Source organism: Triturus cristatus, chromosome 6, assembly GCF_964204655.1.
Source record: "Triturus cristatus chromosome 6, aTriCri1.1, whole genome shotgun sequence".
Classification (NCBI taxonomy): Eukaryota; Metazoa; Chordata; class Amphibia; order Caudata; family Salamandridae; genus Triturus; species Triturus cristatus.
Window position 1 is genome coordinate 1,175,370,554 of NC_140589.1, and position 72,089 is coordinate 1,175,442,642.

Below are 72,089 nucleotides of genomic sequence, written 5' to 3' on the forward strand. Positions count from 1 at the left end.
CCAGACTGCTACACTACAGCAAGGGCAACCAGCCTTAGTGATGCTGAATGTATTTGCATTACAGACTGAAACCTGAAAACCCCACTCGCTTGTAAATACTGTGCATGATTATACATGGCAAGCACATGGGTGTGTGCTAAGAGTCTGCTTCTTCCCCCAAAAATTCGCTCCCCCTTTCCATCTAATGCAACTGTGAAATCACCAGAGAAATACGCAATAAATCTGTGCCTATAATTCCTCTCTGCACACAGAGTCATGTTTTCACATTAGTCCCAAAACGAAATTTCTTTGCCAATTTGAAAGCACACTTACTGCTCTTTTTTTTTTCGGGGCAAGTGAAAATCACTTTTACAGACTGACACATTATGAAACCACTTTTTTTGATTTATTTAAATGCACATGTCCAAACTGTTTTTTCAGACCACCACCATGTGTATTCTCGGTGACTGCCTACACTCCAGCAAGGGCAACCAGCCTTAGTGATGCTGAATGTATTTGCATTACAGACTGTAACCTGAAAACCCCACTCGCTTGTAAATACTGTGCATGATTATACATGGCAAGCACATGGGTGTGTGCTAAGAGTCTGCTTCTTCCCCCAAAAATTCGCTCCCCCTTTCCATCTAATGCAACTGTAAAATCACCAGAGCAATACGCAATAAATCTCTGCCTATAATTCCTCTCTGCACACAGAGTCATGTTTTCACATTAGTCCCAAAACGAAATTTCTTTTCCAATTTGAAAGCACACTTACTGCTCTTTTTTTTTTCGGGGCAAGTGAAAATCACTTTTACAGACTGACACATTATGAAACCACTTTTTTTGATTTATTTAAATGCACATGTCCAAACTGTGTTTTCAGACCACCACCATGTGCATTCTCGGTGACTGCCTACACTCCAGCAAGGGCAACCAGCCTTAGTGATGCTGAATGTATTTGCATTACAGACTGAAACCTGAAAACCCCACTCGCTTGTAAATACTGTGCATGATTATACATGGCAAGCACATGGGTGTGTGCTAACAGTCTGCCTCTTCCCCCAAAAATTCGCTCCCCCTTTCCATCTAATGCAACTGTGAAATCACCAGAGCAATACGCAATAAATCTCTGCGCACATGGGTGTGTGCTAAGAGTCTGCTTCTTCCCCCAAAAATTCGCTCCCCCTTTCCATCTAATGCAACTGTGAAATCACCAGAGCAATACGCAATAAATCTCAGTTTTTTCAGTCCACCACCATGTGTATTCTCGGTGACTGCCTACACTCCAGCAAGGGCAACCAGCCTTAGTGATGCTGAATGTATTTGCATTACAGACTGAAACCTGAAAACCCCACTCGCTTGTAAATACTGTGCATGATTATACATGGCAAGCACATGGGTGTGTGCTAAGAGTCTGCTTCTTCCCCCAAAAATTCGCTCCCCCTTTCCATCTAATGCAACTGTGAAATCACCAGAGCAATACGCAATAAATCTCTGCCTATAATTCCACTCTGCACACAGAGTCATGTTTTCACATTAGTCCCAAAACGAAATTTCTTTGCCAATTTGAAAGCACACTTACTGCTCTTTTTTTTTTCGGGGCAAGTGAAAATCACTTTTACAGACTGACACATTATGAAACCACTTTTTTTGATTTATTTAAATGCACATGTCCAAACTGTTTTTTCAGACCACCACCATGTGTATTCTCGGTGACTGCCTACACTCCAGCAAGGGCAACCAGCCTTAGTGATGCTGAATGTATTTGCATTACAGACTGTAACCTGAAAACCCCACTCGCTTGTAAATACTGTGCATGATTATACATGGCAAGCACATGGGTGTGTGCTAAGAGTCTGCTTCTTCCCCAAAAAATTCGCTCCCCCTTTCCATCTAATGCAACTGTGAAATCACCAGAGCAATACGCAATAAATCTCTGCCTATAATTCCTCTCTGCACACAGAGTCATGTTTTCACATTAGTCCCAAAACGAAATTTCTTTGCCAATTTGAAAGCACACTTACTGCTCTTTTTTTTTTCGGGGCAAGTGAAAATCACTTTTACAGACTGACACATTATGAAACCACTTTTTTTGATTTATTTAAATGCACATGTCCAAACTGTTTTTTCAGACCACCACCATGTGTATTCTCGGTGACTGCCTACACTCCAGCAAGGGCAACCAGCCTTAGTGATGCTGAATGTATTTGCATTACAGACTCGCTTGTAAATACTGTGCATGATTATACATGGCAAGCACATGGGTGTGTGCTAAGAGTCTGCTTCTGCACCAAAAAATGGCTCCCCCTTTCCATCTAATGCAACTGTGAAATCACCAGAGCAATACGCAATAAATCTCTGCCTATAAATCCTCTCTGCACACAGAGTCATGTTTTCACATTAGTCCCAAAACGAAATTTCTTTGCCAATTTGAAAGCACACTTACTGCTCTTTTTTTTTCGGGGCAAGTGAAAATCACTTTTACAGACTGACACATTATGAAACCACTTTTTTTGATTTATTTAAATGCACATGTCCAAACTGTTTTTTCAGACCACCACCATGTGTATTCTCGGTGACTGCCTACACTCCAGCAAGGGCAACCAGCCTTAGTGATGCTGAATGTATTTGCATTACAGACTGAAACCTGAAAACCCCACTCGCTTGTAAATACTGTGCATGATTATACATGGCAAGCACATGGGTGTGTGCTAAGAGTCTGCTTCTTCCCCCAAAAATTCGCTCCCCCTTTCCATCTAATGCAACTGTGAAATCACCAGAGCAATACGCAATAAATCTCTGCCTATAATTCCTCTCTGCACACAGAGTCATGTTTTCACATTAGTCCCAAAACGAAATTTCTTTGCCAATTTGAAAGCACACTTACTGCTCTTTTTTTTTCGGGGCAAGTGAAAATCACTTTTACAGACTGACACATTATGAAACCACTTTTTTTGATTTTTTTAAATGCACATGTCCAAACTGTTTTTTCAGACCACCACCATGTGTATTCTCGGTGACTGCCTACACTCCAGCAAGGGCAACCAGCCTTAGTGATGCTGAATGTATTTGCATTACTGAGTCCAACCTCAAACCCTTAAACTATTCTTTTTTTTTCCAGTACACCTTAATTTATTGTGAAAACATACTCCATATTATTTTACATGTTCCTCACATTTAAATTTCTCCCAAAACAGAAAATGATAAACGCGACTACAACAAAAACAATTTCCATTTCTATTATTCATTTCTTAAGTTACCACATACATCCCCTCTCAAACTGTAAACTCACCTTTAAAATTAGTTAGTTGTGAAAGAAATGTGACACTCAAACAGCAGATTATCAGAGCCAGGATCTCTGTTGTGTTCACCTCTCTCCTCTCAGCAGAACCAGATAATGGCAAACTTTCCCTCTATTTTTCCACACATATACATGTAAGTTTCAAATCTCAGTGCTTCCCCCTTTTTTTCAAATGTAATCACACATTTCTATTGGTTGAAAACCAACCCTTTTCCAAAAGTACCCTTCCCCCAACTTGACTTCTGCCTAGTACCCTTCCCCCAACTTGACTTCTGCCTGCTACCATAGCAACAGCTCATGGAACACTGCTGTGTTGAGTTAGGTCAGAAGTTCGCCAAACAATGTTTCAATTCCACAGAGCAAGAGTGCTTGACTTTTCAAACCTAACAGCAAATCCATAGTACTGTTCTTTGGTTACACATTTTTTTGTACCAATACAAAACATGCTTCTATTAATTTACACATACAGCCTAGTTTTTATTCTAGAATGGTATGAAACAGCCAATCAGTTCTTTTTGTTTTGAAAAAAATATGTATGCCTCCATTTCCAAACTGTCTTTCTTTTCATATTGCCATTCTACTGAAAGACACCTCCTGAGTGCATCCAGATCTCCTTTGAAGATGTTCACAGTGTGGATTGTAGGGCACAGCTATGTCTTCTGGAGTGAAAAGTTTGCAGAGAAAACAGATATGGTGAGAGACCTTGCTTTGCCAAATGTAGACATTAAATGGATTGGTCAGAGAGGGTTAAAGTGGCACCAATTGATGCCATTGGTGAAATCCTTCATGCAAATCCAACACCCTGACCTCATAATAGTGCACTGTGGTGGCAATGACCTAGGCACTTTGACTGGGGTAGGTCTGGAAATGCTTATGAAGGACACCTTTGCACAACTGTTTTCACTTTTCCCTAAAACTGCCTTTGTGTTTTCCAACATATGCCAAAGGCAAAAATGGAACTGGTCCAATCATTTCTGTCCACAGATTGACAAAGCAAGAAAGCACGTCAACAAATCTGTTTCTGCTTTCCTCCGTGACTATGGTATGGGTGCCATTTACCACAACAACTTGCGTTATGACATGCAAGACATTTATAGAGGAGATGGTGTGCACTTCAATGATGAAGGGAACAGAGTCTTCCTTTTGAACCTTAGACTCTGCATCGGTACTTACTTGTAGGTACCACTAAAAAAATGACTTCATAAACACAACAGCTCTTTTTAGAGCTCCCTAATATCTAAACTCTTAAATCTGCTTTTCATTTATTTTTTTTTATTTTTTTTACCGTACGCTTACCGTAAGCTTACCGTACGCGTACCCCGTGATTTTTTTAAAAATCAATAAATGTTTTTTTGTACTTTTCTGTCCTTCTTTGACCCCCTTACAAATGTTAGGGGGTCTGTAACTCTCCTCATTGCCCCCTTTTCTTGTTTTCACTCTTTTTTTTCAGAGTGAAATACACAAAATGGCGGCCGCCGCTTCCTGGTTTCGGCCGATTCGAATGTTTACTAAGATCTAAGAGCCAATCAGAATCGCGCTCGCGCACGCCACCGTACGCTTACGGTAAGCGTACGGTAAGCGTACCGTAAGCGGGCTCAGAAATATATATTGATTTAAAGGCTATTTTCTCAGAATCTACTGAACAGATTTACACCAAACCTACAAAAGGCACTTCCTTGACCTAGGGACTACCTCTCTGCCAAATTTCGAGTAATTCTGTTCAGCCGTTCGGGCTGTAGCTCGTTCTAAAGGTCCTATGGAAAAATGCATGGGAAAAACGCGTTTTGGGACCCCCCTTTTATCTCAGCCCCCGCTTGACGGATCCCCCCGAGACTTTCAGGGTAGGAGCGGAGCGTAGCGCCCCACCTATTTTGAGAAATTCGCGAGGATTCATCGACCGGCGCCAAAGTTATTCAAAATAGAATGTTGCGGATTTCCTATGGAAAAGGGGTCCTAACTATAACTACCTACTGGCGACCGCCAGTAGGTAATACATATATATATATATATATATATATATATATATATATATATATATATATATATCCATCCGCAATCACAGCGTAAACGCTGTTATCAGCCTCCCCCCTCACTCACTTATGATGGCGGTCCGCAACGAGGTGGCAATCCTCAATATCTAAACTCAACGCTGTAATTCCTTTGTGCTCGAAACACACAGCAGCCACGGACAACTCTTGAGCTTCAAAACAGTCCTTTATTGGAGCATCAGACAGGCGACCAACTCTACGCGTTGTGGGATAGCAATCCCTTGCTCACGAGTAAAGCGTGCAATAACCAGGAAGTGTTTTTTAAATTAATCACGTGGTATCAGATTAGTAAACAGTGAAAACATACTTTGCGGTATTTCATTGTGCACTACATCGCTCTGTTCTTTCAATATAACTTTATACAAGTATTTTGTTGAATTCTACTGAGTAAGAATTGTAATTACAAATACACCTTATAATATTGTGCCTTGATATTGCCATGCTCTAAATACAAGATCGCCAATTCTGAGTGACAAATACTGTGGCAATCTAATAAAAAATGTCAAAAATCTTTAAATATTCCATAACGCCCCAGTGGGCGAAATAAAATGTGAATGTCCGATTACAGCCACATAATTACTAGAACACTCAACAATTTTGCCCATGTGGGCCAGACGAGATACTTTAGTTCTCTTGCATTTCCTCATGGTTGACCACAATTCCTTGCATCTGAAATTGAAAGAAAAAAACAGATAAATCAATGAACATCGACTCAACTAAACCACTTAATTAAGAAATCCTGATTTTGTACACTCAAAAAATAATCATTAAAAACTTTTTTTGCTTAAGATTCTAAAAATAGAAACTGCTGGTTCTCAATCCAACATCATGAATTCCCTGAAACATTTGTTGAACACTTTAACTCTGTACATTTCAATTTCACCCTAAGTGTACAGCCAATTCTTCATCACAGTTGTGGCCAGTAGGTGCCAGAGTTCTATACTGAATGATAAGTTTAGACTCAAGGTGTCTAAGATCTTGAACTCTATTGCCTCCTCTCTCATTTACCTTTACTGAATCAAGATCACAAAAACTCAGTGATTCACTGTTCTGATTGTGGTGCCTTGCAAAATGGCGTGCTATAGGGTACTGTTTATCGCCATGCTTGATGGCGCGCAGATGTTCTAAAATTCCGATCTTAGCTTTATGAATTGTACTCCCTATATACACCTTTTTGCACGGACAGAATAAAGCATAGACTACAAAATCAGTGTTGCATGTGGTATGTTTAAGAATCTTATAGGGTTTGTCAAACGGAGAAAGCATACATTCTTTGCAATTTTTGCTGTGTTTACATGCCTTGCACTTTCTGCATGTATAGAAGCCTTGCACTCCTAAAGTGTTATCACGTGTGGGTTCAATTGCTCTACATAGTGTATGTTTTAATGATGTTGCTTTCCTATATGTAATCTGTGGAAAAGTTTCAACACTACCTGATAGATCTTTATCAGTGTGTAACACTGGCCAAAATTTGTTGAGGCTTTTGCGTATATCATAGGCTTGATTGTTGAAGGTGGTAATGAACCTGATTTTGTCTAATTCATCATTGTCACTCACTTTATCCAACAATAATTATTCTATAGATCTTTTGGCCACTTCTTCTTGAGCTTTCTTTATCACAGATTCAGAATACCCTCTTTCTAGAAATCTTTCAGTCATCACCATTTCTTCTTTCTTGAAGCTTTCCAATGAGCTACAATTCCGTTTTGCTCTTAATAGTTCTCCCAAAGGGATGCTATCTAGCAAAGATTTTGGGTGACAGCTACGGGCATGGAGAAGGCTGTTACCTGCGGTTTTTTTCCTGTAAAGACTACTTTTTAGACCATCATTCTCGATGGTAAGGGACAGGTCTAGAAACTCAATATTTGTTTTTGACCACTGACTTGTGAAGTGGAGATTGAAATTGTTGTCATTAAGACCTTCAACAAACGCCTTAGCCTCAGTCTCATTGCCATTCCATATGCAAAAAATGTCATCTATGTATCTTATCCATTTTACAACTTTGTCTTTGAATGCCACATGTTCCCTGACCACTTTCTCCTCCCAGTACCCCAAATAGAAACCCGGAAAGCAAGTCCCCATTGAAGTACCGAGGGATTGTTTGAAAATTTTACCATCAAAGATGAAAATATTCTGTTTAAGACAGGATGTCATCATTTCGACCAACATTTCTGTATGGTAGAAATATGATATAGACCTTTCGTTGAGATAATGTTTACATGCTGCAAGTCCTAAATCGTGCGGTATGCACGTATAGAGACTTGTCACATCTAATGAAAGAAGGGAAAATCCATTTTTCCATTCTAAATTTTCAAGTTCTCTCAAAAAGTGACCTGTGTCCTTGATATAAGACGGAAGTTTAGTCAGAAAGTAATCTACGTATTTTGAAGTATTTTCCATGCAGCTCCCTCTTGAAGATACGATAGGTCTTCCTGGGGGAACTGCTGGATTTTTGTGGATTTTTGGGAGCAACTATAGAGCTGGTAATCTAGGATGTTTACACAATAAAAACTCATATTCATTTTGTTCCAGCAAGCCCTCTGTTTTCCATTTAAATAGGCTTTTCTGGAACATCCTTATTGCATGTTCGTATTCCATCCTATTACTTCGTTGATATTTATCGGTATCAGAAAGTTGTTGCATCCCTTCATTGATATATTTCTGCCTCGATTGAACAACAACATTGCCTCCCTTATCCGATTTTTTAATTACAATGGTGTTATCATTTTTCAAACTGTTTAGTGCTTCTCTCTGTGTCATTGTGACATTATTCCACCCATACCATTTTTTCTTTGAGAGCTTGATTATCTGTGGTATAAAAATGGATTTGGGTTTGAAAGGATTTCTAACATTCAAATTAAGGGTGACATTCTCATTCATCATATCGGAAAATGGATTGTAATCATCTGTTACCACACCTGCCAACACATTGGCAGTGTGGAGTAGTTCAACATCATTGATACTTACAGTGCTTGGCATCTCTCTATTGATTTCCACTCCTGATCCCACCTTGGTCGCATACCATTTTTTTATACGCAATTTTCTTGTGAAATAAAAAAGGTCAATATGACTCTGTGTATAATTAAAGTTGTTTGATGGGCAAAAAGTAAGTCCAAGGGAAAGTAGTTCTAACTCAAAGTCACTTAGTACACGATCTGATAAATTGATGACAGTTTTTTTATCCATTATTTCGTTTTGCTTTGGCCCCTTGTACGACTTCCCACTGGGCTCACAGATTCTCTTTGTCTTGATTTGTTTCCTCCTCTTGCGCCTTTGTTTCCTCTTCCACGACCTCGTGTGTTTCCCTGTTTGTTGTTGGTTTGTCTCCCTTTGGCAATGAGACTGAACTCTGTTAAATACTGGTTTTTACACCATTGAATTCAGAAATATTCGAGATTTCACTGCTATTTGTGACACTTTCATCAGTATTGGTTTCAGTATCAGCTTGCTCATCTTGATGATTACTCATCACTTTCTTGGTGTTTTCAGTCAAAGCAACCAGGGTTGGGGAATTTTTTCGAAGTTGATCGTACTTTTTAGCAAAGGTCAGGATTTGTCCCTTTTGGTAATCGACAAGGTCCCTTTGAAATTTTCTTTGTTTTTTCAATTTAATGTCATTCTCAATTTTTTCCAAACTTCTTTCCATCTTATCCATCTCTTTTTTGAATTCTTCCTGTCCACACAGGGCTTTAATTTGCTCCGTCAACTTGTCGATGGTGTCACCTAATCTTTCGCAATCCTTTCTGGCATGCTTAACCAACAACACCAACATGTTGGTTGAACAATTGTGGTTGTTACTAGCCCAATCAGTGACTAGTTCGGGATCAGGGTCGTTAAACGTAGGCATGATGAAAATACGTAGACCTCTAGGTATTCTCCCTACATCAATGTATTTTTGTAGGGTAGTGGCTTCCCACCATTTATTTTGTTTGGTCTTAAGTGCGTTATGGAATATTTAAAGATTTTTGACAACTTTTATTAGATTGCCACAGTATTTGTCACTCAGAATTGGCGATCTTGTATTTAGAGCATGGCAATATCAAGGCACAATATTATAAGGTGTATTTGTAATTACAATTCTTACTCAGTAGAATTCAACAAAATACTTGTATAAAGTTATATTGAAAGAACAGAGCGATGTAGTGCACAATGAAATACCGCAAAGTATGTTTTCACTGTTTACTAATCTGATACCACGTGATTAATTTAAAAAACACTTCCTGGTTATTGCACGCTTTACTCGTGAGCAAGGGATTGCTATCCCGAAACGCGTAGAGTTGGTCGCCTGTCTGATGCTCCAATAAAGGACTGTTTTGAAGCTCAAGAGTTGTCCGTGGCTGCTGTGTGTTTCGAGCACAAAGGAATTACAGCGTCGAGTTTAGATAATGAGGATTGCCACCTCGCTGCGGACCGCCATCATAAGTGAGTGAGGGGGGAGGCTGAAAACAGCGTTTACGCTGTGATTGCAGATGGATAATTATTAATCCCCTCACCCGCGCATTGCTGTTATCACTAAGGTTCTGCTTGAGAAGACGAATAAGAAATTCTATCTGAAACGCTTATTCAGTTTGTTTCAGTAGTCCTCATGAAACCGGATTAGTGTTTGCATTATTGCGCTGATGGATGATAAGTTCGGGGTAAAAACCCATGTGAACTTTGGAGCGATTTACAGTCACGCTTAATAGCGTAAATTAACAACAGAGGAGCAGAACATGGCTATGACCAGAAATGTTAAACACACTGAGGCAGCTGGTAAAATGTTCGACAATGTGGATAGCATTGAAACAGTTGAAAATGTGCCCTCAACGAGCAATGGTGCACAAATATCTGGCAAACGACAACTATGGGATCAATTATGGAAAGCACTTAAGACCGAACAAAATAAATGGTGGGAAGCCACTACCTTACAAAAATACATCGATGTAGGGAGAATACCTAGAGGTCTACGTATTTTCATCACGCCTACGTTTAACGACCCTGATCCCGAACTAGTCACTGATTGGGCTAGTAACAACCACAATTGTTCAACCAACATGTTGGTGTTGTTGGTTAAGCATTCCAGAAAGGATTGCATAAGATTGGGTGACACCATCGACAAGTTGACGGAGCAAATTAAAGCCCTGTGTGGACAGGAAGAATTAAAAAAAGAGATGGATAAGATGGAAAGAAGTTTGGAAAAAATTGAGGATGACATTAAACTGAAAAAACAAAGAAAATTTCAAAGGGACCTTGTCGATTACCAAAAGGGACAAATCCTGACCTTTGCTAAAAAGTACAATCAACTTCGAAAGAATTCCCCAACCCTGGTTGCTTTGACTGAAAACACCAAGAAAGCGATGAGTAATCATCAAGATGAGCAAGCTGATACTGAAACCAATACTGATGAAAGTGTCACAAATAGCAGTGAAATCTCGAATATTTCTGAATTCAATGGTGTAAAAACCAGTATTTTAACAGAGTTCAGTCTCATGGCCAAAGGGAGACAAACCAACAACAAACAGGGAAACACACGAGGTCGTGGAATAGGAAACAAAGGCGCAAGAGGAGGAAACAAATCAAGACAAAGAGAATCTGTGAGCCCAGAGGGAAGTCGTACAAGGGGCCAAAGCAAAATGAAATAATGGATAAAAAAACTGTCATCAATTTATCAGATTGTGTACTAAGTGACTTTGAGTTAGAACTACTTTCCCTTGGACTTACTTTTTGCCTATCAAACAACTTTATTTATACACAGAGTCGTAGTGACCTTTTTTATTTCACAAGAAAATTGCGTATAAAAAAATGGTATCCGACCAAGGTGGGATCAGGAGTGGAAATCAATAGAGAGATGCCTAAGCACTGTAAGTATCAATGATGTTGAACTACTCCACACTGCCAATGTGTTGGCAGGTGTGGTAACAGATGATGACAATCCATTTTCCGATATGATGAATGGGAATGTCACCCTTAATTTGAATATTAAAAATCCTTTCAAACCCAAATCCATTTTTATACCGCACGATTTAGGACTTGCAGCATGTAAACATTATCTCAACAAAAGGTCTATCTCATATTTCTACCATACAGAAATGTTGGTCGAAATGATGACATCCTGTCTTAAACAGAATTTTTTCATCTTTGACGGTAAAATTTTTAAACAATCCCTCGGTACTTCAATGGGGACTTGCTTTGCTCCTTGCTTTGCGGGTCTCTATTTGGGGTACTGGGAGGAGAAAGTGGTCAGGGAACATGTGGCATTCAAAGACAAAGTTGTAAAATGGATAAGATACATAGATGACATTTTTTGCATATGGAATGGCAATGAGACTGAGGCTAAGGCGTTTGTTGAAGGTCTTAATGACAAAAATTTCAATCTCCACTTTACAAGTCAGTGGTCAAGAACAAATATTGAGTTTCTAGACCTGTTCCTTACCATCGAGAATGATGGTCTAAAAAGTAGTCTTTACAGGAAAAATCCCCCAGGTAACAGCCTTCTCCATGCCCGTAGCTGTCACCCAAAATCTTTGCTAGATAGCATCCCTTTGGGAGAACTATTAAGAGCAAAACGGAATTGTAGCTCATTGGAAAGCTTCAAGAAAGAAGAAATGGTGATGACTGAAAGATTTCTAGAAAGAGGGTATTCTGAATCTGTGATAAAGAAAGCTCAAGAAGAAGTGGCCAAAAGATCTAGAGAATCATTATTGTTGGATAAAGTGAGTGACAATGATGAATTGGACAAAATCAGGTTCATTACCACCTTCAACAATCAAGCCTATGATATACGCAAAAGCCTCAACAAATTTTGGCCAGTGTTACACACTGATAAAGATCTATCAGGTAGTGTTGAAACTTTTCCACAGATTACATATAGGAAAGCAACATCATTAAAAGATACACTATGTAGAGCAATTGAACCCACACGTGTTAACACTTTAGGAGTGCAAGGCTTCTATACATGCAGAAAGTGCAAAGCATGTAAACACAGCAAAAATTACAAAGAATGTATGCTTTCTCCGTTTGACAAACCCTATAAGATTCTTAAACATACCACATGCAACACTGATTTTGTAGTCTATGCTTTATTCTGTCCGTGCAAAAAGGTGTATATAGGGAGTACGATTCATAAAGCTAAGATCAGAATTTTAGAACATCTGCGCGCCATCAAGCATGGCGATAAACAGTACCCTATAGCACGCCATTTTGCAAGCCACCACAATCAGAACAGTGATTTACTGAGTTTTTGTGTTCTTGATTCAGTAAAGGTAAATGAGAGAGGAGGCAATAGAGTTCAAGATTTTAGACGCCTTGTGTCTAAACGTATCATTCAGTATAGAACTCTGGCACCTACTGGCCACAACTGTGATGAAGAATTGGCTGTACACTTAGGGTGAAATTGAAATGTACACAGTTAAAGTGTTCAACAAATGTTTCAGGGAATTCATGATGTTGGATTGAGAACCAGCAGTTTCTATTTTTAGACTCTTAAGCAAAAAAGTTTTTAATGATTATTTTTTGAGTGTACAAAATCAGGATTTCTGAATTAAGTGGTTTAGTTGAGTCGATGTTCATTGATTTATCTGTTTTTTTCTTTCAATTTCAGATGCAAGGAATTGTGGTCAACCATGAGGAAACGCAAGAGAACTAAAGTATCTCGTTTGGCCCACATGGGCAAAATTGTTGAGTGTTCTAGTAATTATGTGGCTGTAATCGGACTTTCAAATTTTATTTCGCCCACTGGGGCGTTATGGAATATTTAAAGATTTTTGACATCTTTTATAGGATTGCCACAGTATTTGTCACTCAGAATTGGCGATCTTGTATTTAGAGCATGGCAATATCAAGGCACAATATTATAAGGTGTATTTGTAATTACAATTCTTACTCAGTAGAATTCAACAAAATACTTGTATAAAGTTATATTGAAAGAACAGAGCGATGTAGTGCACAATGAAATACCGCAAAGTATGTTTTCACTGTTTACTAATCTGATACCACGTGATTAATTTATAAAACACTTCCTGGTTATTGCACGCTTTACTCGTGAGCAAGGGATTGCTATCCCGAAACGCGTAGAGTTGGTCGCCTGTCTGATGCTCCAATAAAGGACTGTTTTGAAGCTCAAGAGTTGTCCGTGGCTGCTGTGTGTTTCGAGCACAAAGGAATTACAGCGTCGAGTTATATATATATATATATATATATATATATATATATATATATATATATATATATATATATATATATATATATATATATATATATATATATATATATATGTATATATATCCTAAACTCCGTGTGGACCCAGCATACTTACTCCAGTGATACCACAAGCAAGGATGACTTGTTCTGGCATGAGAAGCTCCTGTCAGGCCCAGTAATAATTCCATGATTAGCTGACAATTTACTCTAAAGGCCCCCCTCCCTTCATCCTCGTGGTTATTGAACACAGCCCATAGTCACCCTCGGACCCCATTTGTCCCACCTACACCCTGACTTGGATTTCATAGCTGAAGCCTCCTTTCCTGCTACTGCTCCATCTTTAGTGGTACTCCACCATCTCCCCTGTTTCATGTACTGGCTCATAGAGCAATGGTTTGGGCGTTCAGCCCTTGGCTGCAGGCTTTGATTTTGGTTATGGATTTGTTTTTGCTACCTGCAGTTTTTATTCCCATTTCATATGCGGCACATGATCCCCCATCTTGCGGGCCGGAATGGATAAATGGTGAGGGTGCCCAACTACAACTCCCCCTTCCCTTCCCACACATATTTTGTTTTTCGCTATGGCCACTAAACGCACCATATGATTTCTAACACTAAATGCATGGGGGATACATTCAGCACACTGCAGTTATTCAGTATATGCTTACATCAAAAGACAGCAAGTACACAATAGTTTCCTACAGGAAACATATCTTACTAGCAATGAACTCCAATGCCTTAGCAGGCGATGGAGAAGTAAAGTCCACTGAACAAAATATTCAGCATATGCCCGGGGTGCACTGCTCTGGATACTGCAGGGTCTCCCTTTCATTCCTAAAACATAGTCATTGATAAGGAGGGCAGATACATGTTCGTTGAGGTCGGGATAGACGGTGAGCCCGTCCTTCTAGGTTGTATTTCTGCACCAAACTCAGAGCAATGACATTCTGGATGACTCTATCAAGAGTCCTAGCCAAATGGGTCGGTATCCTATGGATACTAGGTGACGATTATAACAATGTACTTGATGTCTCTCTTGACCATTCCCATCCCCCACTGCTTCATGCCCCAGCTCACCAACATTCCAAGAAGTTTTCTGGATAAGCTCAACAGTGGTCCCTTCTTGATACGTGGAGAGCCCATAACCCACTCCTATACCTTTACTCTAACTACTCAGTCCCACACAATCTTTATGTTTGTTCAGACCGTTTTATGTGTTCCCAGGACTTATTTCCATGACTTCTCCACTGAGACTACCTGGGTCATGGGATATCAGATCATGTCGCACATATAGTAGACGTCGAGCGGGGTACTCCTCACTCACAAGTTCTTACCTGGAGGTTATCCAAAGATACACTAGATGACCCCGTGTTTTGTGATATCCATTTAACCCACAATACCCAGTACTTTGGGGAAAATCATGGCACAACCACCAACCATGCTGTTGAATGGAATTCCTTTAAAGTGATCACTAGGGGCTTCGACATTTAAAACATAGCTGGGATTTGCAATTGACCAGGGCCCTCCAAGACACGGATAAGCCAGTAAATGCATAGGATAACCACCCTCTCTTTGATGCCGTGATGCACCAAGCCCTGATAGATGCCAAGAAACAACAAGCTGCCTTAGTAGAATGCCTCTGCTGTTATATTTTCACAGAATACCCACTCGCTTACAAGCTGTGGGGGACAAACCCGGTCACCTACTGGCATGGCTGGCCCAACAGGAAGCACACACTTCTTCAATCATGGAAATCGCTCTTGCCATGGACCTAATTTTGAAATCCCAATCAGCTATATTGCAAGCATTTATCTCACACTATGCCAAGCTATACAGGGCACCTCGTGCCTTACCCCCTGGCACAATTTGACTTTTTCTAACACCCCTCACCCTGCCTTCCGTCAACGGTTTGCTGCGAGAGGAGCTAGATTAAATCATCACTGGGGCTGAGTTAAAGAAAGCAATACATGAACTAGCTCACAATAAGACCCCAGGATTAGGTGGGCTTCCAACTGAATATTATGATCAGTTCTCAGTCAGCCTGGCCCCACGTTTATTCAAAGTGTACAATGAAGTCCTTACTGCCGCCATGCTCTCACCTTCCCTTCAGGAGTCTCTTCTAGTATCCCTGCTGAAGCCTGATATATACTCCATTCACCTTTCCCATCGCCCGTTGGCCATATTGGGCAGCAATTATAAAATACTTGGCAAAGTCCTAGCTGGTCAGTACTTGAGAGTACTTACTGTCCTCATCCACCCCAATCAAAATGGTTTAGTATCAGGAAGCAGCATGTCTAATAAAATTAGACGACTTTTCCATGTGATGGATCAAGCTTCGCTGCAAAACCTGCAGGTAGTATGCCTATATTAGGCCTTTTGTTCTTTATCTTGGGAGTTCTTCTTCAAGGTTCTACAGGCAGCAGAGCAGACCTGGGCCAATGTCTGCTGACCTATATGAGGCTGTTATACACAAACCCATCATTTAGAGTGTGCATTGGCCGCTTGATTTTATCTCCCTTTCCAATAGGCCATGGTACACATGAGGGCTGCCATCTCTCCCCTATCCTATTTCTTATCGCCATGGAGCCGCTGGCTCATCGCCTTTACTTGGAGGACCAGTAGTGGGGAATCCCCCTAGACGGAATGACACATGCTGTGTTGCTCTATGTAAATGACTTGTTATTATATATCCAAGATGCTTCAGCAGACATGTCTTTAGTATTGACTACTTTGCAAGACTTTGAAGAAGCAGCTTGCCTCCAAGTGAACTTGGGGAAATCTTGTGCCCTTCTGTTGGTGGACCTGTTGTGGGAGGCGACGTGTGGCTCTTCAAAAACTGCAACTGCCGATGAGTCAAGGAGGACTTGGGGCACCATTCTTCTGAAAGTACTACCTAGCTGCACAGCTCCAGTGGGTATCCCGATGGTTGGCAGGAACATACCTCTAATAGACAAGCACAGAATATGTTTCTCTACCCTCCTATATAATACATCAGCACATTCACCCTACTATCAAGATGCATCGCTCCTTGTCCCTACACAGGTGGATTGTCTGAAAATGTCTAACTAGGGTTTTCCAGCTCACAAGCAAAATCACTCCATACTCTCCCAAAATTCCCCTCCAGGGCATACTGGGACACTTAGGCCTGCATATGGCTTACCAGCTGTCAGATTGGCATGAACACTCCTTAGATATGGTGAGAGACCTCCTCCAAGATGCCCAGATCATTACATTTGGGCAAATTTGTCAGGACTATAATATACCCCTGGACAGTTTACCAAAATATGAGCAATTGCTTGTGACACTCTGATCACTATGGGAGGGACTGGACGAAGAACTGGCTACTTATGTGGTGGTACATACTCTATACCTCATGAGGGGAGGTCGCTACCTTATCACATGGATATACAAAGCTATTAGGGAACACAAAGGCATCCCTGTGGTTCACCTTTGACCCCTCTGGGGAGGAGGACTTAACAAGACTTCTTCACGATACTGAGTGGTTTAGAGTCCTGGAGTCCTCTAAGACTGTTTCGAGGAATGCTTGTTTAAAAAACATCCATTTGACCCTTTGAGTCCCTAGGAGGATTGGGTATCCATACCCTGCCCCATATGTCAGGACTTGAGGACTAAGTTCCCGAGTCCTAAAATGGCTCCGAAACATCTGTGTTGATGTGAGTTGACCAGTCAGGTCTTAACTCTTGTCTGTAAGTCCCCCTGTACTGCCGCATCTCAAGATATCTATGCATTTTACCTAGCACACATGCACCGCAGTATATCGCAAAATTACAGTGGTATACCATTGCTCAATATATAACTAAGAATAAAATGATAACTTTAAAGACCTTCAAATAACCCTTGGCTACCCCTCACACAGGATAAACTAGTACTGTGTACACTATGATCTTACAGCTTACAAGCAGTTGGGGAGCTCTTTTCAGATGGTCATGTTATAACACACTCACTGTCCATTTCGGGAATGCCAGACGTATGGACCATTTTATACTACAGCGCCTCCACAACACTTTGCGTGCTAGGCCACCCTCACAACCTCTGGAGAAAAAGGACTTCCTACCACTGACCTTAGTGATCACCCCTTCAGAGGGAACCCACCTGATCTCTCAGTTGTACCAGGCATCTGCTGCCTTGAAGCCAGAAAGCGATACAGGAGCCAGGTTGGCATAGCAACATAATCTGGGACATCCACTATCCAACAAGACTTGATGCTATTGTTGTACCCCAACAAAGCTCATCTCCCCTAACCATAGACACAAACTTCTGCATTAATTTCCTCTACCATGCATACAATATGCAACTTGGCCTGGCTAAAATTTACCCTACACGATCACACTACTGCCCAAAGTGTAGCACTGATAATGCCAATTTCATACATCTGGCCTGGGCATGATCTCATACACAGGAATACTGGATGTAAATCCTCACCATGATATCCACCATAATAGGTATCATCCACATGCCTGACCCATTACTAGCCCTCTTGGGGTACATCAAGGCCCTCCCCCATGTACGCATAGAGTTACTGCCATTGTGCTACTGCTGCTGAAGAACAGACTGGTGCTGCACTGGGGTAGCAGGCAATGTTCTGCCTATGCTGACTAGCTAAAGTGCATGTCCTATCGTGACACAACTAGCGAAGTATATGCTGCACTACAGCCCCTCACATCAAGGTCCAATGATATCTGGAAGCCCCAGCATGATTATCTGCTTACATTAGACTCTGCTGCCTATGATAGAGAAGATGAAAAGTCTTCCTCCGAATCGGTTTATACCTTATGGTCTAGCAGGCTTTACATTCCTGGCCCATACGCTGTGAATGATAATGTACCAGCCCGCACAACAGCTGTCTGGTTCCTCTGCCCCTTAGTAATTTTGAGACTAACTAACTATGTCTGTGTTTTTATTACTGAATCTGCTCTCCATGTATTGTCATGTCCTTTAGGCTAGTCCTGTCATGTATACCCGTTTTTACATACATCTGTCCCATCCACATGACAATAACGATTCAACACAGGTGACCTTTTACCCAGTAGCTTGCTCCTGTCTCTTCGACACCAGGCTCTCAGTACTCTATTAGAATCCCTGTAGCTGACGTACATAAACATCTCCTCAGGCCCGGTATAATTATTCTGTATAAGGGTCACCACTTTTTTCGTCCTTGGCCAACAGCCAGCTGTGCATGATCGCGATTGTTTGTAAAAACTTTAATGATTGTTTTCAAAACATTTCGATTCTAGAAGAAACCCTGCAGTGGCCACTCTAGTATATAAGACCCTTATTCCCCCCTACAAATCAGAGGAGAATTCCTTCCAAGATGACACAGGGTCCTGCATGCTAAATCTTCAGCACGCAGCAGTCTGACATCCCTTGCAGGCTGTCATCTTCGAAGCAAAGATGGAGTCCTTCATTCTCAACCATCAGGTTAGGGGGATTGTTCTTCCTTGTTTCTTGGCTACCTTTATATATATATGCATATACATGCTACACATACATATCTAGGCTGGGTACATCTAGGCAAATTACTTAGGGCACGCATTTTAGGAATATGCAAGTGCTACTGTTTTTATCTGAATAGCTTATGTTCATCTTATTAGCACTATGGTAGAAATGTATCTACTGTTTACTATTTTGGTACTTGCAATCTCTTTCATATGCTTCGGTCTCCTGATTGACACTGCACATATGTTTTACACAAGGCTGTCGCTGGACCAATAAATACTTATTGAAACGTCCTAATAGCCATCCTGTGTATTTTCTGAGAATAAGCAAGCACGAGTGTCTGAGCGAAACAAACTGTACTGTTTTACACGATCCCTGAGGAATCAGGGTTGTCATGTTCAGTGGTTGCCAGAAACTACCTACACCACTGGAAGATACAGGGCGTGGTAGTGGTACTGTAGAGCTAGCTGGTTTAATGACTGAAATATCCTGTGGGGGTGTCCGGAAGCGGTTGGGACACCAAGCCCTCAGTTTAGGTAATCTAAAACGTGCAGGTCCTGGAGATTCCTAAGAACTACACAACATTATGCTTGACTAGTGATATGTCATCTTTCTTGCCCACATGTCTGTTTGTTTTATGGATGTACTTTGTCTATTGTCATTATGAAAAAGGAAAAATAAAATTTAGAAAAAATGATAACTTTAAAACTTCATATACTATTCACACATTCTACCAAAAATTACCATTTACACAATATAATATATTTTCCTAACACATTACACCTACATCATGTAACACACAATTACTCATTTGGTTAGCTAATATGTGAAGTGCCAGTCAATCTGTTTGACACTAATTTGGGTTTCACTATATGATTAAGCCAATCTAAGACATATGAATAGGATTTCTGAAATATGACACTGGGATATGAGGAGACGAAACTGAATGAAATGTGGCTATAGACTATGACCGTATTGGATTTTCACATTAATCGTTGTACTGAATGGTTGACAAGAATATATTGTCTGAATACGCCCTGATGAAGTTCGATATTTGAATGAAAGGCTTTGGCTGAGGGTGTCATTGTTCTAATTTATGAGAAGTTAAAGACTTTGAAGGAAAAATAAAGAAGATGTAAGAACTTTTTGAACTATTCTCTTTGGACTGAATTTCTTTTGCATGCACCTCTATGCTTGAAAATACACATTCATGCTACATCTGATTCAATTACCGCACTCCTCTATACACCACTCCACTCTATACCACTCCACTCCACACCACTCCACTTTCTACTATTACACTCTACACAACTACACTCTCTGTCACTCCACTATAAACCACTTCACTGTGCCCTACTCCACTCTACCCTACTCTGCTCTATGACACTTCACTTTACACCACTACACTGTATGCTATTACACTTTACAGTACTACATTTTTATGACACTCCAGTGTACGCCAATATTCTATGCCCTTCCACTCTACACTTCTCCATTGTATACTATTCCACTTTAAACAGCTCCACTCAACTCTACGACACCACACTCTACACTATTCCACTCTATGTCACTCCACTATGTGCCACCTTAGTGTATACCACTGCACTGTACTCTATTCATCTGTATGCCACTCCACTATATGCCACTTCACTCTATGACAATCCACTAAATGTTATTACACTACACATCACTCAATTCAATGGCTCTACACCACTGTAATCTATGCCAATCCACTCTACGTTACCACATTATATGCTGTTCCACTGGTCAACACTCCAGTCTAAACTATTTCTCTATATGCCACTCCACTCTACGTCACTGCACTGTGCGCCAGTGACACTCAATGTTATTCCAGTCTATACCACTCCACTGTACACTACTTATTTGAAATAGAATGAGGTACAGTGTAGTGGGGTAGAGTGGAGTGGTGTACAGTGTAATAGCATATTGTGGAGTGACATAGAGTGGAATGTTGTGGAGTGGAGTGGCATGCACTGTATGGGACTCTACTTTATGACACACGATTCCATGCTGCTCCAGCCTATGCTATTCCACTCTACATCACTACACTGTACCTCACTCCACTGTATGCCACTCTGCTTTATGCTACTCCACTGTACGCCACTCCACTCTATGTTATTATACTCTATGCCTCTCCACTCTGTGCCACTCCCCTCTATCCCACTGCAGTATACGGCTTTCCACTGTATGCTTTTCCAATGTATGCCACAACAATGTAACTCACTCTACTCTACGCCATTTCACTCTACAACACTCCACTGTAAGCATCTCCACTCTATGCCACTCCACAATACACCACTCTACTCTACACTCTTCCAATGTATGCCACTCCTCTATCACACTCTCCAGTGTATGCCACTGCACTGTACACCACTCCACTGTAAGCATTTTCACTGTATGCTGCTCAACTCTATGACACTCCAGTCTACGCCACTCCACTGTACACTACTACGCTGTACGCCAATACACTCTATACTATTGCACCATGGGCAACTCTACTCTATGCTATTCTACTCTATGCTGTTCCACTCTATGCCACTCCACTCTATGCCACTCTAACATACACTATTCCACTGTACACCACTTCACTGTGTAGCATTCCACTCTACACCACTCTGATCTACCCCACTCCATTCCATGCCACTCCATTCCATGCCACTCCACTCTATGTCACTCTACTTTATTCCAAGCCACTCTACCCTACTACACACTACACTATTCTCTGTACTACACTCCATTCTATGCCACTCTACTGTACCTTATTCCACTATATGCCACTTCACTTTATGTCACTACACTGTACACTAGTAACAGTCAATGTTATTCCACTCTATACCCCCCACTATACCTTACTCACTGTTATGCCACTACAGTGTACCCCGCTCGAGTTTACAACACTCCACTCTACGGTATTTCAGTCTACATCACTCCACTTAAGGCCACTGCACTGTACCACACTCCACTCTACACCACTCTAGTTTACGCTATTCCACTGTACCCCAATACACTGTACCTTATTCCATTATATACCACTCTATTATACTCCAATGTATGCCACCCCACTCTACGCTTTGCCACTCTACACCACTTCACTCTATGCCACTCCTCTCTACCCCACTCTAGTGTACACTATTCCAGTGTATGCCAAACCAGTGTATACCACTCCACTCTACGCTATTCCACTGTATGCACTACACTGTGCCCCTCTCAATTCAACTCTAGAATACTTCACTGTATGCCACTCCGCTCTATGCCACTTCTCTGTACACCAATTCATTCTACACTATTTCACTATATACAACTCCACTGTACGGCACTCCACATTATGCTTTTCCACTTTATGCTACTCTACTGTACGCAGCTCCAATGTACACTACTGTGATGTACGGTATTCCACTCTATGCCACTCCATTATATACCGCTGCACTCCATGATAGTCCCCTCCGCACAACTCTCTTCGCTGTTTCACTGTATGTAAATCCACTCTCTCCACTACAGGCTATTACACTCTATGTCACTGCACTGTACGTCACTCCACTATATGCTATTCCACTCTACGCAACTACACTCTACGACACTCCACTGTATGACACTCCACTATACGCTATTCCACTTTATGCCACTCCACTCTATGCTATTCTACTGTGTGCCACTACACTGTACCTCACTCCACTGTACACCGCTCATCTCTACACACTGCACTCTCTGGTACTTCACTGAACGCTATTACACTTTACCACACTACACTCTAGGCCACTTCACTCTTCCCCACTCCACTGTATGCTATTCTACTGTATGCCATTCCAATATACGCCACTCAACTGCACCTCACTGCACTACACTCTATGCCACACCAATCCACATGACTTCATTGAATGCTATTCGATTATCGCCACTCCACTGTGCCACATTCAACTGTACTCCACTCTATAACACTATATGACTGTACACAACTCCAATGTACGGCACTCCATATCATGCTATTCCACTCTATGCCACTGTACTGTACACCAATCCACTGTGCATCACTGCGATATACGGTATACCTCTGTCTACCACTCCAGTGTATGCCACTGCACTCTATGCCACTTTCCTCTTGTCATATGTCCCATGCGTGCCTATTGTCGTTTTTCCTTTGTTCACATGAGTACATTGCAGACTGTCCGCTGCTTTGCGCACTTTACTATACAAACGTTATTTTCCTTTGTGCCATACTGAACTTTCACACATAATCTGCTGTTGTTTTCGCGTTCTGTACTTTCCTGGGATTTAGTCTGAACAACAATGTACCTTGTTATTTTGTTCTGGTCAGACCCTAGCACGTAGATAAAACACACAAATACAGCTGTTGTTTTGGAACACCTACTTTTGTAATCTAGGTATGCACGGATAGGTAACAACACACTTGGAGAGGGATCCCTTTCCAGGCATGAGATTGTGAAAGCACCTGAGATGTAGAACTTTCATCTGTGCATACTAAGGTATGGATCTGCTGTCAAAACCAAGAGATCTTCTGATATATAATAATTATTTCTTCTGTAGAAGTCGATGGAGGTTAGGTTATTAAGTCTTATACAATGACAGCTCCTTTCATGATTTATGGACTATTTATTATGCTGACAGTATTTTTGTTCGGCATTTCCTTACTTATTGTGGCACGTATACTGCATACTAGAGCACAATAGTTAAAATAAACATTTTACTGTCAGAACTTATTGTGGAGTAGGACGAGTATGAGACAAAAGGGTGTGTCCTGCAACTGCGATTCCTCAGAGAGTCAGGAGTGTTGTGCTCTGGGGTGTCTAATCTCCTGTGCCTCTGTGAGTGAGTAGAAGAGCAAGTGAGACACTATAGCTAGCCCGTCCCATTCTCATGGGTACTCAGGTGGTAGGATGACTCAGTCCCTGCCTATTAAGGTTCAATGATTCCAAGCATAGTTCTGTGACTCCACAGAATCCCTGAAACACTCAAATCCACTTCACTCTATGCCGCTCCATTCTGTGCCACTGTGCTCTATGCTAGTCCCCTCTATGTGACTATTCTCTTTGCTATTCCACTGGAAGTAAATCCACTCTCACCACTACACACTCTACACTAGTCCACTCTATGCCACTCTGCTCTATGTCATGCCACTGTCTGTCACTCCACTACATGCGATTCCACTCTACCCCACTCCACTCAATGCCACTCCACTGTACATCACTCCACTGTATACTATTCAACTTTATGCCACTACACTCTACAACACATCACAGTATGACACTCTACTACGTGCTATTCAACTCTACACAAGTGCACTCACTGTATGCTATTTCACTCTACCACAATACACTGTAGGCCACTCCATTCTACGCCAATCCACTGTATGCTATTCTACTGTACACCACTCAACTGCACCACACTTCACTGTACAATACAACACTCCACTCCATGCCATACCACTCTACACCACTTCACTGTATGCTGTTACATTGTACGTCACTGCACTGCCCCACATTTCACTCTATTCCACTCCACTCTGCCACACTATACTCAACAGTACTTTTTACGATGCTCTCCTCCTCTGTAGTGTACCGCACTCCACTTAATAACACTCCACTTGACAATAGTAAACTCTACAAATTCAATTTTCTTGATTAAGCCTAAAAACCATGGAAATTGAATGAAAAAAACCAAATGTCAATCCTTTGTTATAGTTGGGAAAACTTTAATTATTCTTTCTATACAAACCATACTTGAAATACACAAACATTACAAATTCTCAAGCAATAGTTATACTTTAAATTTATAATTTACGCAACATTTTCAAATTATTGTAACTAGCACACCTCCATACATAGTGTATTCAACTTGGTAATTTGAAGGTTTCGCATTAATTATGTATTTAGAAATTTTAACTTTTGTGTAATTTAAGTTTGTTTTGTATAGAAAGAGTAAATACCATTTTCCTAACTATAACAAAGGATTAACCCTTGGTTCTCTTATATTAAATATAAGTACAACATTTCCACACATCTTAATTTGTCTCATTCATATACACATCTTCATACGTGCCCATGATCCTCATTTGTATTTGTCAAATTCTTGCAAATTACATAACTTGCATTTTACAAGTTGGTCAGTCATAATTTCCTTTACCTTCTTCATGGCCCTGTAGAACTACACATTACTGTCAGCTGACTTAACGGTACTCTTGTTAATAGCTTCAGACGTCTAAATATATGAGGCAACCATTAAGGGATTCAAGAATGTGGGCTGCCAGTTACACAAAGATATCAACTTCAGGCCTACAAACCCAATGAGATGTCCTAATGAGTTACCAATAATGGTTTACTGTGAAACACCTATTTGATATAAGATACAAAAAAATGTAGCATTTTCTGAATTTGTACTGTAAGAAATTGATTATTATTTGGAGTGGGTGACTACCTATCGCACGGAAAAATCACAACACTTGTCAAGGAGAACCATCAGAGTTACTAAATTAGCCAAAGTTCAACCCCCTTACAGTTTGGTACAGAGCAGACAGGCTTAAACTAGGTAAATATTTGAACTATTTATGGAGTACAAAAGCAGTCAAAAAAGTCAAAACTCAGCACAATAAAAATGCCAAACCGGATTATAAAAACAAAGTAAATTTTAACAAATAAAATGGCACAAAAATAAAAAAAATCAGGGGAATCAATATAAATTCTTAACCCCTTCGGTGCTCATGACGGAACGGTTCCGTCATGAGCCACGGTTGAGCTGTGCTCATGACGGAACCGTTCCGTCATGACCACGCCCGCGCAAGAAACCGTCAGCACAGCGGCGGAATTTGCGCAGCATGGAAGGGGTTAAAGTTTAAAACAAAAATTTGTCAAAGAGCAATATGTGCCAAAAAATAGGTCAAAAAGCATTACACTCCACACCAGGACCTAGATGTGATTTGAGACAGCTCGATAAATGTGGGTCGTATACAAAAACCACATTTGACCGAGTTGAAGGTTTTACCTTAGGACTATGTCTCAAAAATTATAGAAAAAATCTTCAGAGGGCAAGGCAGCAGGCTGTAGCCAAAGAGGGTTCCATGAAGTCAGATAGCCAATAAACAAGGTCCTAGTGAAGCCATTGGTTTAGGCAGGAAAAGCTCTGAATAGGAAAATTACAATTTTGACTCCAGTAAAGTCACCTGCTGGATACGTTTGGCGCCTATACCTGGTCAAGCTTCCTGTGTTGACATTAACTCACAATTTTAGAGCTCGGAATACTTCAGGGAGGCAAAGTTGCTTGCTGTAGCTGAAGAGGGCATCACAAGGTCAAATACCTTCTCTGCAAGGTCCTGCTGTACTGGATTTGCCCCTGCAAAGAAGTTCCAAGCAGGAGTAACCTCAATCTCCTGCCCAACTTCAATGCACCTTGGGTAGATCTCCTTTTCAGGTTTGTCAGGTCCATTGAATTTCTTGAAGTTGAAAACATTTCTAAGTTCCAGGTTTTCAAAGGTGGTAGGACAAGTCCAGCAAGACACTGCCAAGGGCTTCAGGACCTTGGGAACTGCACTTTGGGCAAGGACTCACTTCAGAGGAGGTCAATAGCATCATCCCAGCAAGTCCAATTTTAATGGATTTACTGTTACGGTCACTCACAAGAAGACAGTATATCAGTTCATTTGGATTCCCTTAGTACGGAAATGACTGGAGCATGACTTCTCAGGGGACTGGTATTTGTTATAATTGTGTTGTAATGTGAAATTAGTGATTACTTGAAACAAGTGTCATAAACTATAATGTGGAAACTTCTGGAACTGTATTGGATAACTTGGAGCTCATAGACTATTATGAGGAACATTCATGAATTCCTTCTCCATAAAAAAAACATGGGCCCAAAGAAACTAATGAGGAACAATCCAGAATCATTTTTCCATAGACTAGCATGGAGCCACAGAAACCAATGCAGAACTCTCCAAGAGCTCAAATCTATAAAAGCCAGCCTCACTCAACCACACCCAGCTAGTCAAGCAAGTAGTCAGAAGAGATCCAGCATCCTTGCATCATCAGCTAAGCCGCTTCCTCGGAACCTCACATTTAACAAACCAGAATCCATGTGACCTCAGACAAGCATTCTATCATACAAAACCAGTCATACACATAAAGGAAACACCAAACAACTTGCGCTTACCTGAAATCAAGGTATTTCACTCACCTGTCTTCTCATATTGATCTGGAAGTCTGGTTGCTTCATCACAATACTCCTTGGCCTCACAAGCATGTTCCAGGCACACAAAGGAATCTTCACAAACCAAAGGAGAAAGATAAGCACAAATAATTTTTGGGAAAATGCTAGAGCATTAACAAAGTAAGCAGTAAGAAACTGGTGCATAAAAGTAAGATTTTAAAGCAGCTGTAAAAGATTTTAAATGCAACCAGTCAAGCAAGATAAAATACTTGGATAACAAGCTGACATTGGTATTTAGACAAACTGGGAGATTGAATCTAGTTATAGTGACTGCACAGCTATGCAAAATGAACCAAAAGGTTTTCTGTGAAATTATTCTAAAGATATAATTACTGTAAGGTTTTTGAAAGCAGTGATGACTAACTAATGACAAGATAATACTTCATAGGTATTAGCCTTCTTGTAAAAAAGAAGAACATCAATTGTATCCTGAATTATTTTGTGAAGAAGGAATCTATGCTTTCTTTATATTTATGCTATTGTGTTTATTTCTCACAGACACCAGCTATTTCACTGGGCACAATCCAGAGGGCACAATTCAGACAGAATAGTTTTGAGGAGAGGCTCAGAGCCACTTAAAAAATCACAAGGTGTCATACAAGTCATTATTATTTTTCCCATCCCTAACCCCCATCCCCCTAGTGTTCAGCCTGAGTGGTTGATCTTTGTTCATTCTCTAAGTGGAACGTCAAAAAGTGCGGTAGGTCTATCTTCAGCATTGCTCCTGCCAGGCCGGTTCTCTCAGGTTAGTGCCAAAAATTGTCTAGTACATTTTTCTTGTGTTCTTGTTCTGATAGATTTCCTAGCCCACATTAAACTTCCTGGTCTGAGTCAGTAGAGTACTCACCACATCTTAGAAACAATAACCAGTTTGCAGGGGGAAATGCAGGCTTCTAGGGCAGAAAGTCAGGATCTGGAATGGAGTTGGGATCAGTATAAAGGGAGGTTTTATGGTTGTTATGAAAGGGCAAAACACATGTAGGACCAGAAAAAATTAGTTTCATTCTCATGCCTTGGACTCTTCCTCCACCTCGAAGAAGGTCAGGGTCAGCATCTAGCCACACTATGCTTCTTCACCACCGAGATAAGGTGGGAGGGGGCAGGTACTCATAATATTTTCACAACACGTGCCTTCACCACAGTGTCAGCCACATTAAACCCCATTGAAGTGGTTCAGACACCCCAAATACCATTGATTCCCCGAGAAGGATTTTTAAATCAATGAAAGTTGCATTTTGTCTGTAAACCTACAACCTTTCCAGATGTACAAACTAAGGCAAGCTTTGTACTATCGTACCTAGGTTGCCATGCAGCCAATTGGTCAATATCACTTAGTGAACAAAATGACCCAATTGTGTATAATTTTAGTGCATTTTGGCTGAGCTGGGGAAATTGTTTGACAGAAGGACTAATTCTTTGTCATTAGGCAGAGAGCTGGTCATGCTTAAGCAAGGATCACAAGACTACTGTCATATATTACCATATTCAACCGGATAGTGGTAGAAACAGAGTGGCAAGTGGCAAAACAAGCTTACATGTTTTCTTTAGGTCTACAATGTAAATTAAATGATGTATTACTATAAGTAGTAAAGTAACCAGATAATTGTGAAGACTTAATCGAGCTAGCAGTGCAACTAGATCACAGACTACAGGAAAGGAAAGGTGCCAAGTCTCGGACTGACTTTAAGCTCACAGAAGTCAGAACCAGTAAAATCAAATATTAATGGAGTTCAACCAACACAAACAAATGGTGTAAGAGGGCCTTTAACCCCTGAAGAGCACGAAAATAGACATGAACAAACACGATGTATGTACTGTGCTAAACCAGGACATTTTATTAAGGACTGTAGATCTCGAAACATCACTAATAAGACAAAAGTAAAGTTGTAAACAAGGGACAAGCTGTGATTATGGCTGGTCTTGAGGACCAAGAGAAGTCAAAGAAACTAATTTTCTTGGGTGGAAAGTCAACCGATAAAAGTAAGACCACACAAGTATTAGCTACCTCTATGAAAGAAGCATTGACTAATTTAACTTTAACTGTGAAAATCCAGTTACTTAACAGAGAAAAGATTAAAGTGACAGCTCTGTTAGACTCAGGAGCAATGGGCAACTTCATAGATCTAGAATTTGCCTGGGGCTTACAGGTTCCATTTGTTAAGAAGGATAACCCAGAACCTGTGAAAGCGGTTGACACTACCTCTTTGACTTTGGGTCTAGTTCGCTTTCAAACTTGTCCCATGAAAATACAAATTGGTGGTATGCATTTTCAGAATATGCAACTAGTTCTAATAGATGGGCCACAATTTAGACCCATCCTGGTTATGCCCTGGTTGACGCTGCATGGCCCAACTGCTCACTGGTCTGTGAGAACTGTGGTGCCAGATTCAAAATATTGCCCAACACATTGTGGGAAGGAGTCAGTACACTTGGTCTCTACTAAGGATTGCCCAGCAAACTGTCTATATTATGCTCATGTTTTTACACAGGTTTGCTCTAAAACAACCTTACTAAACTGATATGTGAGTTACAGGGAAGTGTTTCGTTAAAAAAGGCTAGTCAGTTACCCTATCATAGGGATTAAGAGTGTTGCATAGATTTAATTCCCAGCACGGCTATACCATGTAGTAAGATACATACACTAACTGAGCCTGAAATCCAACACCTAACAGATATTTGGATAAGAATTTAGCTTTGGGTTTTCTAAGGCTTTCACATTCATTGGCAACCTCTCCTCTCTTTTTCATGCAAAAGGAAGGGGAGAGTTGTACATGTGCATATACTATAGGGCAATTAACAGGGTCACCGTCAAGAACATGAACCCACCGCCATTATTAGCAGGGTTACTAGACCATCTGAAGGGAGTCTAGATGTTTAAGAAATTAGACCTCTGGGGAGCATATCATGTTATAATGGTCGAAATGGGTGACAAATGGAAAACTAGGTTTAGGACCAAATATGGTCTATTTGAGTACCAAGTCATCCCCTTCAGCCTATGCTTGCCCCAACAGCATTCCAGTATTTCATGTGTGATGTCCTGCGAGGATATCTAGATGCGTTTTGCATCGTCTACATAGACAAATTATTAATTTACTTAAAGTGTGGAGAAACACACTGAACATGTTAAGGCTGTCCTGGAGTGCTTCCGAAGTCATCATTTATTTGCTTAGGTAGAAAAATGCAAATTTCATGTCACTGAAATAGAATTTTTGGGATATATGTTCAATCCCACGGGAATTTTATTTCATGATGGTAATGTCACGACAATCACTAAATGGAGGTCTCGGTCCACTTGAAAATCCCTCCATATTTTTGGGGGATGAAGCCATTTTTTATCGGCAGTTCACAAAAGTTTTTTTCAGTAATAGTACTAATACTAATTAGGAAAGGGACTCCATTTGAATGGAATGAAGAAACAATATCAGATTTCCAAGCTTTAAAAAAGCCATTCACTCAAGACACTGTATTGCGATATCCTGGTGTTAACCAGCCATTTCAACTGTAAGTGGGTGCCTACTACTATACTATGGGATGTATTCTCTCCCAGAGACATCCAGTTACAGGACAGATGCACCCTGTTGCCTTTCACTCAAACAATATCACACCCCCTGAGTTGAATTACAGTATAACAGACAAATAGTTATTTTTTTATTAAAAGAGCATTAGAGAAATAGCACCATTCATTAATTGGCACAAGACACACAATATTCAGTAACAATTGTAACTTGCAATTTTTTAATCAGTCAGGGAACTCTGTTGGTTGTTGTTTTTCTCAGATTATGATTTTGTAATCAAGTACTGCACAAGTCCCCAGAATATTAACCCCTTCCCCGCTCATGACGGAACCACTCCGTCATGAGCCACGGTTGAGCTGTGCTCATGACGGAGCGGTTCCGTCATGCCGCGACCGTTGGCGGCCGCTCCGCCCACACGGCGCTGTTTCCCCGCCTGTGCGGGGGGACAATGCAACTGGGCGGAGTCATGACGGAACCACTCCGTCATGAGCACAGCTCAACCGTGGCTCATGACGGAGTGGCTCCGTCATGAGCACAGCGCCACCGCGCTGCCCCCCCGCACCCCCCAGCGCTGCGGCGGAATTCCCGCCGCAGCGAAGGGGTTAAGGCAGCTGAATTTACCATATCTTTGAGAGCTCTATAGAACGAGAAGAAAGAACCAGTTAGTGAATCACCATTAATTCTCCTGAATTTTACACAAAGACAGATGGCTAATTGATAATAAATAAACAAGAAGAAATGTTGTCAGCCTTAAGGAAACAAATACTTTCTGTAGAGAAAGAGTCCTGGTTGAAAGCGGAACTAAACAGGCTGGAAAATGAAGTTACAGGAAAGAGTGTTGAACTGACTTGTGCAACTCAGATTAGGGGGTCATGGTGGAATTCAGAAGGCACAAGATAGTATCCAGCGGTAAGTGTGGTGGCCAACCTTACATCAAGATGTCAAGAGATATGTAACCACATACTCATTTTTGCATTCAAGCAAAGGTTGACCATAAAAAGCCTGCTGGAATACTACGCTCAATTCCAAGACCATCAACACCATGGAGGACTATCTCAATGGACTTTATCATAGAAATGCCTAGTAGTCAAGGAAACACCAACATTTTGGAAGTGGTAGGTCATTTAACCAAGATGGGTCACTTTGTGGCCTTACCGAAATTACCCACAGCTCCTGAGTTAGCACATATCTTTTGGCATCACATAGTCAAATTCTATGGAAACTGTGCTGATTGCAACTTGGGGAATGCAGTTCCCCTCACATTTTCAGCAGGACATATGTAAAACCTTGAAAAGAGATATTATAATGTCAAAAAGTTATCATCCAGAAACAGGTGAAAAAACAGAACACCGAAAGCAAACATTATAACAATACTTGCAAGTTTTGACAATGCAACAGGCTGACGACTCATGTTCACATTTGTGGATGTCAAAATTTGTCTACAATAATTTGAAAAATGCTACTCTGCTGGATTCACCATTCCATTGTTCCAATGGGTTTCATCCTAATATCCTTTCCATTGGTTGGCCAGCAGTAATCAAGAATCTGATTATACATGAGCACCCTGAATATTCAAAAAATAAAATAAAATGAGTCAGTCAGAATTTAGAAGAGGCACAACAGAAAAGTAAGAAATATGCAAAAAAAGAGGTCCAAAGATTCTCTCTATCAGGAAGGAGATCAGGTTTTGTTGTCAACCAGACATCTAGCATTAAAAGGAAATTGTAAATTAAAGCCTAAAATAATACTTAATTCTTCAAATGACAATGAAACTGAAGTTATCCCTAACACTTCAAATAATCCCAGTGTTTCATGTTTTTATAGAAAATCTGTCATCTAGAAATGTGTTTAAAACAAACCCTTCCACCAGTGGAGGTTGATGGAGACCCAGAATATGAGGTAAATCTAATTTTATATGGAAAAAGGATCAGAGGAAGTGTAGGAAGCTTGCACGCTATACAGTGTACTAAAAAGAAGTACACTATGCAGAGATTTAAAAATATCCCCAAATGGTACTCAGAGGTAAAAGTAGATCATTCTAATGCTCTTTTTGTGGTAGTGTGAGCGAGCAGTTAGGCTTATCAGAGGGTAGTGCTAAGCATTTGTTGTACTCACAGACGCAATAAATGAGAAGTACACTCAAGAACATATCTGATACCAATTTGTAAAAGTAAAGTCACTGTTTGTGTATTTGTTTGTTAAGACCAAGAACACAGCTCTAAGGTAACTACATTTGGAATTTTGATGTTTCAAAGTTCGAAAATTATGTAGCACTTTTGTGCGCAATCACACACTGTCAGAAACAATATGGAAAAAGAGGAAAAATGCGCAAATAATCAGGCAATGCTTTTACACATTTCACGTTCTCGTTTTAGGTTAATTTCGGGACCTGGTCATAGGTTTCAGCGGGAGTAGTTTGAGAGCATCCGGGATCAGGCGGGAGCAGAGTGCAGAGGATCTTGGAAACTGTTGTGCAAAGACGAAGGGGGGCACTTGAAAATGCACTGAATAGGTGGACTTACAGGTAAGTCCAATGGATCTCCCTAGAGGTAAGAGGTCACACGGGGGCCAGGGACCACAGAAGCAGGGCTGGTTAGTCGGTGCTGGGGCTGGGTGCAGAGCGAACAGGGCAGCCGGATGTCATGCATCTTTAAGGTCCTCGAGGTCAGGAGCAGGCAACTTGGAGAGGTGATCTCGGGACACCTGAGCTACTGAGGAAGTGGGTCTCGGGTGTCTTGTTGTCCCATGATGGATGCTTGCTCTGGGAGTCCGGAGTTGACTCTTTTTATTTGTTTTGCCATTTGAGGTCTGGTACCCCAGGTATTGGTACACTGCGACTCCGGTAGGTCCTCTAAACTTGGTGGAGAGGTAGATCTGACCCTCCGGAGCTGTTGTACTTCTTGCTTTGGTGCTGCTTAGAGTTCGTCAAGGAGCAGCAAGTCAAGAAACAGGAATTCACAGGACCAGTGTCTGTGGCATGCAGGGTAGTGATACCTTCACTCAAAGGGAGCTTCTCTGCAATTTCTTGGATGTTATAGTTGGTCTGGTGTTCTTGGAGTCCTTTCAGGTGCAGGACGACACAGCAGGCAGCAATCATAGAGCCCTTGGAACAGCTGTCAGGGTTTGGCACATTTTTCTTCTGCAGCAGGGCTTCAGTTCTCATGCAGCGAGTCTACTTTTCCTAGTATTCTTTGGTCCAATGAATCTGATGTTCAGGTGTAGTGCCAGAGGCTCTCCCATATAATGGGACCATGTGATGACCTTTGACTACCATTATTTTGATTGACTTTAGTTGTTTTCTTGAATGCACAACATTATTTTTCCCGCAGGTGCACTTTTCCTTGAAGATTTCTTTTGTGTCTCCTTATAGTTTTAGAGTGGGAGTGCTTTCCCAGAGTAGAACAGCCTTGCCAGGAACAGAACTTGTGGGATGTGCATTTGAAAGCATGAGAGACAGAGAGGTGTGGAATGTACTTTTTAGTCTCGGAGTGCAGTGTTATAAGCAGTGGCGCTCAAATGTGCATTATGTTGTAGATTGGGAGATAAAGTGAGTGATGCTATAGACGGTGGTGCACAAATGTGCATTGTGTTGTACATTGGGAAGTATTATGAAGTTCTTACTATTGGCTTTGACATGCCCTCATGCCATCTTGAATTCTGACTATGTCTAGGTGAGCTTTTTCGAACACAAGCAGGCCCACCAGATTACTCAAGTTGTTTAGACTATTCACATTCAAGGTTATTTTCTGTATTTTTGGAGATTGTTTTCAAGCTTCGTTAAGATAAGGGGCTGGAACATTTAAGAGCACAAAAGGATACGTGAGAACTCTTTTGCCTTTCGAATGCTTGCATAGAGAGTGGCCAACTCCAGTAAGTTTCCTTGGTGTAGAGGAGGGCCTCTCGGAATCTTCTAGTGCTTTGAGATTTTAAAACCGGGGGTTGTTTACTTGGAAACTGGGTTTTGGAATCTGAATGGAGATAGACGTGTTTACTTCAGTGTAGCAGAACCTGGCTAGCTGAGTCTCTTAACCCCGGCTGTGGATCCCTCAGTCTGGAGAGGGCTAAGATGCAGTGTTTGCATCCTGTGAAGTGTTTTATTTTTGTTTATTGACTTTGTGATGTGTGAGTGTGTCTGTATGCACATTTAAGTCTCAAGTGGTTATAATCATCTGAGGTGTTTTCATTGTGACGTGTGAGTGTGTCTGTGTGCACATTCAAGACTTCAGGGATTATATTCATCTGATGTATTTAGTACATATATATTTCTGATTTCTTGCAGTGTACATCCTTATTATTATTTGCTTGTATTTTGTTTCATGTATTTTATTTCATGCATTTAACAGTTGCATTTGCCTACTTATAAGTGTGATATTATTGCTTGTACATATATACATATATATCTATATACATTTGAATGCTGTTCATTTGACATCTGGGAAAGTCTTTTTGTTAGAGAGTGTTGCACAAATAAAACCCTATGCCTTATTCTGAGAAGTCTTTTGATGTGCCTCATTTTATAATAGTGAAATCTTGTGGAAGTTTCTGTACAATCTTCACTCTTGTGGTGCTGCTGAACAATTCAGGCTTCAATAGGAGATTATTGCATGCTACTGCAGTAATCATGAGGGCTGAACTTGAGTGGCAGGTACCACAGGAGAACTGGTGTACCCTAACAAACGTAGAAAATATATATTTAAGACAATATTGCCAGCCTTCAGATGTGCACAGCTTGTGACTTTTTATACATTGTAATTCACTAAAAATACTACAGTTTAAAGTGACTTTATAGTTAGGTATTGAAATAAGGTATAAAACAAACTTTTAAAAACCAAAGAAATTGACCACTTATAATTCACTGAGCTAATTAAAACTTTAACCCTCCGCATGTAATGCTCATGATCGCACCTATCACATCACTCACAGCATTGTAAATGACAACATCGATGACATAATTTTGTGGGTGTGCAAGTTATAATTAGCTCACTCAGGTATAACTGAGAAACTTCAGAGGTTTTTAGTTTTTAAATGTTACTTTTTTCCATATTTCAACATCTATATATAACAGCTCTTTAACATGTGACATATATGTGTGCGTGTGTTTATACACATACAAATATATTTATTACCTACTGGCGGTCGCCAGTAGGTAGTTATAGTTAGGACCCCTTTTCCATAGGAAATCCGCAACATTCTATTTTGAATAACTTTGGCGCCGGTCGACGAATCCTCGTGAATTTCTCAAAATAGGTGGGGCGCTACGCTCCGCTCCTACCCTGAAAGTCTCGGGGGATTCGTCAAGCGGGGGCTGAGATAAAAGGGGGGTCCCAAAACGCATTTTTCCCATGCATTTTTCCATAGGACCTTTAGACAGGGCTACAGCCCGAACGGCTGAACAGAATTACTAGAAATTTGGCAGAGAGGTAGTCCCTAGGTCAAGGAAGTGCCTTTTGTAGGTTTGGTGTAAATCTGTTCAGTAGGTCCTGAGAAAATAGCATTTAAATCAATATATATATCTGAGCCAGCTTACGGTACGCTTACCGTAAGCTTACCGTACGCGTACGGTGGCGTGCGAGAGCGCGATTCTGATTGGCTGTTAGATCTTAGTAAACATTCGAATCGGCCGAAACCAGGAAGCGGCGGCCGCCATTTTGTGTGTTTCACTCAGAAAAAAAAGAGTGAAAACAAGAAAAGGGGGCAAGGAGGAGAGTTACAGACCCCCTTACATTTGTGAGGGGGTCAAAGAAGGACAGAAAAGTACAAAGAAAACATTTATTGATTTTAAAAAAAATCACGGGGTACGCGTACGTTAAGCTTACGGTAAGCGTACGGAAGAAAAAAAAAATTAAAAAAGAAATGAAATGCAGATTTAAGAGTTTAGATATTAGGGGGCTCTAAAAAGAGCCGTTGTGTTTATGAAGTGATTTTTTAAGTGGTACCTACAAGTAAGTACCGATGCAGAGTCTAAGGTTCAAGAGGAAGACTCTGTTCCCTTCATCATTGAAGTGCACACCATCTCCTCTATAAATGTCTTGCATGTCATAACGCAAGTTGTTGTGGTAAATGGCACCCATACCATAGTCACGGAGGAAAGCAGAAACAGATTTGTTGACGTGCTTTCTTGCTTTGTCAATTTGCGGACAGAAATGATTGGACCAGTTCCATTTTTGCCTTTGGCATATGTTGGAAAACACAAAGGCAGTTTTAGGGAAAAGTGAAAACAGTTGTGCAAAGGTGTCCTTCATAAGCATTTCCAGACCTACCCCAGTCAAAGTGCCTAGGTCATTGCCACCACAGTGCACTATTATGAGGTCAGGGTGTTGGATTTGCATGAAGGATTTCACCAATGGCATCAATTGGTGCCACTTTAACCCTCTCTGACCAATCCATTTAATGTCTACATTTGGCAAATCAAGGTCTCTCACCATACCTGTTTTCTCTGCAAACTTTTCACTCCAGAAGACATAGCTGTGCCCTACAATCCACACTGTGAACATCTTCAAAGGAGAACTGGATGCACTCAGGAGGTGTCTTTCAGTAGAATGGCAATATGAAAAGAAAGACAGTTTGGAAATGGAGGCATACATATTTTTTTCAAAACAAAAAGAACTGATTGGCTGTTTCATACCATTCTAGAATAAAAACTAGGCTGTATGTGTAAATTAATAGAAGCATGTTTTGTATTGGTACAAAAAAATGTGTTACCAAAGAACAGTACTATGGATTTGCTGTTAGGTTTGAAAAGTCAAGCACTCTTGCTCTGTGGAATTGAAACATTGTGTGGCGAACTTCTGACCTAACTCCACACAGCAGTGTTCCATGAGCTGTTGCTATGGTAGCAGGCAGAAGTCAAGTTTGGGGAAGGGTACTAGGCAGAAGTCAAGTTGGGGGCAGGGTACTTTTGGAAAAGGGTTGGTTTTCAACCAATAGAAATGTGTGATTACATTTGAAAAAAAGGGGGAAGCACTGAGATTTGAAACTTACATGTATATGTGTGGAACAATAGAGGGAAAGTTTGCCATTATCTGGTTCTGCTGAGAGGAGAGAGGTGTAGAGAACAGAGATCCTGGCTCTGATAATCTGCTGTTTGAGTGCCACATTTCTTTCACAACTAACTAATTTTAAAGGTGAGTTTAGAGTTTGAGAGGGGATGTATATGGTAAATTAAGAAATGAATAATAGAATTGGAATTCCTTTTGTAGAAGTTGTGTTTATTATTTTCTGTTTTGGGAGAAATTTAAATGTGAGGAACATGTAAAATAATATGGACAATTTTTTCATGATAAATTAAGGTGTACTGGTAAAAATAAGGAATACTTTAAGGGTTTGAGGTTGCAGTCAGTAATGCAAATACATTCAGCATCACTAAGGCTGGTTGCCCTTGCTGGAGTGTAGGCAGTCACCGAGGATACACATGGTGGTGGTCTGAAAAAGCAGTTTGGACATGGGCTTTTTAAAAAAATCTAAAAAGTGGATTCATAATGTGTCAGTCTGTAAAAGTGATTTTCACTTGCCAAAAAAAAAGAGCAGTAAGTGTGCATTTAAATTGGCAAAGAAATTTTGTTTTGTGACTAATGTGAAAACATGACTCTGTGTGCAAATAGGAATTACAGGCAGAGATTTATTGCGTTTTGCTCTGGTGATTTCACAGTTGCATTAGTAGGAAAAAGGGGGAGCGATTTTTTGGGGGAAGAAGCAGACTCTTAGCACACACCCAGCTCCTTTCCATGTATAAGCATGCACAGTATTTAGAAGCGAGTGGGGTTTTCAGGTTTCAGTCTGTAATGCAAATACATTCAGCATCACTAAGGCTGGTTGCCCTTGCTGGAGTGTAGGCAGTCACCGAGGATACACATGGTGGTGGTCTGAAAAAGCAGTCTGGACATGTGCAATTTAAAAAATCTAAAAAGTGGATTCATAATGTGTCAGTCTGTAAAAGTGATTTTCACTTGCCAAAAAAAAAGAGCAGTAAGTGTGCATTTAAATTGGCAAAGAAATTTCGTTTTGGGACTAATGTGAAAACATGACTCTGTGTGCAAATAGGAATTACAGGCAGAGATTTATTGCGTTTTGCTCTGGTGATTTCACAGTTGCATTAGTAGGAAAAAGGGGGAGCGATTTTTTGGGGGAAGAAGCAGACTCTTAGCACACACCCAGCTCCTTTCCATGTATAATCATGCACAGTATTTAGAAGCGAGTGGGGTTTTGAGGTTTCAGTCTGTAATGCAAATACATTCAGCATCACTAAGGCTGGTTGCCCTTGCTGGAGTGTAGGCAGTCACCGAGGATACACATGGTGGTGGTCTGAAAAAGCAGTTTGGACATGGGCTTTTAAAAAAATCTGAAAAGTGGTTTCATAATGTGTCAGTCTGTAAAAGTGATTTTCACTTGCCAAAAAAAAAGAGCAGTAAGTGTGCATTCAAATTGGCAAAGAAATTTCGTTTTGGGACTAATGTGAAAACATGACTCTGTGTGCAAATAGGAATTACAGGCAGAGATTTATTGCGTTTTGCTCTGGTGATTTCACAGTTGCATTAGTAGGAAAAAGGGGGAGCGATTTTTTTGGTGCAGAAGCAGACTCTTAGCACACACCCAGCTCCTTTCCATGTATAATCATGCACAGTATTTACAAGCGAGTGGGGTTTTGAGGTTTCAGTCTGTAATGCAAATACATTCAGCATCACTAAGGCTGGTTGCCCTTGCTGGAGTGTAGGCAGTCACCGAGGATACACATGGTGGTGGTCTGAAAAAGCAGTCTGGACATGGCCTTTTAAAAAAATCTGAAAAGTGGTTTCATAATGTGTCAGTCTGTAAAAGTGATTTTCACTTGCCAAAAAAAAAGAGCAGTAAGTGTGCATTCAAATTGGCAAAGAAATTTCGTTTTGGGACTAATGTGAAAACATGACTCTGTGTGCAAATAGGAATTACAGGCAGAGATTTATTGCGTTTTGCTCTGGTGATTTCACAGTTGCATTAGTAGGAAAAAGGGGGAGCGATTTTTTGGGGGAAGAAGCAGACTCTTATCACACACCCAGCTGCTTACCATGTGGAATCATGCACAGTATTTAGAAGCGAGTGGGGTTTTGAGGTTTCAGTCTGTAATGCAAATACATTCAGCATCACTAAGGCTGGTTGCCCTTGCTGGAGTGTAGGCAGTCACCGAGGATACTCATGGTGGTGGTCTGAAAAAGCAGTCTGGACATGGGCTTTTTTAAAAAAATCTGAAAAGTGGTTTCATAATGTGTCAGTCTGTAAAAGTGATTTTCACTTGCCAAAAAAAAAGAGCAGTAAGTGTGCATTCAAATTGGCAAAGAAATTTCGTTTTGGGACTAATGTGAAAACATGACTCTGTGTGCAAATAGGATTTACAGGCAGAGATTTATTGCGTTTTGTTCTGGTGATTTCACAGTTGCATTAGTAGGAAAAAGGGGGAGCGATTTTTGGGGGGAAGAAGCAGACTCTTAGCACACACCCAGCTCCTTTCCATGTATAATCATGCACAGTATTTACAAGCGAGTGGGGTTTTCAGGTTTCAGTCTGTAATGCAAAAACATTCAGCATCACTAAGGCTGGTTGCACTTGCTGGAGTGTAGGCAGTCACCGAGGATACACATGGTGGTGGTCTGAAAAAGCAGTCTGGACATGGGCTTTTTTTAAAAAATCTGAAAAGTGGTTTCATAATGTGTCAGTCTGTAAAAGTGATTTTCACTTGCCAAAAAAAAAGATCAGTAAGTGTGCATTTAAATTGGCAAAGAAATTTCGTTTTGTGACTAATGTGAAAACATGACTCTGTGTGCAAATAGGAATTACAGGCAGAGATTTATTGCGTTTTGCTCTGGTGATTTCACAGTTGCATTAGTAGGAAAAAGGGGGAGCGATTTTTTGGGGGAAGAAGCAGACTCTTAGCACACACCCAGCTCCTTTCCATGTATAATCATGCACAGTATTTAGAAGCGAGTGGGGTTTTCAGGTTTCAGTCTGTAATGCAAATACATTCAGCATCACTAAGGCTGGTTGCCCTTGCTGGAGTGTAGGCAGTCACCGAGGATACACATGGTGGTGGTCTGAAAAAGCAGTCTGGACATGGGCTTTTTAAAAAAAATCTAAAAAGTGGATTCATAATGTGTCAGTCTGTAAAAGTGATTTTCACTTGCCAAAAAAAAAGAGCAGTAAGTGTGCATTCAAATTGGCAAAGAAATTTCGTTTTGGGACTAATGTGAAAACATGACTCTGTGTGGAAATAGGAATTACAGGCAGAGATTTATTGCGTTTTGCTCTGGTGATTTCACAGTTGCATTAGTAGGAAAAAGGGGGAGCGATTTTTTGGGGGAAGAAGCAGACTCTTAGCAGACACCCAGCTCCTTTCCATGTATAATCATGCACAGTATTTACAAGCGAGTGGGGTTTTCAGGTTTCAGTCTGTAATGCAAATACATTCAGCATCACTAAGGCTGGTTGCCCTTGCTGGAGTGTAGGCAGTCACCGAGGATACACATGGTGGTGGTCTGAAAAAGCAGTCTGGACATGGGCTTTTTTAAAAAAATCTGAAAAGTGGTTTCATAATGTGTCAGTCTGTAAAAGTGATTTTCACTTGCCAAAAAAAAAGAGCAGTAAGTGTGCATTCAAATTGGCAAAGAAATTTCGTTTTGGGACTAATGTGAAAACATGACTCTGTGTGGAAATAGGAATTACAGGCAGAGATTTATTGCGTTTTGCTCTGGTGATTTCACAGTTGCATTAGTAGGAAAAAGGGGGAGCGATTTTTTGGGGGAAGAAGCAGACTCTTAGCACACACCCAGCTCCTTTCCATGTATAATCATGCACAGTATTTAGAAGCGAGTGGGGTTTTCAGGTTTCGGTCTGTAATGCAAATACATTCAGCATCACTAAGGCTGGTTGCCCTTGCTGGAGTGTAGGCAGTCACCGAGGATACACATGATGGTGGTCTGAAAAAGCAGTCTGGACATGGGCTTTTTTAAAAAAATCTGAAAAGTGGTTTCATAATGTGTCAGTCTGTAAAAGTGATTTTCACTTGCCAAAAAAAATGAGCAGTAAGTGTGCTTTCAAATTGGCAAAGAAATTTCGTTTTGGGACTAATGTGAAAACATGACTCTGTGTGGAAATAGGAATTACAGGCAGAGATTTATTGCGTTTTGCTCTGGTGATTTCACAGTTGCATTAGTAGGAAAAAGGGGGAGCGATTTTTTGGGGGAAGAAGCAGACTCTTAGCACACACCCAGCTCCTTTCCATGTATAATCATGCACAGTATTTAGAAGCGAGTGGGGTTTTCAGGTTTCAGTCTGTAATGCAAATACATTCAGCATCACTAAGGCTGGTTGCCCTTGCTGGAGTGTAGGTAGTCACCGAGGATACACATGGTGGTGGTCTGAAAAAGCAGTCTGGACATGGGCTTTTTTAAAAAACTGAAAAGTGGTTTCATAATGTGTCAGTCTGTAAAAGTGATTTTAACTTGCCAAAAAAAAAGAGCAGTAAGTGTGCATTCAAATTGGCAAAGAAATTACGTTTTGTGACTATTGTGAAAAGAAATGTAGTAATATATTTAAATAAAATAAAGGATTTTTTTTTTAGTTTTTTTCAGGTATTGCTGAAGAGCAGTGGACAATATTTAAGATGCCTACAAAATCCAGAGTTCAAAAAACGCACAAAAAAAACCTATATTTGAAGACAACTAGAGGACCAAAGTTAGTAGAAGATGCTCATGTTGGGAAAAAGAAAAAATCTTCTGGTAAGCAGAAAAAACAATTTCTAAAAAATATATTCAAAAGAATGAAAAATGTACAAAATGTCTGTACTCGAAAGGATGTTTTGAACAAAAAAGAAGAGGAAAAAATTGACAATTTAGTTAATGCAAATATACCTTCAGCAACTGAAAAGATTTATATAAATAGAAAAACAGCGTTTAAAGAGATACGTAGAAAAATGTTTCAGAGAAGAGTTATGTCCAATTTGATGAAGGATGTGAAGAAATATAAGAAAAAGACAAAGTTTTATAAAAGAAAAAAAGAAATAGAAGCCATTGCAGCAAAGGCATTAGAATTAAAAAGGAAACTATTCATTTTAATTTTGAATAGGATGCGTACATTAGACAAAATGGTTAATGTACTGAAATCACATAGCAAAAGGAAAAGAGTAGTGAACAGAACAAACTTTTGTAAAGTGTTTTTAGGAAAGTGGATGCATAGTTCAAGTAGTGAACCTTTTTTTAATGAAGAGAGCTATTTTCAAAGTAATAGTTTGCTGCATGCAGTTGACACCAGAGGTCGTTCTTACGAAGTAAAAAATGGTTGCATAATGGAGAAGGAGATAATGGTTCCAAGAGATGAGGTACAAGTGATGGCAGATGAGGCTATGGGGAGACGTCCTAAAGCCCCAGTGTACACTTGGAATTGTAGTAGTATTTGCACTGTGCGTCAGGAATCTATTGACAAATTTCGAGAGTTTCTAAGAGAATATAGTAAAAAAAGTATAAAACAGAAGATTAAGGTGCTTCAAAGTCTGGATCCATGCAGAGTGAGAGAGAATACTGGTTTGCAGGGTCATTCTCTGGCTTGTCTATCTAGAAAAGTGTGCAATAGTGTTTTCCATCATTTTAGGATGCTGGCTGTTCATCATACTGAAATGAGAAAGTTTGTGAGACGGTTGTATTTTGCCAAAAGTCCAGCAATAAAGTTAAATGAATTGAATAGGGCTCTGTTCCGAGGAACGGTATCAGATGTAGAGAAGGTTGTTGATGAAATTCAGTTTTGTTACTTTGGTCCTGAACAAAACAGTGCAGAGAAGGACACAGTAAATGAGGAAGAAGTGGAAGAGAATGTAGAACCCTCTGTAAGTAACACATTTAATGATCATATAACAACATTTGCAAAAGTCTCTAATGAAAGACCAAATTTTACTTGTATTTGTTGCCGCAGAACTCATTATAGAAAACAAACTAGGAATGTTGATCTCTACAGAAAGAGTGAAAATGAAGATAATTATAAGTGGAAGGATTTTGCCACATATATATTTCTAGAAAATTGTTTTGATTTGGGTGAAGATCAGCGTATTTGTAAATACTGTTACAACAAGTTAGAGGAAAATAGAATGCCGACCAGAGCTGTACATTATAATTTAGAATTGGATGCTATTCCTGCTGAACTTTCTGAATTAAATACATATGAGTCTATACTCATTCAATGTGTTCATCCGTTCCAGACCATAGTACGTATGGAGCCAAAAACTGGTAAATTACCTCCTTCTGATTTACTGAGAGGTTTAAAAGGAAGAGTGGTGTATTTGCCCTTGGATTTGAAAAAAAATATGGAAACTATTGATGCGGATACTTTGGAAACTGAACCATTAATTATTCTGGTTAATGGTGTACCTACAAAGAATAAGAAGATTTGGCAGGAGCTGGTAGATGTGCGGAAAGTACAAAGAGCAAATTTGTATTTGAAAAGGAATAACAAATGGTATGAATCAATTTATATAGAAGAAGAAGAAGAAGAAGATTTACAAGAAGACACAGAAACACCAACTGGACAAATTGAAAAAGTGGACAAGTCAAAGGAAGAAGAAATTTATGAACATTTTAGCATACATCCTCTTCATTCAAAAGAAGTTATGGGAGATAATATTGATCTCTTTCAGATGAAGAAAGCAAAAGGAACTCCCGTGAGTGTATGGGAGGAGAGCTTGGAAGCTCGATGTTTTCCCCAGCTGTTTCCTAAAGGAAAAGGAGGACGATACGATGAACGTCCAGAACAGATTCCAGCTTCTGAGTATCGGACTACAAGACTATATGCTGAAGATCCCAGATTTCGACAAAGTATTCCTTATTTGTTCCATCTTTTATTTGAAAGCGACTTGTCTGCACTGTCTTATGCAGTAAATCACATTTTAAAAAGTGGAGTACATTTACAAAATGTGTCTGCTAAGGATTTTATGGAGAAAGTGCAGCACCGAGATGATCATTTGGAAACACAACTGATCAATCTGATGGCTTGTCAGCGTGGGACAAATGAATATTGGTACCGACGCCATGGTGAACTAAAATGCATGTTACGGAATTTAGGAACACCAACATGGTTCGTTACCCTAAGCTGTGCGGAGTACGCTTGGGATGATTTACTGGATTTTCTACGAGAGGCAAATTCAAACATTAAAAACATTGAATACAAGACAGCAGGAGAACTGTGCTCATTGGATCCGGTTAATGTTTGCAGATATTTCAATCATAGATTTGAGGCTATGATGTCCTTCATCTGCAATAAAAAAAATCCACCTCTTGGAGAAGTAGTAGATTTCTTTTGGAGAAAAGAGTACCAGGCAAGAGGTGCTCCTCATATTCATATGCTGTTGTGGATCAAGGATGCCCCAAAGTTTGGAACAGATACTGATGAAGCAGTGTTATCTTTCATTGAAGAATATGCAACATGTGCTATACCAAAAAGCACAGAAGAGAAAAAGTTAAAGGAGCAAGTTTTACGTTTCCAAAGTCCTCGGTGTGGAAAATACTGTCGACGGAAATACAAGAGCAAAGATAAATACTACACTAAATGTCGATTTGGATTTCCTAGACCTGTTCTTTCAAATGGAAGAGTCAACAGTTTTATGTCAGCTGTGAGACATACTATCACAAGGAAATCACCTAAGAATACCTACAACCTAAAAAGAAAAGAAGAATCCAAAAATATAAATGACTACAACCCAGTCATTTTATCCATGTGGAACGCTAACATGGATATACAGTATGTAGCTGACAATTCCATTGCTGTTGCTCGATATGTAACGTCTTACATTACGAAATCAGAAAAAACAGAATTGAAGGAAATGTGGGAAGAGATTTCTCACGAGAAGACTGTCAGTAAGAAGCTGTACAGTTTCAGTTTGAAGATGTTATCGCATCGAGAAATTGGATCCTACGAATGTTCAGATAGGTTATCTTCTGCAAGTCTCTACTCGAAGTCAAGAAGAATAATTTGGGCAAGTTTAGGCCTTGCAGCAATGAGAAATCGGGTACTGAAATCTGTTGGAGAAATTGAATATTTGGCCGAGAATGACCCAGAAAGTACAGATATTTTGAAATCAAACATGTTGGACACATATTATCCCAAGAGAAGTCAACATCTGGAGAACATGTGTCTCTATGAAGTGCTGCAGAACTACATTTATTCACGGAAAGCCGCAGAAGACATCAACAATGGAAAATATAAAGTCGTTGGTAAGGAAGGATGTTTGGTGAAGCAAACAAAAGGAAGTTTGATAAATCACAGGAAGCTGAGTTGCGACACTACTGACAAGAAGGAATTTTACTACTTGGCTCTTTTACAGTTGTTTAAACCATGGCGTACAGAGGATGAACTACTGGGAGAATTTCAAAGCTATGAAGATTCATTTAATGCTTGCAAAGACAGCATACAATGCAGTACATTCTCAAGTTATCTGCAAATGTTAAATGAAGAAATTGAACAGGAAACTACAATTGCAGCAGAAATAGCTAGAGACAGTTCTCAGGACAGCCAAAGTTCAGGAACACTCAGTCAAGATCCCCTAGGACAACCAATCGTTGAAAATGAAGCATCAATAGCCATGAATGAAGTGGAAACGGCTATGAATCAAGTTCAAGAGGAATTTATAGACTTAGAAAATTTGGAAAGACAACTGAATCAAGAGCAGCAACAAATTTATGAAGAGATCAGAAACAAAATTGAACACGGATTTCTACATGAAAAAAAAGAGTGCTCATGCACATCATTTCATCCAATCAGGATGTATGTAAGCGGACAAGCTGGAACTGGAAAAAGTTTCCTTATAAAAGTCATCAGAAGCTACCTACAGCAAAAAACAGATTCTACTTTGTCTTGTGTGGTTACTGCTCCAACTGGGTTAGCAGCATATAACATAAAAGGAATCACTTTACATCGTTTGCTAATGTTACCAGTGGAGCATGAGAACAAAATACAATACAACAAGCTAACTGGAGAAGCATCCTTGGAAGTTTCAAGAGTATTGAAGAAGATGCAAGTTCTCATTATTGATGAGGTGAGCATGGTATCAAACTTAATGCTTGCCTTTGTGCATTTAAGAATGCAGCAAATTTCGAAGACAGACTATGACATGTTATTTGGTGGAAAACACGTCATAGTTTTTGGAGATCTTTTGCAACTTACTCCAGTTAAAGGACAACCAGTGTTTAGTACTGTCACACATGAAGACACGAAGAAGTCATTGGGAAGCATCGGAAATACAAATATTTGGTCCTTCTTTGAGTACAAGGAACTTACTACTAATATGAGGCAAGCAAGCGATGAAGAATATGGAAGTATTCTGAAAGATATCAGAATTGGACTACTCACAGAAGTTGGCAAAAAAGCATTACAGAGTCGGCTGTTACATAATTTATTTCCAAAGGAAGAAATAGTTGCAGAGAAAATATACAAGAACATTGCAGAAAACAAAAGTGTCATCTGCTTAATGCCAACTCTACGTGAATGCTCAATATTTAATGAGGAGCTTTTGAAATTGGAAAAGGAAGAGATCAGGAAATTGGAAGCAGTGGACAAAATTGAGGATGGAAGAATTACTGTCACAGTAACAGGCAAACTGAAAAATAAATTGGACTCACTAGAGAAGAACATCTCCAAAACAGCTGGATTAGAAAAAAATCTATATGTTTGCATGAACTGTAGAGTATTTTTAAGAAGAAATTTGGATGTTGAAAAAGGTTTAGTTAATGGAGCTATGGGAAGAGTTGTGGGTTTTATTAATTATCAGAAAAAAGATGGAATTGAATGTTTAAAAATAAAATTTGATCAGATAGAAGAAGTTAAAGATATTTGTCGTTGTACAGTTCGTTTCATGCTTGTGAAAGACTTATATGTACGTAGGAAGCAGTTTCCGTTTTCTCTAGCATATGCTGTAACTATTCACAAGTCTCAAGGATTGACTGTAGATTGTGCATTTGTGAACATTGGTTCAACTGTGTTCAAAGAAGGTATGGCATATGTTGCTTTGTCACGAGTGAAAACATTATCAGGTTTATTCATGATAGACTTTGATAATTCAAAAGTTAGTGCTGATACAAACTGTGTAAAGGAGTATAATAGATTAAGAAGAAGCTATGCTCCTCATTTAGGTCAGTATCCTGTGTTGGAGAAACGTGTAGTTTCTCGTAAAAGAAAAAATGAGAATATCTGTAATGAAGATGTAGAGAAGAGGAAAAAAAAGAGGAGTGATGTAATTGCAAGCAAAAAGAAAAAGGAAAATGAAGAACAGGTTGTAGGATGTCATTTTGAAAATAGCTCTGGTGTCAACTGCTACGCAAATGTAGTGCTGAATGTTGCATTTTCTCTGGAAAGTTTGCAAGAGCAGATAATAGTAAATCAGGGAAAAAGATTCTGTTCTGAGCTGAGTCTCCTTTTTCAAAAGCTGAGTAAAGATAAAACTCAAATAGAAAGTGCTACTGAAATTAGAAAACTTTTAGATATATGTTCAGGACGAACACAGTTTTCTCAAAATGTACAGCAAGATGCACAGGAATTCTTGATGTATTTTCTTCAGGTACTGGAAGAAGAAGGGGTTCCCATTGAAAATGTATTTGGTCTCTCTTATAAATGGGAACATAGTTGTGAAAACTGTTATAATATATGTGGCTCTAATGTTGATAATGAAAGGTTTATTTATTTGACATTGCCAGAGAGTAAAACAGTCACTTTTGCAAAATTAGTTAAAGATGCTAATCATAGCATGAAATGAGGTGAGTGTAAATCTGACATGTTTTCAACATTAATTTTAAAGGAATACGGACAGTATGTAATTTTAATGATGCAACGATGTAGAGCTGATGGTTCAAAATTGGATACTTTAATAAAGAAGTTTACAGGACAGCAATTATCAATTTCAGGAAAAACTTTTGTAACTGTTGCAATAATTTTCCATGATGGACCTACTGTTACTTCTGGACATTACACAGTTTATCTTAAATGTGAAAAAGGCTGGACACTGTGTAATGATTCCCAATTGATTTTCAAACAACGTTTGCCTTTTGATTTAGCAAATTCCTATCTAATCTTCCTGAAACCTAAATTTTAGAGAAACTTGGCAAGATCTGGACAAAATAATTTTACCATTTTACTGGATTACCATTGGAAATTTCTAAAAAAAATATTTTTTAAATTATCATTTGGCCTAATGGAAAGATAACCAATTGTAATGTGGACTTTTTTAATTTTTAATGAAACTTTCAAAAACCAATAATTTAGAGATAATCGGTAACATCTGCACAATTTAAATTTAGGAATGTTATTGGAGTGCCATTGGAAATTTTTTCAAAAATGATTTTAAAAATTACTATTTGGCCATGCGGAAAAGTAACCAATTCTATTGTGGACTTATTAAATTATTAAAAAAAAATTCTTGAACCAAAATGTTACAGAGAATCGGTGAGATCTGGACAAATTAAACTTTAGAATTTTATTGGATTACCGTTGGAAATTTAATCCAAAAAATTTTTTAAAATTACTATTTGGCCTAAAGGAAATGGAATCAGATGTATTGTGGATTAATTTGAGATATAATACTGTGATTATACTTCTGAAACAAAAATATCAGACGGTATTTTAAAGAAATAAGTATTGTTTTTTGATGATATTTTTTTAGAATATTATGCATTTCTGTAATGTTAAGTTTAAGTGAGAAGAGATTCTGGGCTTTTTTAATACAATCTTTGAGATTGTTATTTTTTTTTTGCCCGCTGTTAAATGATGAATGCAATTGCTTTCACAATTTAAAGTGAAATGCAATATATTCTGAAAACAGCAAAAATAAGGCAAAAATATTTTTTTGTAAATATGTAAATATGAGTACTGTATTTTAAAATGTTTAAAAAATATTAATACTTTTTTCTTTTTTTTCAGATTGATATAGAAAATTTTCGAAAACGAACCATTTTTAAAGCAATTTAAAAAAAAAAAAACAAATGAATAAATATTTTTTTCAGTGGGTATGGTAAGTCAATAATAATAATTGTAGTGTTTCAAAGTCCTTGTAATGTGATTATTTATTTTTAGTGTTTTTTTAAAAAAAAAAAAAAAAATTACGCGCACCGTACGCGTACGGTAAAAAAAAAAAAACAAAGTTTTTAAAAACATCTATAAAAAAAAGATGAAAGATAAGGTTGGCTCTTAAAAGAGCCATTGTGTTCATGCAGGGAGAGAGGAAAGAAAGAATGGGAAAATTAGTCTCTGTGACAAGTGTGCTGATCTATTTTGAGGTCCACTAGGGAAACACTGGTCTCCCTATGACAAATTAGATCATGACAAGAGGCACATCGAATATCAACCCTCAGAAATCGAGGGTTAATTTCCAGAGGGCCAGCAAAAGGAGATGCTCCCCCCACATATGAAGGGCTCACCTGACCTGCAGAAGAAGGAGTCAGCCCTGCAGATGATGGTCCAGGCTGAGCTGCTGTGGATGTGCTTGGTTGACTTTCTGAAGGGTTACCTCCAAAAAGTCGAGCATGTGTCCTTCTGTGTACATCCCTGAGGTGCCTCATCATGGTATGATTCCCAAAGGAATACTTCCTGTCAGGATTACCTCTTGAAAGTACACGCTTACACAGCTTACAAGTTACTAAGGGTGCATTTACCTTTTGCTGGCCTTCAGGAAAAGTAAAATAATCCCATACATAAGAAGTCTTTTGTTTCCTCGCTCTCTGCCTCAAGGTAGTGCTGCTAGTGCTAGCCTCAATCTCAGAAGAGCTCTGCTGGTCTGCCCTCGTATCACAAAGACAACCCAGCTCCTTCTCCTAAGGGATCACAAGCAGAAATGAGGGGAATGGGTGTGGTGTAGGAGAGTTCTAGAACTGAAAGTAGTTTCAACCTATCAAAAGTTGTGTTTCATGATCACATGACCTACCGTACGCTTACGGTACGCTTACGGTATGCTTACGGCAAAAGTGCGCATGCGCGTAAAAAAGACACGCGCTTGCGCGCATGCGCATAACAGTCACTACCCGACACTTCCGCGTAACGTGCGCGTGTAGCGTACACGCGTACGCGTCCCACGCGGAGTACGCGCGGCTACGCAAATTGCGTAACTATACGCAAACAGCGTAGATAAATTACGGGCGTTGCGTAAACCGTACGCTTACCGTAAGCTTACGGTACACGTACTAAAAAAAAAGGAAAAAATGTACTGGAAAAAATTATAACATGTTTATTTTATGAAATATATTTAAAAAAACATATTAAAGAATTTTAAAAATGTAATCATAGTCTTTATAAAAGGTTAGAACATTAAATTAAAAATATGTTTAAAAAAATAGAAGAAAAAAAAAAAATTAGCATTTAAAAAACCTTGCAAATTCACTGAAAAAACCATGGGTTTCACACACGTTATAGTTAGGAATTTGCATTTAAAAAACCTTGCTAATTCAATGAAAAAAACATAGGTTTCACACACGTTATAGTTAGGAATTAGCATTTAAAAAACCTTAGAAATTCAATGAAAAAACCAAAGGTTTCACACACGTTATAGTTAGCTGGACATTTTACTCGTAAAAAACCATTGAAATTCCCCCGTTATAGTTAGTTAAGCTAACTATAACTCGCGCGCCCGCAATGCACTGCTGATGACGTCACATATTACATCACTCATGACATGGTCAGTGACATCACTCATGACATCACTGATGACATCTCAAATGACATCACTGATGACATCACTAATGACATCATCCTTGTGATAGAGTGGCAGACCTCCTCTCACCCTAATATAACCTTTGATACACACATTCATAAATAGAGACTAAACTTTTCAAAACAATGGACATACCAATACCAGTTACAACAACCTCTTCAGTAATTCTAAGATCCACATACACATCCACTCATTCACCAACAGTCCTATACAGTCACTCAAACATGTACTCACTCATCATATGTACTCATACACCTATACATCCTGTTACACAATGCCACTCATCCGTAGAGTTACTCACACACATAGTCACTCATACTAATAAAGAATCAAACATACATTTACTTGCATATACAGTTATACACACACCACCACACTTACTTCTACGGAAACTTACACATACTTAGTCTTTTAAACAATCACTTATAGAAACACATACTTATTCATACAGGAACTCTTTCAATCTCTCACTCTCACATATACTCACTTATATACACCAATAGTCACATATACTAGTTTAAAACATATGTAGTTACTCATAAAAACACTTTAGAGACAGTCATTCACTCACTAACACACCCATACACACACTCATCCACCCATGCAGTCCTGCACACATACTATCTTCAACACATACAAACAGTGAGTCACTCATTCATGCACCTATGCACTACGTAATACCCCCCATCGAACCATACAGACATCAGACACTTATACTGATACCCAAAAAACCAACTAATAACCTATATAAACACTCATGTAGCTGCTCACAACCCATGCAGCCACTTATACACAAAGTGAAAGACTGATACAGATATATACATATTTAAACATTACTCACTAAGCCATGTATTCACTATGATACACCTAATCAGTCAGTTACACAATCAATTTTTCAAAAACAAATCATCCATTTAGACACTTATATACCCATTTATTCATCCATCGACCTTGAGATATACATATATAAAACATATTTAATTTTCAGAAAAACACACATTCACGGGATGATGTCATTAGTGATGTCATGAGTGATGTCATTTGAGATGTCATCAGTGATGTCATGAGTGATGTCACTGACCATGTCATGAGTGATGTAATATGTGACGTCATCAGCAGTGCATTGCGGGCGCGTGAGTTATAGTTAGCTTAACTAACTATAACGGGGGAATTTCAATGTTTTTTTACGAGTAAAATGTCCAGCTAACTATAACGTGTGTGAAACCTTTGGTTTTTTCATTGAATTTCTAAGGTTTTTTAAATGCTAATTCCTAACTATAACGTGTGTGAAACCTATGGTTTTTTCATTGAATATACATATATATATATATGTATTTACATGTATATGTGTATGTGTGTGTATACATATATATATAAAAATTATTTTATTCAGCATTTCTCATTCTCTGCAGACCACCCGGACGCGTCCACCAAGGGACACCGGTGCTGGGCAATGGGGTGCAGAGTTCCTGTACACAATAAACAGCACCCGTGCAGCAGCGCAAGTAAAGCCCGCACTCCGGACAGTTTTTCCAAGATGAAATTTATTCAGCTAAAGTGTTTCAACCTAGTCGGTCTTCCTCAAAGCCATAGGCAATACAGTTTGCCGAAACCCATTTAAGCACATGTGTCAAAACACAACAATAAACACTAATGAAAAGACTTGCGGGAACTTTCAAAGGTATAAAGATGAAAGAAAGACCAGTGTCATCAATAAAATAAGTCCTTAAGAAAACGGTGAAACAACAGTTAATGCTCATCTGTATATAAAAGGTGTGCTATTGACACAATGCATGTATGCAACTAAGTCAAAATATGCATAATAACTAATGTCAGTACACAATTGCGTTCCACACAGCCACATGAATAAAGATATATATACTGATAAATATTCATGAAAGACAATATAAAGCCCAGACCAGTGTCTGTTCACACGATCAAGTATACATCAACTCTATCCTGTGCATGGCTACTCACTATTATAGTAGCAAAGGTTCACTGACATTTGTCTCTGATACCTGAATGAGCAACTGGAAATAATACACAATTTTAGATATATGACAAAAGAAGTCTGCCAATGAAACAAGGACATGCTACCTACCCACAAACAATATCTACTGATAATTTACAAAACAGTGCCAACACACACCTCATACAAAAATTCATACATGTGTTAGTTTGTGATTGGAGCATAAATTCCCCAAAAAACAGAAACAAATATTGGGAACAAATATTGGGTGTGGGAAATCTACCATCTTACTGTAGGGACAGTATGGATTTCATTTCCAAGATACAAAACATTCCGTGGAAACCAGGTTATTTACTAGCGACCATTCACATAGTCTCATTGTGCACATGCATAGACCATGAGCTGGGTCTGAATGTGTGCAATTTTTTTTTTATGGACAAATTCTTAACTATGTACAACCCCACATCACTCTTACTGCAGATGCTACATTTTTGCTAGGAGCACAACATCTTCCTATGAAAAGAACAATGGTTCAGGCAGACTATTGGGACTAAAATGGGGATTTGTTTTGCTCCAAGCTATGCCTGTATGTTCATGGGGTGGTGGGAGTCCGAATTTGTTTGGTGTCAGTCTAATGAAGAAGTGGACGAAGTTAGTGAGTCAAAAGTACTTTTATCTGACTTCTTTAAAATCACAAAAGGGAGGAGCGAACCACCAGGGTACATAAAACGTCAAAACAATCAATCAAGTTAAAATTACAATAAGAAGCACATGAAGATGCATTTGTGTAAAATAAAACAAACTTCTGGGGAAATTAATTAAAACTCCAGTGTAAGTGCTGAGAAGAAATGAGCAGCTTGAACTTGAATGGATAAACAAAGCAATTCTGTGTTCTAAAGTTTGCTTCAGCACTCATTCTTGTCAAATTCTTTTGCCGCTATATTCCAATGTTTTATTGCCTTGCAGGACTGTTGGACTGACAAGCCTCCGAGGCACTTTACAACAGCCGCTCTGCAGGTCCATAATTCTTCTCTCCTCATTGGTTCCCTCATTAGGGTTTTCCTAGTGTCTAGTAGGACAGGACAAATGCATAGAAAATGTAGTAGCCACTCATCTCCATGTTCGTCGTCCAGGTCTGTTTCCATTTTGGAGTGAGGTCTTTCAAGGGGAATGATCCCAGCCTCAGTAGGGTCAAATTCTGCTTCTTTTGGTATGAGAAATGTTCTGACAAGTATGGTTGAGGTTTCAGCTTTTTGTAAGAAAACATCATAGCTCAAGCATGATTTTTGTGGGCCAGGGTGGCTTTGTCTATTAGCAGCTATTATTGCTTGGTGGCTGTGTTTACTGCGTGTTTAAACCCAGAGTAGGTTGATATTGTGAGCCAAGCCGTGTCTAACTCTAGTGCAAAAAGCGTTTTTTTAGGACTAGTAAAACAGATTTGCTTAGCCTGGATTGTTTTTTTATCTCCTGCCTGCAATGATGGGCTAAGGAGTTGTCTTCTGCTGCCCTCATCCTCCAATAGTATTTGACCAGAGTTCCTTGTCTGAGTGGGCAAAGTGTTTGATATTGTGGACCTGTTATATAGATTACATTTTTGTTATCTGGTATGGACCACGTGATACACTGAATACCTTTATGAACAGGATATCAGATAATAATCTCACCCTGGAGACCCGGTTTAAATCGAGAGGTTACCCAGGTAAGGTCATTAGGACTGCTAGAGAGAAAGCAACTGGGACCAATAGGGATAGTCTACTCAGACCTAAGAAGAAAAGGGAGGAGGGCAAGAGTGAAGTAAGATTTATCAGCACCTACATTTCTGAATCCCACGCAGTGAGTAAAATTTTGATGAAACATTGGTATCTCATAAAATCTAATGTTGTATTTGGTAAATGGATTAATCAAAATCTGCTAACAACATGCCATAAGAGTGGCTCCCTCAATGACCTGCTGGTACATAGTTATCCCAAGCAGCGACAAATTGCAGAGGGCACTTGCTTGAGAGAGATACCAGATTTTTACACATGTGGCAAATGTAAGCTGTGCACCCATAGTACCAACATTAAAACATACAGTCTGGCCACGGGTAGAGAACTTAAGATCAGAAGTTTTAATAATTTCAACAGTGATTTCGTGGTGTACATGTTGGTCTGTGTGTGTGGTCTGCACTATTAGGAAGCACTATTTTCCCAGTTAAGTAAAGAGTATTGGAGCATTAGCGCTCCATCGAACATTGTGATAGCAGCTACCCAGTGGCCAGGCACTGTAATTAAATGCATGGAACCAGTTGTGATCAGATCTCATTTTTTGGTGTTGACAGGGTTTCGGTTAATCCATGGAGAGGTGAGTGTGAACGAGCATTAAGGAAACTGGAAACAGAGTATATAATCTGCCTGAAAACCAAACACTCTAATGGCCTCAATCAGGATGAGGGATTACACTCATATGTAGGATGAAGCGTTTTTGAAGATGACATTGTTTGATCTGCACTTTTAGGTGTGAATTGTGATATGATTTTTATGCATTACCATGCATTATGATCTTTCTTGATACTGTATTTGGTCCAACTGTACATATATATGATTGTGGTCTTTTCCTTTTTTGTTTTTTTGAAGTTTATATCCCAATCACAAACTGATGTATGTATTTATTTTGTATGAGGTGTGTGTTGGCACTGCTTTGTGAATTATCAGTAGATATTGCTTGTGGATACAAAGCATGTTCTTGTTTCATTTTCAGATTTCTTTTGTCATATATCTAAAATTGTGGATTATTTCCAGTTGCTTATTCAGGTATCAGGGACACATGTCATTGAACCTTTGCGACTATAATAGCCTGTAGCCATGTATAGGGTAGAACTGGTGTATACTTGATCGTGTGAACAGACACTGGTCTGGGCTTTATATTGTCTTTCAAGTGTATTTATCAGTATATATCTTTATTCATGTGGCTGTGTGGAACAAACTTGTGGGCTGACATTTGGTAAACCTCTAATCAGTTATTATGCATATTTTACTTATTCACATACATGCATTGTATCAAAGCACTCCATTGATGTACAGATGAGCATTAAAAGTTGTTTCACTGTTATTTCAAGGACCTTTTTTACTGATGACACTGGTCTTTCTTTCATCTTAATGCCTTTGAAAATTCCCGCAGCTCTTTCTATTGGGTTCATTGTTGCGTTTTGACAGGTGTTTAAAGTGGTTTGGGCACACAGTGATAGCTATGGCTTCGAGGAAGACCAAGTAGGTTGAATTGCGTTAGCGGAATGAATATCATCTTGGAAAAACTGTCCGGAGTGCAGACTTTACTTGCGCTGCTGCGCTGGTGGTGTTATATATATATATATTCACTGAAAAAACCATAGGTTTCACACATGTTATAGTTAGCTGTACATTTCACTCGTAAAAAACCAATGAAATTCCCCCGTTATAGTTAGTGCAGGCAACTATAACTCACGCGACCGCAATCCTCTGCTGATGCTAATACTGTATTTAGACACTTATTTGCCCATGTCTTCTTCCATTAAATTTTAGCTATACATATATTACAAATATTTTTTTTTCATAAAGACACATATGTCATCAGCAGAAGATTGCGGTCGCGTGAGTTATAGTTGCCTGCACTAACTATAACGGGGGAATTTCATTGGTTTTTTACGAGTGAAATGTACAGCTAACTATAACATGTGTGAAACCTATGGTTTTTTCAGTGAATTTGCAAGGTTTTTTAAATGCTAATTCCTAACTATAACGTGTGTGAAACCTATGGTTTTTTCAGTGAATTTGTACGGTTATTTAAATGCTAAGTTACTTTACGCCATTCGTGGCGTGCGCGCCCAGTTAACGCAGTTCGTTCCGTGCGCGCACGGTGCGCTTCGCGCACCGCGCGCCCACTTTACGCAGTTAGTGCCGTGCACGCACGGTGGTCACGCGGTGCGCTGCGCGCACCGCGTGCCCACGTTATGCGGGATGGGCCATGTACGCACGATGCGCTTCGCGCACCGTGCGCACATGGGGGACATATTATGCGCATCTTTGTGAAATGTATTCTTTGTTAATTTCATAGCTTTTATATGCCATGCACAAATGGTGCTCTTCGGGCACCATTTGCACACGGGGTGGGGAGAATGTGGATAATTTTTTTTTTTTAAAAATTTTTACCGTAAGCGTACGGTAAGCGTAATCGGCGATTTTTCGAAAAAAAAAAAAAAAAAAAATTGTGCTTGGGGGTTGTTTGGGGACCCCTATATCAATGCTGGGTGGTTAGGATCTCAAGAAACTTCGTCTTTAGACATTTTTTTGCTTCGTTTTTGCTGCCCAACCCAGAGAGCGAGAGAGAAAATGGCGGCCGCCGCTTCCTGGTTTCGACCGATTCGAATGTTTACTAAGATCTAAGAGCCAATCAAAATCGCGCTCTCTCACGCCACCGTACGCGTACGGTAAGCTTACGGTAAGCGCACCGTAAGCGCACCGTAAGCTGCCACAGATATATATATTGATTTAAAGGCTATTTTCTCAGAATCTACTGAACAGATTTACACCAAACCTACAAAAGGCACTTCCTTGACCTGAGGACTACCTCTCTGCCAAATTTCAAGTAATTCTGTTCAGCCGTTCGGGCTGTAGCTGTGTCTAAAGGTCCTATGGAAAAATGCATGGGAAAAACGCGTTTTGGGACCCCCCTTTTATCTCAGCCCCCGCTTGACGAATCCCCCTGAGACTTTCAGGGTAGGAGCGTAGCGTAGCGCCCCACCTATTTTGAAAAATTCGCGAGGATTCGTCGACCGGCGCCAAAGTTATTCAAAATAGAATGTTGCGGATTTCCTATGGAAACGTGGTCCTAACTATAACTACCTACTGGCGACCGCCAGTAGGTAATATATAACTTTTCTAGCATTTTGAGAATTTTTCTGCGAATATCAATACTTGCCTGTGCACCCTGATGCACTATGGGAGATGCAGTTTAATCAGTCAAGTGATTCAAGGTATTTAATTAACGCATGCACGGATGCACTTAGTAACTGCTTCCTGTCCGTGATCAAGGCCGCAATGTCGAAATATGTTGGACTGAAGGGAGCAAATGTGCAGCGCCACTTGGAATAAAAGGCGTTTTTCTCTGGCAGCTGGCCTCTGTTGTTTTCTTTCATGGACTGAAATAACGGGCTTCTCCGTGCCCGTCTAAGAGGCCGCCCTGAAGGGTCAGGGGCTCCCTGCTCCGAGGTTGTGCTTTGATATATATTTATCTCTCTCTCTCTCTATATATATATATAGATATATATATATATATATATATATATATATATATATATATATATATATATATATATGTTACAAATGCCTTGAAAGAACCCCAAGGATGACGACACCGTGTACTGGCTCAGTTTCTTTTAATGTTAGTCAGCCGGTTGAACGCGTTTCGCCTGACCTGCAGGCTTGATCACCAACAATCATTACAAGCTCGAACCAACCATTTTAGATGTTTGTGCTCGTGACTACAAACTCAGTATGTTGGAAGAAAGACTTGTAGTTTCTATAAATACATTGCAGCTGCACTCTGAACAATTCAATGAAAAAATACAGGATTAGAAAATACTGTCCCATAATGACATAGAATTTCGCGCTAAACAATGTAGCCCCAATCTCATTGATATGCAATCTAGGAACGGGCATCTGAATTATCGCGCCTATCAGTCCTATAAATCGAGAATCACATTAGGTTGAGCAAGCTTGAACGTGCAATCGTTTTAACGCTAAGCATGCTGTCAAAAGAAGAATATGGCTTCCTGGAATGTAAACATCCTAAAGTACCAACCTTTTACCACCTTCCGAAACTGCATAAGGACGCCATTAACCCACCCGGCCGTCCCATAGTTTCCTCCTTGGGCAGTTTGACTGAACATATGTCAACTTTTGTAGATTTCTTCCTGTCTGAATTCGTGACGAACCTCACCTCCTACATCAAGGATACTAAGGACTTCTTGATCAAAGTAGAAAGCATGCCTTGGGATAACGATTATGTAATGATGACTCTTGACATTTCTAGTCTATATACCAGTATTGACCACATGCAAGGACTGGAGGCAATCAAGTACTTTCTGAGTAATCGCTCTATTAATCTGGTAGAACATAACAACATGCTAATAGAGTTCATAACATTTTGCCTGAGCAACAATATTTTTCTGTTCCAGGATTTCCTATTTAGACAGGTACGAGGTACCGCGATGGGGACCTGCTTCGCCCCCAGCTACGCGAATCTCTTCGTGGGCTGGTGGGAGGAGCAGGTCGCCTGGGCGGAGTCCAATTGTAACTGGACCCATAGGGTCGTAAGTTGGACCAGATACATTGACGATTTATTCATTGTATTCAAAGGAACAGAAACACAGGCACTGGAATATGTGAAAGTACTGAATAATAATGACCTTAACCTCAAGTTCACGGGGGAGATAAGCAAGGTTTCCGTGAACTACCTGGACCTCACGGTGTTTGCCGCGGAGGGCAGACTGTGCACTCGCTTGCACAGGAAACCCACCGCGGGAAACTCCGTGTTGCATGCTCGAAGTTGCCATTCGGAGATAACTAAAACTAGCATTCCATATGGCGAACTTCTTCGGATTAAGAGAAACTGCACATGCATCTGCGATTATGTCTCCGCAGCACAAGAGAGCATGAATAGATTCAGGCTCAGAGGGTACCATCAGGATATTCTAGAAGTGGCCAAGAGAAAGGCTGAAGTAAAATCCAGAACTGATCTGATCATCGGGGAAGGAAGTACAAACAGGGAAAAAAGTAGTAAGAGAAGTAAGAACAACAACTTTAGAATGATCACTAATTTCTCAGAGGATGCCCAAACTATTAGGGAAATTTTTAGAAAGAACTGGCACATTTTGAAAGCAGATCCCATCATTGGTAGGGAGATACCTAAAGCTCCACTCATTACATTCAGAAGAGCGAGGACTCTACGGGACGATCTAGTCCAGAGTCATTGTAACAAAATGAGCACTACACCACCCTTTGGGAAGATTACAGGCTTTTTTCCATGTACTAAATGCAGAGCATGTAAAAACAGTCGGAAGGTCATTAATTACAGCATACCTGGTCTTGATCACCCCAGAAAGATCAACAAATTGTTGAATTGCAATACCTGCTTCACGGTGTATTGTTTGGTGTGCCCGTGTGGCTTGCGCTACATAGGCAGCACCATACACCCCACTAAGATCCGTATTCTTGAACACTTGAGGGCCATAAATAACAAGGATGTAAATTACCCGGTGGCAAGACACTTTGAAAAATTTCACCAAAGTAATAGGGACTTGCTTAGTTTCTTTTGCATAGATCATGTACCACCTAGTGTTAGAGGGGGTGATAGACAACTTCAATTGAGAAGATTAGAATCAAGACACATAATAGACAATCAGACCAGGATGCCTTTTGGTTTAAATAGTGGAGAAGAAATGTCCGTTCACCTGTAACAGTAAGAATCTGTTTGAAATTTAGGATGCAGCATTGAAGTTTTTGGGCAGCAATATCACCCATCCAGGGTTTAATTGTTTTACATGTATTATTTTGTCCTTATTGTTTAAGAAAGCCCATTCAGGGCTGTAATTTGTAATTTGTAAACAATATGAAACGTCAAGTTTATGGCAGATTTTGCACGTTTAATAATGGCTGCCACTCTGGGACTGACGTAAGTCCTATGTTCATTGCAATGATACATGAAATGTATTTCTGTTTACCGAACGCGCGCGCCGATCACAATTGACGAAGGCGGCAGCCGAAACGCGTTTTGTCGTAAGGCTTGTCTTTCAATAAACTAAAGACACTGTTCCCGTGAGTGCTGGTATTTTATTTGGAGTACCACGAGCCTGATCACACACGCGGTGTCCGTCACCGCTATGAGAGCACCCGATCGAGAGTGAAGAGAAAAAGACGGAGTTACAAATGCCTTGAAAGAACCCCAAGGATGACGACACCGTGTACTGGCTCAGTTTCTTTTAATGTTAGTCAGCCGGTTGAACGCGTTTCGCCTGACCTGCAGGCTTGATCACCAACAATCATTACAAGCTCGAACCAACCATTTTAGATGTTTGTGCTCGTGACGTGTCACGTGATGTGACTACAAACTCAGTATGTTGGAAGAAAGACTTGTAGTTTCTATAAATACATTGCAGCTGCACTCTGAACAATTCAATGAAAAAATACAGGATTAGAAAATACTGTCCCATAATGACATAGAATTTCGCGCTAAACAATGTAGCCCCAATCTCATTGATATGCAATCTAGGAACGGGCATCTGAATTATCGCGCCTATCAGTCCTATAAATCGAGAATCACATTAGGTTGAGCAAGCTTGAACGTGCAATCGTTTTAACGCTAAGCCAGCTACTATCGAAAAGATGTGCTATAAAACCCCAGTGGGTATATTTAACAAGCAGAGGAAAATATATATGCAGGTCAGGCGAAACGCATTCAACCGGCTGACTAACATTAAAAGAAACTGAGCCAGTACACGGCGTCGTCATCCTTGGGGTTCTATCAAGGCATTTGTAATGTTATGCGGACTTTGCTAGGGTAGTCCACGTTCGACGACGCACCCTCTGATTTGGAGCAGCGTCGGCTGTTACTCGAGCGTGGAGGAGAAAAGAAACAAAAAAAAAAAAAGATATATATACATAAACATTTTATTATTTTAAACCTATGGAACTGTTAAGCAACTACGAAGATAGGTAGGCTGAGGGCTGAGTAAACAGATGTAGAAAGGGAATGCGCAGGGGTTACAGTCAGTGGACAGTAAACAATGCATTGAGCAGGATCTAAAAAGTAGGGAGACAACAGACACTTCAGGATAAAAGCAAGCAAGAGGACCCCAACACAACTCGGTTTGTCATGGACTACAATGTGCTTTCATGACACTCACAAAAAGCATGAGGAAACATTGGCACTTATACATGCTGATAAGACGTTGGAACCTTTAATTTCTTCCAGACCAGAAATGACTTTCTGCAGGGGGAAAAGCCTTGGAAAGTTACTTAGCCCTAGTTGTCCTAGGATGGGCAATCAGGTTCATTGGCTCTTGACCCACGGACTTGATTTTTTCAAATGTGGACGGTGCACTGCGTGCAGTGGGCTACTGACAAAAAGAAAGAATTTTCTGGCCCGAATGGCCGGTCTTTCAAGATAACTACTAACAACAACTGTCAGAGCAACTATGTGGTCTACACAGTGGCATGCAAATGCCAGCTTAGCTACATTGGCAGCACAATCAGATCTCTGAAAGACTGCATCTTAGAACACATCAGGGCGGTTAAACAGGCTGAACAAGGTAACCCCTAGCCATGCACATATTGGAATGTCCTGCTCAGGGTAGCCACAAAACCTTCTCCTTTTATGGCTTTGATGCCATGGCCAGAGATGTGAGGGGTAGCAATAGGGTACTAACATTGAGGAGAAGGGAGGCGACTTGGATCATGTGATTATGAAGTGTGGAAATGGGTCAACACACAGACCAAGAATTACATTACTTTTTTGTGGACTAGCGTTCACGGTTCCCACATGAGACGTAATGTTACCAAGTTGAAACAGTATCTATTTACTCAGTACCACAATCTCCATGCAGCCTTCTGACTTGTTTATGATGTGATCTCTTACTACTACTGATGAGTTTGAACTGAAGTTTTGAAGTCTTCTTCCATATGCTTACATGCAAGCTTACCTAGGACTACAGGTTCTAACATGATTTTGATTTCTTCAACACTATACGCTGTCACTTGGGGAGCTCATTTGTTCACCAACCTTCTATCATGCTCCTTATACCTGGTCTCCTACCCTCTCGGATTTAGGATTCTACTGTCACAACCTCTCTTCTTTGTTCTGGAACCGATATGCCTACTCCGCCTACTCTGGCACCAATGTACTTACTGTGTATGTTTAACTATTTTAAGGTAACCCACAGGATTGTGTTTGTAGATCCTGTGGGCATATCATATATGTTATTTAGATTTATGAAAACTATTATTCTGTACCATTCTACTTAGACAGTTGCAGCACACACTGAACTCGGGAGTCCCTTTCCCTTGACTCTTTTTTAATGTTGCCTTAGAACTCTGCTACTAGAGACCCTCCCTTTTTTTGGATTCAAATAATAAAAAACTTATTGTTTCAGGTAATTTATATCCAGATGGATTTGTTCACCCACGTTCTGTTTATAACATTTTTCTCCTTTACATTCCTAAACTTGCTGTTGACACACCATTACATGGAGGCATCAGCATTGTTTTCCTTTTACAAAACTTTTTTCTGCATGCACACAGCGATAATCGGAATTATATTATCAGATCCTTATTGGATGCACACAACTACAATTGCTTTAATTTGATATGTTCTTTACTCCTTCTCTGGGCCATTATTTGCCCATCACTATCTCTGTTACTAAGCCGGAGGCAGAGATTAGACACTCCAAGATGGCCGACGGTATTTTTTTTACTACTATGCATTAGACCGTCGATCATAATGCTGATCAATACCTCATGACTCTTGAGCTTTACATCAACACTCTTGGGGGGCTGATAAATTGCCCACTTTAAACCTCTATTGATCAGTGGGGCACTGAATTTTTCAGTTCCAAGATGGCCGATTTCTTGGGGCGGTGCAGTCCTACAACTGTTTCCGCTCCCAGGCATATATAAACGTGTGTTCTCTGGCGGGCCATTAGATCTCCAGCGTACACGCCGGAAGGAGCTCTGTGCATCAGAGAGGTAAGTGCCCATAACTAACTTAATGTTCTCCTGCAATTAGCGGTACAGTGTCAAATACGCTAGACACAAGCATCTACGTTTGGGTGCATCTTTTAAATACTCACTGCAGGGTCTTTCTACTCGCTTGTTCTGACACACTTTCCTTTGATCCTTTTTAGTAGGCAACGGCCTCGTATTAATACCAGTAAGGATATGGCTGCTGGTTATTTTCTTTAACACATCCTGTATCGAGTAGGTGCAAGGCACCACTGATTTTATTTATTCATGCCTAAATAAACTTGCACAACTACTAAATCCTCGTTTAAGGTACGTGGGCACACATTACCATATTATCAAAGTATATAGAAAATTCCCCAGTCATTTTTCCTTTGGGTGTATTCCTATATGTAATTAGGCTGTTTTCCTTTATTTACACATCCTCAGGGACTCCTCATTGGGATACACATCCAGGATACATATACTGTGAATAGGAGGGATTATTTCTGCACACAATATATGTGCAGTCTTAACCGTGTGCCTAACACTGGACTCTATTGAATTCCATTTGGGACAGAAATACAACCGGATTTAAAGTTAGTTTCATGGTCAGATGTGGTCACCTTAGCCCAATAAACTTGCTCTTACAGGGATTTTATATTTAGCATTATTTTTCTTTTCTTTTTTTACCTGTCTCTTTTCCCTTAGGATCTTCACGCATTGAGTATGGTATTGTGTTTTTTATTGCATACCTTCGGGTACCAGGCAACATTATGGGGGTGTTGTTATGTTAAATTCACTTTAGCAAAGTCACAGTTGACTGCTTAGTTTCATATGTCACAATTGGACTCACAAGGAACAAGCATGCCTTAACTCCAGATCAATGTATTTTATCTAAGAGTGTTATTATATTTTTTCTTTAAGTACATTAGTTTGTCATTAAACAACCAAGGTGACACATTTAAGACAGCATGGGTTTCCACAGGCTCGAGTAGACAACATGAACCGATCCTTCAAAGTTAGTCTGTCACAATGGGAAACTGACATTGAATGCTATTGTTCAATACCTTTCATTCCCAATTCTGTACTATTGTTTGTTTCTTGGTCCTGAAGAAGTTGCTGCGCACAACCGCAAGCGCGACAAAACACGTGTTGGCTAAGGCTGTTGTGAATAAACTGAAACGAATATTCCATCAAAGACTCAAGCTTTTGTCACACTGTTATTGATATAATTATTATACTGTTAGTGTGTGCAGGGGACTGTTATTCTGTTTTACCAGTAGATATCCACACGTTGGGGAGGAGGATGGTTCTCCCTACCCGTATGCACTGCAATCCTTACTCAGTACTAAAATATACTTACCCGCGTATTGCCCCGGAGTGCCAATACCCTATAGAACCATCTATCAAGCAGTTTCATTTGTATTCATGCAGATGTCTATCTCTTTAACAAGTTGTACCCCATTTAAAATGTTAACTTACATTATGCTTCAAAATACTAAAAACCCACATTTCCCCTCACATTTTAACCCTCTGTTTTTATGCCTTCATTTACATCTCAATGCTCATTTACTCCAACCATCTTTCAGGAAAGATTTTGTATTCAGCTGTTCCTTTTCCTACAAAATGGCATCGAGGAGTGCCTCACTTTTGTGTTGAATACAAAATTTGAGTGCTCTAGTCAAGAACTCTGTGGTTTTGCTTCAGGTAACTGAAGGACTGCTGCTGGTGATGGAAGTTTATGTTTAACTCTGCGTGTCAGAATGTTTTACTGAAATGGATGAGGAACTCATAGAAAATTTGGTCTCATTTTAGCCTTCTAGAGCACTAACCATATTGTCTATGGCAAAACAGACATCCTTCATTCCTCCATTCTCTGCAGAACCCGCTGTAGAAAATGCTTTACATTTAAATGTATAACTTTTGACTTAAATTCACATGGTTAGCACTCCAATTGCTCATTAGAACTTTGTGATAAAGCTGCTTTTGATCACTAGAGAATTAACCGACAGGCTGCTGTAGATGTTGTAAGTCCACGCTTTAGTAAGCATGTCAGAATGTTAAACTGAAATGTATGAGGAAGACGTCTGAGAACCCATAGAAAATGTGTCTTTATTTATCATTCAAGAGCTCTACCCATAATTTCCATAACAAACATACCCCACCCATTTTATTCATCCCTAAAGGAAATGCTTTCCACTTTAAAGCTTTGATTTCATCAGGATTGCTTCAGGTGTGCCACACTGTTGTCATAAATTATGAATGTGGGTCTTCTAGTTGTTCATTAGAACACTGAGGTAATCTGTAGGAGAGCACTGGCGATTTAAATGACAGGCTGCTCTTCGTGTTCAAAGTACATGTTTCTCTAAGCATGTCAACATTTTTACTGAAATGGATGAGAAAGGTATATGAAAACTGATAGAAAATGCGGCCTCATTTTAGCTCTCTAGACCATTAGCCATAGTTTTTGTAACATAATGACCTCCTCATTTCATTCATTTCTAAAAGAAAAGCTTTTAGCTTTACACTCCATCAAGATTGCTTCAGGTGTGCAACAGTTTGTCACCAGACTTTATTCTCACATCATTAAATGTATTCTCACATAGCTGAGGAAGATAATGCAAACGTATAAAAAATGGCTTCTGGGTCACATTCCATAACCAATGTGAGAAAATCAGAAGAGAAAACTGCTTTCTCGCAAACATGGTTCAACAAATCCTAGGACAGTATCATAATTTTCTGAAGGATAAAATCAACCTAGGACACGCCACAATTCCTAAAATTAGTATGTTTCGGCAACAATTGAATTATATTGTGACTAAAATCTGTTATCAGATCCCTTTATGTGTGCTTCTTTTTGTGGCCCTCAACAATAAGCTTTTACTACATGCTTTTCAATGGGGACCATGTCCATGAGTCCTGTAATGGCTGCCTGTTAAGTTTAAGGAGGCAACGCATGTAATAAGTAATTATTAAGAAGTAGATTTGAACTCCAGCATAATAAGGCCAACTAATCCAGGCTCTGAGCTCCAACTCTCAGAACACAAGAACAATTAGATGCAACTACTAACCCTACACAGCATCTTCCTCTTCAAACAAACAATATAGAGTTAATATTCAAAATTTGACAATAGTAAAACTTAATATGAAATTTACAGAATAATTGAGAGCAGAACATCTTACACAATGTGAATAGTTAAAAGAAAAGAAAATCTTTAAAACAAAGAGGAGTTTCTGGGATCTGTACCTTCTTAAATCCTGGTGTCCGTGGTTACCATTGATCAGGCTGGTTATTTGTTCACAACCCTGGATGTTACCTTGCTCACAACATGTTTCAGAATCAGAACAAACACTGAATTGCATGTTGATAGTAATTTAGTTGATTTCATTTTCAGCAGTAGTAGGTTGAATACAGACCATGCTTTCTTGTGTATGAGGTGCCTAAAAAAACAAACTACTTTTATGTCCTTCATATCCAGCACTCTAATCTTTCATTTTTGATTTAGGCAATCTGGTTCTTACTCCACCACCTGCCATCATCGATCCTAACTGACTCTTCGGTAAATTGTGTTATTAGTATAGGTGGTCAGAACTTGTACTGTTGTTTGGTATTTAATTGGGTTTATGAATGCAAACCAACTCATCCACTTAATTTTTTTAGTGTGGTACCCTAAATTGCATGTCTCACTGCTCTCTCTTTGTGATTTCCCCACACTCTTTTTAACTTTGTCAAGTCAACAACAGATTATGAAGAAGATGTCCCTATGTACCCAGAAACAAGGTTAGACACTGGATCCTTTAATCTTAAAAGCTTGAAAGAACTGATACCTGTAGGCAAGAGAGGAGTGGTACAATTACTCCAGGTTCTTTCCTTTAAAATGTTTTCAACATCCAAACCAGAAGCATTGGCAAGTTGAACAGTACTATTGAATACTCTATTCACTCACTCCACCAATTCATTACTTAGAGGAGAATGGAGAGCCACCCTAATGAGCCAAACCCCAATTCTACTCAAATATTACTTCATTTCATGTATAAATTAAACACTATCGCCCAAGACAATAAAATTAGGATATCCTGCAATATAACACACAAAGGGGCCAATTAAAATGTTGGTCGGAAACCCTCCGACTGCTAGTCGGAAGGCTTCCGCCCGCAGTTGGGGACTTTCCAACTGGCACAGACGATTTGCAATCCGACCGTCCGATTATGATATCGGCGGTCTGAACTTAAACCGGCCATTCATTCTGATGCCGTTCCAATGGGCTCTCTGAGTCTTCCGGTCAGTCGGAACCATACCATAATCCCTTATGGACGGTGTTTTTGCCATAGGGATTATGATGTTGGTTTCCCAGAGCCTTTCCTTGCCAGCCTCTCAGATCTGGAAAGGCTGTTGGAAAGCAACTTTGAGGGCCCCCAGCAGGACCCTCTTGCATCTGCAGCATATGGTTGGTGGCCGAGGGGGTACCTAGGGCAACCCACTGTAAAACACTGCACAGTGTGGCAGGCACCATGAGTTGCCTGCCGCAGGGTGCAGGGTTTTACACACACACCCATTTCTCTATAGGAGCCTGTATTACTGCTGCAACACAAGCTCCCAGAGAGAAAGTGAGTATCTGACCGTACAGTGTTTGGATGCATTGTAATCAGGCAGTCAGAACCGCGACCTGGAGGTCGGTCTTTCCTGAGACCGAGGCTGTGTTGGTCGGAGGCTACTCCGACCGATTTCGTAATGAGGCCCAAAGTCTGAAATTGTAATAATTCTTTTAATGTTTGGCTCATGAATGAGTTCATAATGAACCCACGTTGAATTGTAATCAACTGACACCATGGTATTACTTCCACTTCCCAAACAATTCACAGGTCCAAGACAGTATGATCACTTTTTGCCATGCCTTATCTGGGAAATCCAAAGAAATTAAGGGTGTAGCACATTTACATAGGGCTTTATCTGAATGCAGCCAAGAACCTATGTGCAACTCAACAGCCTTTTATAGCCCAGGCCATCAGTAATGCAGCTTTCATCTTTTATTTGTTGCATTTGTACCCTGGCATCCTAAAGAGGCAATCTACATAATTTAACATGCAGTTGGTGGGTACAACTATCTGCCCCCTTTTTGTATTATAATCCTTCTCGATACTCAACATGTCCTGAACTTTGCAGATGCTTATAATTCCCCACTAAGGCATTTTTCCTTGAGCCAATCTTGCTCAAAACATGTCTTTCCATTTTGCAATACATTGTAATTGTTATACTCTTTCAACCACTCATTTTGACTTATAGCACAACCATGGTTATCGATTAGATTACGCACACCAACAACGCATTCCAGTTATATTCAGCATTCCGCCAATTATTTTCACCAATAGGAAAGCTAGACAGGAAATCATCCTGCACATTTTCATTACCAGCAACATTCTGCACCTTGAAATTAAACTGATAGACTCTTTAAAACAACCTGATGGTGGAGCGTTATCCATACAAGTCTCACCCATTATAAACACCAATGCTTTGTGATCCATACTGTGATCCATGCTTCCAAGCGAACTTGCATCAGCTATGATAGCCCAGACATCCCCTTCAACGTATGATGCCAACGCTGATTCTTGAATTATCATTTGATTTGGGTGTCAAAAGCTTTCTGTTCTTCTACACCCCATTCAGATTTGATACGCTTCCAGAGTTAATTATTGACTGGCTCCATGATTAAAGCAAATCCCTTTACAAATTGCGTACAAGATTCACACATACCAAGAAATGTTCTAAGCTGGCCACCATCGAACAGCCCCAGCAATTCAATGTTTGCTTTGGCATGTTCTGCTATGGGTGTAATCCCATTTGCAATTAACAAATGTTCTAAGTGCATAACACTATCAGTGAGAAACTTATATTTGTCATTCCTTATATCAGTCTCATGCTCCTTCAATGTATCCAGTGCCTTGTCTAAAAATGTGTTGTGTTGCTTCACTGTTTCAGCATGAATTACAATGTCATCCTGGAAAGTGTAAACACTGTAAATATTTCCAAACAAGTTACACATTAGTTTCTGGAACACTGATGCCACTAAAGCAAGACAAAACACAGAAAATGATTAGCCCATAAAGGAGTGATGAAAGTGGTACATGATTTAAAATCATAAGACAGTAGAATTTGGTGATGTACAGACCTCAGATCAATAGTTGTAAAATATTTAGCTTCAGCTAAATGCGCAAAGATTTCTAAAATTTTAGGAAGAATGTAACACTTGATTAAAATAACTTTTTTATTGACTTGAGGTCAGCACACAAATGTGTTTTTCATTTGTTTTTTCAACAACCGCAGGAGCCACTCAATCGACTCAATTTGCAGACTCATGCTGAGTGAAATATTTTACATCTTCTGGCATGCAGGCATGGCATTTTGTTCTAATATGATTTTAGGTTTGAAACCCTTCACACATCCTAGTTTTTCTTCAGATACGTTTGTTAATGAATTGTTTAAGGTCCTCTATGTCCAAACTCACCATGGAAATTAGGAAACTTGTACCTGGACATAAAACCATTCCAAAGTTGCTCTGGTCTCTGCAACCAAATACATTGTATCTTTTTTTGCTACATACACCTTAATGTGAATTTCCCAGTCTATTTAACTCTCTCCAAAAATAGCTGAGCATATCAATTTTCATTCCACCAAAATCTACAGTATTCTCATGCGTGGGAGTTAGAGACATCTTTCCCCACTCACCAAAGAATAGCTTTTCCTCAATTATGGTAATAGGTGTACCTGAGACAACAGTAACTCTTAATTGCACAGGCCCACATAAATTTCACAAACAGGCTCTCCTTTACACCCAGCCATCTTAGCCTTTATTCCTTCATCAATAGATAAAACAACATTGCAATTACTTGCGTAGAAACTTCAATTGTCACTCTGCACTGTGCTAACTGGTGTCAACTTATGTTTCCTTTTGTAGACCATAACATTTTGATGGCGGGTGGCTGTGTGGTGGTTGGAAAGACCAACTGCCATGGATCCATCCATTGGAGGGGCTTGTAGTCCCTAAAATGCTGACGGTGCCTACCAGGCACCGCCGTAGGGATTACGATGTCCCTCACCCACCAGCTGTTCCATAGTAGGTAACCCCCATGGAAACACTTTCAGAAAGGGACAATGGGGGCCTGTAGGGGTCGGTGCACTTCCCCCCTGGCCGACAGACATGGGACCCTGGGGGGCACCTTATGGTACCTCCCTACATATCCCGGCACCCTGCCTTTTCGGCGGGTGGTCCCAATCTCCGATACGATGGCGGATAGACTGAAGTCTGCCTGCCATTGTAATCAGCACCTATGTTACCATGGCATAGTATACAGTCTATGAAGTTTGCTTATACATGCTCCAGACACGCAGTCAGCTATATCAGTTTCACACAGACTCCTTTTGTGTTGTGTAGTCTATGAGCGTGTTTAACCCCTTCCCCGCTCATGACGGAACCGTTCCATCATGAGCCACGGTTGCCGTGTGCTCATGACGGAACGGTTCCGTCATGACAATCCTGTTGGCGGCCGCTCCGCCTGCGCGGCGCTGTTTCCCCGCCTGTGCGGGGCGACAACGCAAATGGGCGGAGTCATGACGGAACCGTTCCGTCATGAGCACAGCTCAACTGTGGCTCATGACGGAGCGGCTCCGTCATGAGCACAGGCCCACCGCGCTGCCCCCCTGCCCCCCCCAGCGCTGCAGCGGAATGTCCGCAGCAGCGAAGGGGTGAAAACGTTTGTGAACTGTTTATTGGACATTTGTTGTCATCATGGTTGTCAGCCACATACTAATAAGATACCACTCAACCTTCAGTACAGTGTTCAGCTTTGATTTCTCTTGTGTTTTATCATTTTTTTCTGGGTTTTTTAATAAAGTTTTTGATGTTTTTGCACACATTGAGCTCACCGAAAATATTTCTAAAAGTTGGTATATAACTGTCATCCAGGAAGTTTGTATCGTT